Raw genomic sequence first — 72,089 nt, forward strand, 5'->3', positions numbered from 1 at the left:
ATGTAGATCACTGCCGTAATAGTAAAATAGGCCGAAACCGTATTAGTTCTACTACCCAATAGTCCGACTTATATAGATATCTACCGTAATAATAAAATTAGGGCAAAACCGTATTAGTACGAGATCTTTATAGTCCGATTTATGTAGATCACTGCCTTAATAGTATTTACGGCCGAAACCGTACTAGTTTGAGATCTCAATAGTCCGATTTATGTAGATCACTGCCGTAATAGTTTATTTGGCCGAAACCGTATTAGTTCGAGATCCCAATAGTCCGATTTATGTAGATAACTACCGTTATAGTATTTTAGGCCAAAACCGTATTAGTGCGAGATCCCAATAGTCCGACTTATGTAGATCTCTATTGATAGGGGACGACCATTTGATATTCAGGGCGGGGAGCAGGATTTGTTTTGATCGGTTATTTATTTTTATAAACTAAGAGGACAGATTAATCATTTTCTGCACTATTAGAGTAAGATTTGTCATTTTAATTAAAGCAAGGGACTGATACCACATTGATATTCAAAAAACATAAAATTTGTAAATGATTTGTTTACTATGAATAAAACATGTACCATTTAATCAGAATTAATCCTCCTCCTCTGAAGAAATTAATCTTTTATATTCTCAATTGCATATACATGTATTGTATGCATACTTAGTATAAAAGTTTGGTTGTAACTAGCCTCTATTTAAAGTATTGGCAAACATATTTCGCCGAGCGGAGCGAGGCACATTTTTTAAGGGTTTTGGAGCCACTGAAGGCCCAAGAAGCTATAGAACAAATACAGAAAAATCGTGCTTTCTGGGTGTCCCAAAGACCCTTTGATAATCTCAAAATGCAAGTTTTGTTTTTCTAATTTTTTGACAATATTGTGGTTCCAAAGCAAAATGTATAAATTCAGTGAAAGACATAAATTTCTAGGGTCAACATCAAAAGATCAATTTGCATGATAAAGCAAAAATGGAGTTCACATAGTTAAGTCTGTGACAACTGCTGTTTTTTTAAAACTCATGATCAAGTTCATTACAAAATTGCTTTATTACAAAAGGTATGCAACACCAACAAAATACAGAAGGGGAATCAATGAACAAAAGACAAATAAATAAGAAACATTGTTCCGAAATATCAGGGCTACCTCTGAGGGAAAACAGAACTTTCTTCGTCCAAGGCATTCGCCGTGAACACAATTTGAAATGTAGACAAGCGTTTGTTTTTGAAATTTCCTACATATGAATATGGCAAAAATAAAAGTGAGGTAAGGTTTACTGAGACAATATACCTCAAGTTAAATGAAACCAAGTTTCAGACATTTATACTTTTATTACTAAAAAAATTTGGAAGTGTTTCCTGAATTTTTTCAGGAAAACAGATGAATTGATGAATTTTTGATTAGACCTGCTGAGTTATTTATTTTCAATACATTGCAAGTCAGGTAATTTATTTTCAAACTACCACAAAACAAACCATCTATTTTTGAGATTGTCAAGGCTGAGTTATATTTTCAAGCCTCCTGCCCCCCCCCCCCCCCCCCCCCGAAGAATATCAACTGGTCGTCCCCTAATAGTTAATTAGGCAGAAACCGTTTGTACGAGATCTGTATAGTCCAATTTATATAGATCACTGCCGTTATAGTAAATTTGCCCGAAACCATATTAGTTCGACTCCTAAATAGTCCTACCATAATAGTAGATAAGGCCGAAACCGTTTAAGTACGAGATCTTTATAGTCCGATTTATATAAATAACTGCCGGAATAGAAATCATTCCGAAATCGTATTAATTCGAGGTCCAAATAGTCCGATCTATGTATTTAATTAGGCCGAAAGCGTATTAGTTCTACTACCCAATAGTCCGACTTATGTAGATCACTATCGTAATAGTTTATTTGGCCGAAACCGCATTACTTCGAGATCCCAATAGTCTGATATATGTAGATCACTGCCATAATAGTATATTAGAGGTTTCCAGATTTGCTACCGTACCAACCGTAGTACGAAGTGGGAGCCGTCATTTAACTTTTGAAAATTATTGATGTATACACTTTATATCAACAAATGTTTTAGGAATCATATGCATAACTGTTTAGAGAATTTTAGCTGTAGTTTGGGACTAATTTCATGTGGTTTCTTCTTGTATTCGCAGGAAACAATAGTGTGTGCACTCGATTATCACGCTTTCAAGCAACCGTTGCAAGTAACCGTCGGTACGAAAGGTTTATAGTTAAGAGTTATTTCCCCGTGAAACTACATAGATACAAAGAAGCTAAATTACAAAACAAATTTAAAACTTTATAAATTTTGTTTGAAATAACTTTATATATCATAATAAAATGTTAAAGTTTTGTATTATTTTGGTAAGTTTTTAGAAAACATGATAAAATAAAATGTATTTGAACAAAATAAATTGACCTTAATAACAAAAGAAAAATGGCAAAATTAATATTAAACCAAATCTGCGATCAGTCAGTGCGTGAGAGGTCTATACACTTTGTCAATAAATATAGAATCAAAATAAAAAAAAAGTCCAGGGAGACATGATCAGACATGCTTTTTAAAATTAATACTCTAGCTGTTACAAAAACCGAAGGTGTCAAAACGCGTGATTTCTGGTTACTGAATTGATTATGAATGTCATTTTACTTAATAACATTACCTTGTGATAATTTTGTGTAATATGTAATATATCTGTTGTATATATATGTTGAAGAATTGAATAAAGATAAAAAAAAAAAATCAGACATCCGGAATGAAGTTATAAAAAATACAAAGTCGTTTACATCTTCAATTTGAACAATTATGCATAGAGATATGGCTGATATCGTATTTACTTAGCATCCTTCCTTTTTGGACAATTATCTTTACCGTCGGGCTTAAAGTTTTTCTTTATAAAAAAACCCCTCATAAAATCAATATGTTCTATAAATTTTAGAAACATGCCCTTTTTTAATATCTTTTTCGCAGTAAGCCGAGAGAGAAAACTCAGAAAAACTGGAGTTAAACTATTTTAAGTAATATCGTTTTCATGATACTAGTACATATAAACCTGAACCAAATTACAAAGAAACATTTACCAACCGATGAAAATGATCCTTAATTTTGAGTCCATAAATCAGTTGTAAAAGAGGGACGAAAGACACCAAAGGGACAGTCAAACTCGTAAATCTAAAACAAACTGACAACGCCATGGCTAAAAATGAAAAAGACAAACAGAAAAACAATAGTACACATGACACAACATAGAAAACTAAAGAATAAACAACACGAACCCCACCAAAAACTAGGGGTGATCTCAGGTGCTCCGGAAGGGTAAGCAGATCCTGCTCCACATGCGGCACCCGTCGTGTTGTAAATGGTGCAAAAGACATTATATATCAACACAGTATTTTCCGTAGAACATTACGAAGAGATAGACTGGAAGACATATTCATATTGCATTAGACTAAGTGTAAATATAGCGTCAAATCATTGCCGTTATCAGTGAACAAAATACGCTGTGTTGTATGAAGTTTTTCTGGCAATGCTGTACGAAAAAAGGATTAACGGATGGATATTGGTTTAATATTACCCCTCGTAGATTATATTATACTACTCGCAGGCATGTGCAATTTTACTCGCGACAATATTTACAAATATTAATGTAATAACAATATCTAGTGACATAACAGAAATAAGCTAACACGATGAAAAATGTTGCTCAAATGATCGAAAAGATAGCTTAATTAATAAAAATTTATTTAATTAGAAATCAATACAATTTTGAACTCATTTTTGCCATTAGCACGTGTACTAGTTCAGTGACGCATCCAGAACTTTTCATAAAGGGGGGGGGGGGGGGGGGGCGCTCCATCCATGCTTCAGCGATTCCCTATATAATCAAACAAATTTTTGCCACGAAAAAGGGGGGGGGGGGCGGTCCCCAAGCCCCCTTCCCCTGGATCCGTCTATGTAGTCATTAACGACACCAGTAAGGTACAAGTATTAATAAGTAATTTCTAATTATTCCAATTTATATTCAAGTATTAGAAAACATTCTTTATTCTAATCCTTTTCTTAATATACAAAAAACAGAAATATAGCCATACAGAAACGCAAATCTATATTTAGAATATAAAGGTCGAGGCAACTCAGTTCCAGTAAGGACTGTTTGATTCATTCTCTTGTGCACAAAATAAATTTTATCGTATAATATCACGTGCAAGGTATTCTTGAAGCAGTGAAATCGTAATAAAATAAAAGATAACGGTTTTTAGCACTGATATGAAATTTTGTTTCTCTATTTTTATCATGATACATACAATAATCTCATGCATTAAATGAAACCTCCCAAACAGCACCAACGGTTGTGTTACGTACCAACCGTATCTGATACGTAGCAAATCTGGAAACCTCTAGTAGGCCGAAACCGTATTAGTTCGAAATCCCAATAGTCCGATTGATGTAGATCACTACCGTAATCGTACATTTCGCCGAAACCGTATTCGTTCAGGATGCTAATAGTCCGATTTATGTTGATCACTACCGTAATAGTAAATTAGGCCGAAACCGTATTAGTTCTACTACCCAATAGTCCGACTTATAAAGATCACTACCGTAATAGTATATTAGGACGAAACCGTATTAGTTCGATATCCCAATAGTCCGATTGGTGTAGATCACTACCGTAATAGTATATTTCGCCGAAACCGTATTCGTTCAGGATGCCAATATTCCGATTTATGTTGATCACATACGTAATAGTAAATTAGGCCGAAACCATATAAGTACGAGATCTTCATAGTTCGATTTATGTAGATCACTACCGTAATAATACATTTTGCCGAAACAATGTTTGTTCGAGATGCAAATAGTTGAATTGATGTAGATCACTACCGTAATAGTATAATAGGACGAAACTGTATTAGTTCGATATCTCAATAGTCTGATTTATTTATATCACTATTACAGTATAGTAGCCCGAAACCGTATTAGTTCAAAAGCCTAATAGTCCGATTGATGTAGATCACTACCGTAATAATATATCTCGCCGAAACCGTATTCGTTCAGGATGGCAATATTCCGATTTATGTATATCACTTCCGTAATATTAAATTTGGCCAAAACCATATTAGTACGAGATCTTCATAGTTCGATTTAGGTGCAATACCACCAATGATTTTCCCCTATTAGTCTTTGTTAAATTTGCACCTTTCAAAAAAAAGTGCAGAATTTATCTTTGTTTCAAATAAAGAAATTTGTAGGATGAGTAGAGTTTTATCCTGTTTAGTTCTATAGAAAAAGTTTCACATAACATTCCATTGCATATAAGAAAATAACCATCATTGGAAGTTAATCAATCAAATTTCTCCCGGATGTGACGTACCATGATTTGGTGGTATTACACCTAAAGAAGACCTTTTTGTTCAATAATCTGAATGTGACTTTTTCCCTTTGTAATACTGGTTATTTCAAGCATTTCTGTCAAGTTTTGTCATAATCAGTTCAATAGTTTGAGAAAAATCTAGTATAATGAAAGACGACATCTACAGCGATTCGAGCAAAATTTCTACGACAAATCCAAACCAAGCCGCATCAAGATAGAATATAGTGTGGACCAATAAATGATCAAATATCTATCTTATCTGCCTACAAACAGTTGGAAACGATACACAATATGATTTTAGGAAGATAGAATACCACTAATAAACCTCTTTGTCTTCTTTATAAGGTCTCTTTGGGTGAATTTATACCTCTCATTTCCTCAAAATTTCAACTTTTCAGGCCAATAAATAAAAATATTGGGGTAACTTTCACTCATTTATGGTAGAAATGTTATGAAATGAGTAATTGAAGCATTTTAGCAGAATGAACAATCCATATAAAAGTGTACTGTCTCCAAATAGGTTTCAATAAGTCCTTACGTAAACATTAAATTTACGCCGCGTTCTAAAGAGGGACATAAAAGGCTTCTCTTTTAGTGAATAACTTGTTGTTACAACATTAAAAATAATTCCATCTACTTATAACTATATATTTATTTAAGTATTACCTAGGAAAATGTTATACCATAGCAAAATATAAGAAATAAGGAGAAAAAACCCTCCCCCCTCCAAAAAAATAAATATGTGCACTTAGTATGGCTTGTTCTGTCTACTGAATATTCATTGTACAGTCCTATTTCAGGACAATTTTTCATAAAATGTGTTTTAAAGACTGAATCCACTCAGAATATTACATTTGTTGTATTATTTCAAAATAGCAAGAAATGTTAACACAAGAGATTACTCACAAGGCCATAGGTGCATATACAGCTTCCCATATGAGGTGTAATACCACCATTGATTTTCCCCTATTAGTCTTTGTTAAATTTGCACCTTTCAAAAAAATGTGCAGAATTTATCTTTGTTTCAAATAAAGAAATACTTGGCATGAGTAAAGTTTTATCCTGTCCAGTTCTATAGAAAAAGTTTCACATAACATTTCATTGTATATAAGAAAATAACCATCATTGGAAGTTAGCCAATCAAATTTCTCCCATTATTCTATCTGTGTACAAGGTTTAGTCACCAGGTAACCTCAAGATTACAAAATTTTCAATAGAAATCACAAATAAAAAATAATGGTGTTATGAAATACCCAAGACATATGTTTATGACACAGAAATAGTTTTACTGCAATGAAACGTAGGACTAATTACCTACAACGGTCAAATTCAAGGGAATATTTTTTTAGACCTACTTTCGTATGCAACCGGATGTGACGTACCATGATTTGGTGGTTTTACACCTTTATGTAGATCACTACCGTAATAATAAATTTTGCCGAAACAATGTTAGTTCGAGATCCAAATAGTTCAATTGATGTAGATAACTACCGTAATATTATAATAGAACGAAACTGTATTAGTTCGATATCTCAATAGTCTGATTTATTCATATCACTACCATGACATTATAGTAGCCCGAAACCGTATTAGTTCGAAAGCCCAATAGTCCGATTTATGTAGATCACTACCGTAATAGTATATAAGGCTGAAGCTGTATTAATTCGACATCCCAATAGTCCGATGTATGTAGATCACTACCGTTATAGTATATTTGGTCGAAACTGTATAAGTTCGATATCCCTATAGTCCGATTTATGTAGATCACTACCGTAATAGTATATTAGGCCGAACCCCTATTAGTTCAACATCTCAATTTTTTTTCTCCTTTCTGTACAATCTCTTGGATAAATTCAGCTTCATAGGAATACAGAAACAAATCTGCAAATAGAGGAGCGCAATTAATACTTATTGGAATTCCAATAGTCTGTTGGAAGACCAAACCCCCAAATTCAACAAATATGTTGTCAATGAAAAGTGCTGCATGGCAGGGATGTCCTCTTCAGTGTATTTTCCCCCTGACTCTGTATGATTTTTCACAAAGTAAGCTGAATTTCTGCCCAAAGATATTTAAAAAGTCTAGTACCTTTTTTTTTTTTATTAAAGTAACATAAGCTGACGAGTTCGTTCAGTCGAACTTTAAGTTTAGTATGTGGAATAGTGGTATAAAGAGTTGAAAAATCAAAGGATATGGTTATATTTATAAATAAACTATTTACAAAATTTGGAATTGTTTTAAATACTAAGGCTTTTCTACCTCAGGCATATATAATCATTGCTGTATTTGGCAAAAACTTTTTGAATTTTGGTTTTAAATGCTCTTCAACTTCGTACTTTTTCACTTTTTTGGATTCGAGTGTCACTGATGAGTCTTTTGTAGACGAAACGTGCGTCTGAGGTACATACACAATTTAGTCCTGGTATCTATGATGAGTTTATTTACCACCACTGGGTTAGGGTTAAGAGTTAGGGTTAGGGTTAGGGTTAGGGTTAGGGTTAGAAAAAAATGACCAAGGGTTCAGTAAGCTTATCATATATTTAAGATAGCTGCATAGTTTGATAAAAATCCAAGTTGATTTGAAAAAGTTATTTAAAAAATCAAAGTATACTATCTTTATTTTGTCCAAATTGCAAATCCTAGCTTTTTTTAACCAAGATAACTTTAATTCTTAAATTTGACAGCAAAACAGCAAAAAACAAAATTAAGCATAATATATATCTAAGATAGCTGCATATTTTGATAAAAATTCAAGTTGAATTGAAAAAAAATATTAAAATAATTAAAGTGCACTATCTCTATTTTGTTCGAATTTCAAATTCTAGTTTTTTTTTACATAGATTAATTTAATTCTTAAATTTGACAGCAATACAACGAAAAACCAAATGACCTGGGATTCAGTAAGCTTAATATATATCTAAGATAACTGCATAGTTTGATGAAAATCTAAGTTGATTTAAACAAGAGGCTCTCAAGAGCCTGAATCGCTCACCTGAATTTTTTTGGTTTAATCTCTCATCAATGATTATTTTGGCTTTTCAATTTATTTAAATGTTCTTTGAATCGTCCTTTTTTCTTCAAAAGCCAAAAAAAATCATTTTCTCCTATGTTCTATTTTAGCCATAGGAGCTATGTTTCTTGACATACAAGGAAATGAAATATAAAATTTATACTAGATACTCTGAAACTCTGAAACTCATTTAGTCTAAGTTTGGCTGAAATTGATTCAGCAGTTTCAAAAGAGAAGATTTTTAAAAGTAAGTCAACATGATGAACAAATTGTGAAAAAATTCTTTAAAGGGCAATAACTCCTAAAGAGGTCAATTGACAATTTTGGTCAAATTGACTTATTTGTAGATCTTACTTTGCTGATCATTTTTGCTGTTTACAGTTTATCTTTATCTATAATAATATTCAAGATAATGACCAAAAACTGTCAAATTTCCTTAAAATTACCAATTAAGTGGCAGCAACCCAACAATGGTTTGTTTGATTCATCTGAAAATTTCAGGGCTGATAGATCTTGACCTAATGAACATTTTTACCTCCATGTCAGATTTGCTCTAAATGCTTTCGTTTTTGAGATATAAGCCAAAAACTGCATTTGACCCCTATGTTCTATTTTAAGTAACGGCGGCCATGTTTTTTGACGGATCAAAAATCGAAGCGAACATTTTGTGCAGGATATTCTACGAAACAATCATGTTAAGTTTCATTCAAATCCATTCAGTAGTTTCATAGGAGAAGATGTTTGAAAAATTGTTAACGACGAAAGACGACGACGACGACGACGACGACGACGACGACGACGGACGCCAAGTGATGAGAAAAGCTCACCTGGCCTTTTAGGCCAGGTGAGCTAAAAAGTAATTAAAAAAAATTAAAGTGTATACTATCTCTATTTTGTTCGAACTGTAAATTTTAGCTTTTTTGACATAGATTAATTTGATATCTTTATTTGACATCAATACAAAAACAAAAAATGACATAGGATTCAGTAAGCTTAACATATATCTAAGATAGCTGCATAGATTGATGAAAATTCGAGTTGATTTGAAAAAAGTTATCCAACAAATTAAAGTGTACTATCTTCATTTTGTCCGAATTGCAAATCCTAGTTTTTTTTTACCAAGATTACTTTAATTCTTAGATTTGACAGCAATACAACGAAAACCAAAATGACATGGGATTCAGTAAGCTTAATTTATATCTAAGATAGCTGCATAGTTTGATGAAAATTCAAGTTGATTTGAAAAAGGTATAAAAAAATAAAAATTAATATTATAATTTTTATTTTTACCTGTTGTAAAATTAAATTCTTTCATTTCACAGCAATAAATCAAACAACCAAATAAGCTTAAATTGTGTAGGATCAATATCTAATTTAGTTAGATGGGCTGATTTACAACAGTCAAATTTAAATTTGAAGGTCAATACTAGTCGAGACTGGTTGAGACTGAGACTGAGTCGAGACAGGTTGAGACTAGTCAAGAAGGGGTGAGACAGGTCGAGCCTTTGTCAAGACCATTTCAGACTTCACACATATCTTCAAGTTCTGAATAAGACTAATTAAGTAAAGTCGAGACTTAGTCGAGTACTTTTAAGTACAGTTAAGTACAGTCGAGGCAATGTCGAGACTAGTCGAGTAAAATGTGTGCTCGATTGTACTGGTCGAGCACAAAAACTGGTCAATTTAGACTCTGAGCAGTTTGTAGTGAGTACAATATAAAAATCACTTGAAATTGGCTTAACTCATCACATGGATAAAAATATAAATACTACAAATACAAGTGGACGTGGCCAGAAACTTGTATATCCCAACAACAAACGACACGGAGTACAGATCTGAGAGTATTCGCAGTTAAATGACAACTTATAAAAAAAACCCATGCATATAAGACTAAATTATCAGACAGAACACATCCAACATCTACTGGATTTAGTGTAAAAACGTCATAAACAGTCAAAGAAAAATATGACCTTGTGCAATGCCAAGATACAGATATCGACAGATTTTAGACCCATGATTGGGTGCATGGATATAACATGATAGTATTTAGTTTGCATTTAATTTACTTATAACAAAATCAATATTGATACCAAAATAAACAATATACGATGATCTAATTACACTGTTTTTTGGTAAGTTTAAAAAATAAGTATAAGAAAATGTGGTGTGCGTGCCAGTCAGACAACTCTCCATCCAAATAACAATTTATAAAAGTAAACCATTTTAGTTCAATGTACGGCCTTCAACACGGAGCCTAGACCAACACTGAACAACAAGCTATAAAAGGCCCCACAATGATTAGTGTAAAACCATTTAAACGGGAAAACCAACGGCCTAATCTACTAGTATATGAAAAACGAGAAACGAGAAACAAGTATAAATTTCATAAACAAACGACAACTACTGTACATCAGATTCCTGACTTAGGACAGGTGCAAACATTTGCAGGGGGATTTACCTTTAACGAATCGATAAGTTTACCACGATCGTTTCTAAATTTCCGGGCACAGTAAACAACATTTTAGTAAAAATGAAGATGTACTATCCCGTTTAAAATAAGTCTTCTACAAAACTTTAAAACCAAATCTGTATATCCATGGAAGAATTTAGAAAAGGTTTTAAGTAACCTGTGAAAACGAAATCCCTGGCTAAATAATGAATAACTGAAAGTTTTTAAATTTTTTTGTTGTTGTGCCAAAACCAGCCCTACTTCATTTAAAAAACCCCAAAGAAAACAATTTATGTTACATGAATCTACCGAACCGGACTAGAAAAAAGAAAAACAAATTATTATTATCAGCTCCATAAACAACATGTTTTTTTCAGTAGCTAAATACGTAATCAAATATGCGGTGTTAGTAGGCTAGCTTAGTGGAAAGTTATAGTTTTAAGTAATATTGTGTATTAATAAATACATATTCATTAGTATATCTAACTTGGCCTACAGGGTCATTGTGAACTTTTCACAAAAATTGGTGTCTGTTGTTTGTAATCCGTAGTCGTACGCCGTCGACGCCTACTTACTTTTATAAAAGACTTTCCTAAAATATGAATCGCTTATTAGGATCTACTTATTAATCGTTTTCGTCAGTTCAGTGTTTAAATTGTGTTGGTTTCTGCAGATACATTTCTGTATTATGACAAATCATTTAAAGTGTAAACAGTATTCTTGTTAATTTGTCAATTTTCAACTAGAAATGATTATGTGTATGTGAAATGGCTTTCCTTGCTTTCTGCATCCTGTCAAAATGTTTCTAAAATAATGGTTTTTGTAGATTAAGCGTATAGACATTGCATAAACTATTTAGATGATAACCTTTCAAAACAAACTCGTTTGAGAAAATTTGTTTGTGTTGAAAAAGCGGATTTCCACCTGCTTTTTGTTTAATGACTAAGAAGAGCTATATTATGTACCAATGTATGGTGCAACACTTTGTGGTTCACCATACCCAAACTTTGGGCCTATATCAAAAACGTTCCGTAACTTTACCCACCTGGTTCTATAGGTCCAGGAAACCTTAGGCAAATGCCTTTCATTTGAACCTGGTGGGGACGAAAGCTTTGCCGTAGGGACTTTTTTAATGAATTAGTGAAGGAGCATGGTAGAGTCACCCTGACCCAACTTTGAACCTCAATTAAAAAAGTTACGTAATTTTACCAACCTAGGTCTTTGAATTCAGGCAACCTTAGGCAAGTGCCTTTCATTTGTACTTAGTGGGGCCAAAAACACTGCCGTAGGGATTTTTTTAATGAATAAAGAAGAGGAGTGGAAGGGTCACCCTACCCCCAACTTTGAACCTCAATTAAAAAAGTTCCGTAATTTTACCCAACTTTAACCACCTAGGTCTTTGGTCCAGGCAATCCTAGGCAAGTGCCTATCATTCGAACCTAAGCTTTGCCGTATGAATTAATGAAGGGGATGGTAGGGTCACCCTACCCCCAACTTTGAACCTCAATTTAAACAGCTACGTAATTTTACCGACATAGGTCTTTGGGTCCAAGCAACTTAGGGCTAGTGCCTATCATTTGTTCCTAGTGGGGACAAATTATGAATGAATGAAGGAGATGGTAGGGTCACCATACCCCCAACTTTGAACCCAAATTAAAACAATTACGTAATTTTACCCACATAGGTCTTTGGGTCCGGGCAACCTTAGGCAAGTGTCTATAATTTAATCATAGTGAGGATAAAAGCTATGATTTAAGGATTTTTTTTTTAATTAAAGAAGGGGGAGTAGAGGGTCACCCTGCCCTCAACTTTGGCGCTCAATTTAAAAAGTTCCGAAATTTTATCCATTTGGGCTTCTTGGGCCAGGCAACCTAGGCAAGTGCATATCATTTGAACGTAGAGGGGACAAAAGCTTTGCCGTAGGTATTTTTTTTTTATATATGAAAGAAGGGGAATGGTAGGGTGACCCTAGCCCCAACTTTGGAGCTCAATTTAAAAAGTTCCGTAATATTACCCACCTTGTCCTTTGGTTCTAGTTAACCTTATGAAACTGCCTATAATTTTTACTTTAAAGGGACAAAAGCTTTGTCGTAGTTTTTTTTAATGAATTAAAGTAGGAGGAAGGTAGGGTCACCCTACCTCCAATTTTGGACCTCAGTTAAAATAGTTCCGTAACTTTACCCACGTGGGTCTTTGGGTCATGGCCATTTCCAAATTGATTTTCCTCTGAGTTCAGTATTTTTGTGATTTTACTTTGTGTTACTAGTGGGGACAAAAGCTTTGCCGTATGGATTTTTTATGATTTAAATTAGGAAGGTAGAAGGGTCACCCGATCCCAACTTTGAACGTCAAATTTAAGAAAAGTTCCGTAACTTTACCCACCTTGCCGTAGGAATTTTTTTTATGGATGATAGTAACTAAAATCTGTATGTCAATTCCTGTTTCGTTCTACTTGTGTGTAACTTTTACACTAACAATATCACTCTTCTTATTGAAATGCAATAAATAAATTATCAGAATTACTATTTACTTTTTAATAATTAGGTAAACTAGCTAGTTCTTTGACGAAAAGTGAATATGATTGTTATCAACTTTTCTTCTTTTTCTTTCTTGTCGTATATACATGAATAGGCTTGAAGATCTAATTGTATCACTAAAGTCTATAATCAGAGAGGAAGGAGAAAGGGTTAGCTAAAAAGAATTTTAAAAAACCCGGCTTTAAAAAAAGTTGTATTCGATACACTAATAAATAATTAAGTTTGTCTGTGTTCAAATGGATGTGCATTTGATCTTCCTACTGGAAATTATTTGTCATTAGATTTATAAGTACGTTTCGAGTTATTGCAAGTCTTAGTTTTTTTAGGCATGATCAGTTAGGCGCGGTTTCCTTATTGTTCGCTAGCTTGATGCATCTTATTGTCCTCTGGCTTGTTGTTCGCTTGCTTGAGTCTAGTTGGCATTTACCGAAATCAAAACTTAAGACATCAATAAAATCGTGACTGATGATTAATATACGAGTATTTTTTTACTTCTAATTTGTAGTTTTAGTAACATTGGTCCCCTAAATTGGAAAGTTTTGATAAGTATGCATAATATAATTATCACAGTCACATTTCAGTCTCATAGTACATGTATTGTATTTGTTTAAGTCTTAAAACTTTTTATTCTTTAGAATGTGTATTTTATCAGGATCATTATGTTCCCTTATAATTTTCACAACCAAAATTATATTAAACCTTTTTTGATTGGTGCATAAAATGTGTCTTTCATAATGAACTGTTTTTAAATTATATTGTATCGTCCCGAACATGCATAAACTATTTACCAGTGAGATTTAAACAACCATCAAACCGAGCAATTAACAAACTGTTACAGCCGATATATTGGGTGTGTAGCTAAACGTAATATTTTTGTTAGCTTGCTCGCTAGCTGAGCCGTGAATTCAATATTATTTAAGGCATACTAACCTCCTTGCAAAGAAGCCTGGTCCTACAGACAGATAGATTGGACTTGTTTTTTCTTAAAGGAGGGTAGTTTACCTAACCTAATAATACATTCACGGTTCAGCTAGCAAGCAAGCTAACCAAAGATATTAAAATTTAGCTACACACCTCAATGTAATCGTCTGTAACTGAATCAAATTTCTTAAGTACACATAAAGTAAACAAGTAAACATATATATAAAAAAGAAGATGTGGTATGATTGCCAATGAGACAACTATCCACAAAAGACCAAAATGACACAGACATTAACAACTATAGGTCACCGTACGGCCTTCAACAATTAGCAAAGCCCATACCGTATAGTCAGCTATAAAAGGCTCCGATAAGACAATGTAAAACAATTCAAACAAGAAAACTATCGGCCTTATTTATGTTAAAAAAAATGAACGAAAAACAAATATGTAACACATAAACAAACGACAACCACTGAATTCACAGGCTCCTGACTTGGGACAGGCACATACATAAATAATGTGGCAGGATTAAACATGTTAGCGGGATGACAACCCTCCCCCTAGCCTGGGACAGTGGTATAACAGTACAAGATAAGAACAAACTATAAAATCAGTTGGAAAAGGCTTTACTCGTCAGACTGACAAAAATACAAGTGAACGTGGCCGGGTACTTATACATCCCGACTCAAAAAGACACAATGAACAGTTCTGAGAGTACTCGCAGTTATCTGACAGCTAGTTTAACACCACTAACAACTAATACAGAAATAATGCATCTAAGAATTAGCTATCAATCCGTACACATCCAACATCCAATGGATTTAGTGTAAAGACGTCATAAACAGCCAGAGAAAAAACATGACCTTGTGCAATGCCAAGTTACAGGTATCGAAAGATTGTAGATCCATGAATATGTATATGTACATAGCATACTAGTAACATTTAGTTCGCTTTTATCTACTGATAACAAGATCAATATTTATACCGATAAAAACAATATTAAATGATCTAAATACAGTGTTGAATAGGTAACCTTTAAGAATAAGTTTGCATGGATCATTTCTTAATTTCCGGGCACGGTTAACAACATTTCCATAAAATGAGGATGTGCTTAAATGATGATAGTTGGTTAATATTTAGATTCACATTTATTTGTAAATAACACATCCATTTGCTAACACAAATTGAGAGTTCAGTTTATCTTTACAAATTGACAAATTGATATAGAATGTTTTTTGAAAAGATCAAAGCCTCAATGTAACTACTTTTTCAGATCAGTTTCTGTCTAATTTTCGCAAAATAAAATGTTAAGATATATTATCAGTGTCGTCTAGAATCAAGTTACTCTTTATCCAATTTTCAAAAATAATGGTTTTATTTTCAAAATTAGTCAGTGAGTTGCCCCAAATTACCTGTTTTCTTATTTCTGTGAATTTGGTAGTTTTTTTTGGTCTGTCAACCGCCTGATATAACCCAACATTCAAATACTTCTCTATAAAATTTGGGGGATGTGTTTTATATATTCTAGAATTTTTCCTCTTTTCAAAATTCATCTTAAAATTCAACCAATTAATACCAGCTGAGATTTCTTAAATGAATCAACCTCAAGTTTGAAATATCATTACTCAAGAGTTTACTAACCCAAGATGATTTCAAAGACATAAAATCACTTTGTATGTCAATCATTTGTAGTTACTGAAGTTATACGGTATCGTTGCAGCAATTTATGTTTTCATGTTTGCAGTTTTCTTAAGGGCTAATTCAGTTCTTTTTTTTATTTCTCAGACTTGTCAAAATGGAGATGCAACATTAAAAAAAAAAGTAAGGCAAAGGATTAAAAGAACTGTTTCACAAAGCAAAAGAAAAACTGAAACAATCTTTCATGGGACAAAAATGTCGCTTTAAGAAACTCGTGCGAAGTCAGATTTTGATTTTTTGTAAGGAGAAAGAAGCATGATAAGCATAAAAATTGGTTATAAGAGAATCAAAACAGATTTGGTAAAAAAAAATTCAACAAAATGAGTGTTGCGTTTCTAAAGTCGTTCAGTATAGATTAGTAAAGCCGATATAATGTCAGTTGATATCATTTTCTTCAGTATGTCAGTACAATTATATTTTATAACTTTTTTTCTTCATATTTGGTCATATGAATGTCATAGACTGAACGTTCATATGATCTTCGTTTCACAAACATACAATGTATTGATGACCCTCCTCACATGATATAGGATATGTTTGCAGACCTTGGTGGTGTCTAATAGATTAATAAGGAAATATAACGTACATATATTCTTGGTTTTATTTTCTTCAAAATAAATCGACTTATTCTGACGAATTACGGTATAGGTTATTATTTGAGACATCTAACCAATATTTCGACAAATCACGATTGAAATTGTATCCCTTTGACCCTAACGGTGGTAAAAAAATAACCGATTGATGCCTGACAGTATGTGTCTGCATAATTCTTATTCGAGTTGGTTGACCGTTATGGAATAACCCTTTCACAAATGATATCGGATATGTTCCTTACGTCGTAACTACAATCCCCTTCCCTTTCACGAATGTGACCTACCGAATTAGACTATTTACCGGATTTGTAATCACATAAGTAACACGACGAATGCCACATGTGGAGCAGGATCTGCTTACCCTTCCGGAGCACATGAGATCATCCCTAGTTTTGGAGGGGTTCGTGTTGTTTATTCTTTAGTTTTCTATGTTGTGTCATGTGTACTATTGTTTTTCTGTTTGTCTTTTTCATTTTTAGCCATGGCGTTGTCAGTTTGTTTTTATGAGTTTGGTACCTTTGGTATATTCCGTCCCTCTTTGCTCAAAAGCATTGAATGATTATTGGATGAACAATTATATTAAGACTATAACATCTAGACCAAATCCTGCCCCTTTTATAACAAAACCTTTACACAAGCAAGATACAATAAGGAAAATGTCTTTCTCTATAAACTGAATAATTTAATTTTTATCTTTTTTATTTTTTTTAAAACTGTGTTTTTATTCGAGCGTCACATATGAGTCTTTTGCAGACGAAACGCGCGTCCGGCGTAAATAAGAAAAATAATTCTGGTATCTTTAATGACTCTACTTGTCAACTTGAGGTTCTTTCGCGTAATTTGTAAATATTTAGATAGACTTGGTCGTTTTAACAATGTATTAATCTTTTATTTGATCTGATTGCGGTCATCTTGCATTTTTGAAACGATAAAAACACGAAAAATCCAAAAGATAGCCTTGAGATTTGTTTATGTAAAATGAGGATTAAAATTTCTCATCATATGAAGATCTTTTACACAAGTTAAACCTCTCATGTCTTAAAGTCAACACATGACGAGCAATTGGTATAGAAACTTTTAAAATGATACACAGAAAGAGTCCATCATGCTTTATAATTTTAATGATTTGATTATTATTAAAAATAAAGATAGATATATTTTCTTCAATCCAAGTATTGTAGTTCTGAATTATTAATCAGAAACGCTTCGCTTCGCTGATACTAAATACTTTTTCCTCAAGTAAATCAACTTGTTTGATACCGGTTTGAATAGGTTTAAGAGCTTTGATTCCTATTCTAGAATGATCATAATCAGAGCCGTGTTTCTTGTTTTTAAATGAAGTCCCCTTTTTCGCCCCTTTCGCCATTTTTGATATCTTAATATTATTAAAAAAACTCTCAAGAAGCCAAATAGTCAAAAGTACACTTTGAATTAGGAATTTTAAAAGTTTTATCAAATGTCTAACGTAATCAAATTTAAAAACGATATTTTTTATTTTAAAATTTTTATTATTTGGTGAAAATTTCAAAATTTCAAAATTCTTCACAATTTGAAATTTTGAGATTGTAAACTTTACAAATTTTGAATTGATGAACGTAATACGGACCAAAAATGCGTTATTTAATTAATATTGTGGATCAGAGATAACTATTTCTGGGCAACAACAATCACCATCGAGTTAAGGTAATGTTTGCATATTTCGGAGAAGTGTTGTAAGGAGTGTTGTGCCTGTCCAATTAAGGATTTTTCCCCGTGAATGAATTAAAAGGTAAATTTCAATTTTTACGATTTAAGCATTCAGGACAGAAATGCAAAAATAAACTCTACAATAGTAAATTTCGACATGCTTACAACAGAATATTAACGAACATGTAAATCAACATAGAACAGCACACAAAAAACAGCACAACAGAACCACGAACTGTCAGTCAAAACCCTTTCAACGCCACTAAAGTGACGTCACATGTTGATTTAACAGACTTGTTTATAATTAAGGATAAGGTTTGTTATTATGTTATTTGAAGTATTTCATAACAATTAGATGAATATTAACAAAGAATTACGTTAGTAGTTAGATAATTAATTGTAATATCTAGCTATGTCGGTTTTTCATCTAAATCATATTTTTATACAAATAAATTGTGTACATATAATTACGTTAAACAAAAACCATATAGATAACTAGATGTGTAATTATCTTTACTTATACAATTGAAAATAAAAAAAAATTACAACTACAAACGATAAGACAGTTAACAATATTCGATCAGAATTACAAATACAACATCAACTGTGACATATCGGGAAAAGATGCATTTTTCGATTGATTTTTATCATTTAAACTGATCTAATTTGAAAACGAGTGTATGGACGGCCATTTATTTAAAGGCAATTTGTTTCATTTTGCAAGAAGATTATTTGACCTAAATTTTATAAAACTGTTAATAGCGAAATTTTCTTAATTTTGATAAACATGAAGCAAAAAATGACGTTTTTTCCTCTATTCATGAACATTTGATAAATATGAGTTATTTCTGAATAAAAATTGCATAAGTTTTAATGGTACTTATAAAATACAGAAATTTCCAATTATTTAACAAAAAACAATTTGTGTTTATCTTTTTAAACAAAAAAGTTATGTCTTTCTTTCGAAAAAGAAAATACGGACACAAATCTGAATTTTGGGCAAATATACAAAATGTCGACCTCATTTTACTCAAAAAGAAGCACATGAAGGTATACTGTTTATTACATATTTGATTTAATCAGGTAAAAAAAGCCTTTATGCAAATTTTCATCAACTTGTAAATACAGGTTCAAAACTGGATCGTATGCCCTTCAAAGAACAGACGACGTAAAGGGTAAACCACACTCTAGGATGTGATAAAAATGTCATTAATTTGTTAAGACATCGACACATCGTTTGGATCAACCGAATCGTGATGTCCATAAAATGATTTGTGGTTTTTTTTATGTGACACCTTCACATAATTTTCGTCCTTGATGCTGATAAATATGACTGATGTATTGTTGACGAGCAATGTCAGAATTCCTTTCTAACGACGGTAATTTTATGGGCAGTCCCTGCGCACCACTACTGCACACTGATCGCTGCAATATACATGAGCACTTAAAGTCCTAAATTGAGGGGCTAAAGATACCAGAGGGACAGTCAAACTCATAGATAGAAAATAAACTGACAACGTCATGGTTAAAAAAGAAAAAGACAAACAGAAAAATGATAGTACACAAGACGCAGCATAGAAAACTAAAGAATAAGCAACACGAACCCAACGAAAACCTGGAGTGACCTTAGGTGCTCCAGAGCACCTGAAATGACCACCAGTGTTTGGTGGGGTTCGTGTTGATTAGTCTTTAGTTTTTTAATGTTTTGTCTTCTGTATTGATATTTATCTGATTGTCTTCTTATTTTAACAATGGCGTTGTCAGTTTATTTTCGATCTATGAGTTTGACTGTCCCTCCGTTATCTTTCGTCTCTCTCTGATATCGACTACGTATAATTTGCTTCAACACAAAACAGCTCAACTGGATGTTTTGGGCAACTGCATGGGTTTTAGAATATGCTTTTTAATTAAGAAGAAGCGTAATTGCAGTAATTGTAGGATTCCAAAGACAAAATCCTTAGCACTAAATGAATAATGTTATTCGGTTTCGTGTTGAATAACAATTTAATCACAGAGAAAGTGTTGGTCTGCACACATTTTTATCATTTTCACTAAAATTTCTGACATTCATGTTTCAATGTGCTCTTGATAAATAACTATTTATAGATTTCCATATTTCCATACAAGTTATTCAAACATGCTGACATCTTGTGAAGAAAGAATTTGTCTGTCCTTGACTTTTCATCGTGATTTGACGCAAACTGCACCGTACGAGTATTTGACGGAAACTGCGTCATACTAATATTTGACGCCCGTGCAAATAATTAGTACAGATGATGTGCTTTCGTATGGTATATTATATATATATGTAACGTCATTAATAATTAAATTTTATATTTAATGATACTCGTCTATTATGTTATACCATGCAAAAGTATTTGTTCAAAGTTATCTTTCTTTGCGCTAGTAATAAAACTTTTTAATGATTGTGTTTTGTATTTTCTTTATATAAGACAATTTTATTTGGTAGATTTGACTTAAGACCTAAGATCTACATAGCGTTACAACCGAGTTCTTGTTTAACTCATTTCCACTCAGTTTCATATCAACAGCACTGGAAAAATGAAAACCGCAAAAATATTGAGCCTCTTGTTAATATCACACATCTTTACATGCTTAGTAACATATTTTTTCTTTGCAGGAATCCATGAGCCATTAAGTAACAATGATAAAGGTTTATGTTGGAAAATAAATCTGAAATTATGGCATCTTTTTCTGAAGAAGAGGAGAATTACGTACGATTAGCCTTGTTATCGAAAGGAGTGACACCTAGAGCAGTCCGTACTTATTTCGATAGAGAATTTACACCTATCTCTCTACCCTCAACATTAAGTAGAAGCAACAATACTCTTGTGGACTTAAAAGTAAAGAGAATAATAAATCAGGCTCAGTGGAATCTTTTGATTCCAAGAAATGGTAGGTTTATATATGAACGCAGAAGTGCTGTGGATTTAGATGTCATTGACAGTTTTTTTCTTAAAGTCTGATGATGGCTACCTAACAAAAAAGTGTCTACCTTATGAATGAACATCTTAAATATTGTTTCATTTGTCTATAGCCTAGATGTATTAAGGAACTACACTGTGTTCTATATTGAATCAATAAAAACTGTTATAGTCAGGGGCATGACTTGAACATTATTTGTAAAAGAAGGTAGAAGACCCGGACGCTTCATACCTTGTATTCATATACCGTAAGCCACGAAGTCTGTAATTTGTCCATTGTCCTTCGACTCATTTTCATTGTTCAGCGACTGCTCGAAAATACTCTATCCGACTGGACGCTTGTAACTTCTTGACAACCAATGCGTTTTTGAACGTTAACATTCGGCGTTATTAAAAAGATATAGCATGTTCTTGAGGGGTATTTGCTACACATTTCAGTCTTGAGAATTGATTTCCCTAGCCTTACGGCTTGGTATATTTCAAATTCTCTCAACTGATATTTTTCGCAAATACCCCTCCTGAACATGTAATATCTATTCAAAATTCAATCCTAACAATATAAGTTGATCTGTACACGGTAACATTTTATATGAATAGATATGTGTGCATTTAAATGTAAAACTCATAAACTTGTCCTTCCCCCAAACGTGTCCGATTTTCTAAAACGTCACTAAATACCATAACATGTCTTGTTGCATAACGGCGCCTAAGTGTTTCATTTGTATAAACGCTCAAGCTTGTCAAATCTCCCAAATGTGTTCAAATCAAACTTATTGGTTGTTTTCTTTTACAAAAAGATAATTTGTGTCCATAACATAAATACATGTTCTTTCATTATTTGGTTATTGTAGTGACATATAATACGTCTCTTGCTATTGCTATTTCATTATGAACGTATACTCGTTTTGATATTTAATAAAAAAAAATAGAAATAAAAATATTCATAGAAATAAAGTATAACCTTGGTTAAAATGGGACGTCCGTTCAGCTAAGCGTGGTGTATGTGCAAGCAGCCACGCTCATTTGCATTGTAGATAATAAATCAGATACCTCGTGTACGAAAACTGTCCCTTTCTCTACACATTAAAACCCTTTGACAACTCTTTTATTGTGCCATTGGTTCAATGTCGGAATGCATCATTTTTGTCCTGATTCATTTTTTCCAGTAGCAGTTAAAATTTCTGTAACTTTTTATTCAAACGGACTCTCTCTTGTATATAACGGATATTCAAGTAGTGTTTTACTGAAGTGATAAACAATCTGTCTTTACTCGCTCTTTAAATGTTTAGATTTATATGCTATATAACTAGTGTTTTTCTAAAAAAAAAACGTAAAAAATAGTCCCAATTACAATACAAAAAATTTAATGATGTCGTTCAAATAATGCATGCAATATTTGGCACTGGACGTTATATGTCTTGTTCGTGTGTCTTAAGTGATCCGGGAAACCTAATATAAATAAAAAAAAACTGTCACCACTAGAGTTTTTAAGTACAAAATTAGTTTCAGATTAAACGATCAATTTAACTGTACTAGAATTATTTGTATGTTCAGTCTAAACGATCAAAAATTCTTGCAACTGGACAATTAGAAATTGCAGTAAAAAATAAATTCATATGTTACAGATTATTTGAATTAAGTTAATCGTTATCAACCGGTATTAGGTAAATTAATACTTACACATGACTACTTCCTCAACTGTGTCCCCCTCATAGAATTGCCGTTAAGCGTAATTGATTTCATTTAGGCCACACATTTATTAGTTCTTAAAGACGTGAAACGGTCTGGTATTTAATAACGGACACGTAATGGCGATTAACATTTATCGGACACGTTTGAGGGTTATGTTATCGGACACGTTTAGGCAATATTGAATATTACGGACACGTTTAGGGAGAATAGACACGTTATGGGATATCGGACACCTTTTTGGGGATAGGCACGTTTGGGAGGGTTACAAATATATTTTTCAATAATATTTTTTTAAGAAATGTAATGAAGATTTATCATTTCTATGCAATAGTGATTGAAAAATATTTAAAGCTATTCGATTATAATAAATAATAGTTCTTGTAGATAAGTAACTGGCTTTTCAGTGCATTCATGCTTTGCATAGTTGTTGCGGTTTGTTTTCTTTCTCAGTTATTTTAAGCTATATGTCAAATATATTAAGTGTATAGAATAGATCAGATGTGATCATGTTTGTCTGACTTGAGTTGTATGACCGTCACCCATTTTTCATCGATTATTAGCCACTGTCAATGTTAAGATTTTGTGGTCTGATCTTTTTCTCTTATACTATTAGGAATATGACCACTAGTACGATATTTTTTGTATTGTATGATTGTTAAGTCTAAATGGCTGTCTGTCAGACTATGACCTCACTTGCATAGAACATTGATAACATGTGATAATGTCTAGTCGTTTGATATTTGTATACTAGTATATAACATACTTTCAGCATAAAATCAAGATAAATAAAACGGTGAGACATTTCAGCGTGTGCACTATTCTTCAACGTAAACGAAAATGATACATCATTGTGTAAAATGAAAATAATCTGCATCGTTTTTTTTCCTTAATTTTTTTTCAAACGTTCAACCAGATCTGGAAATGTAACAGATACATTTTAATTACCCAAATGATTTTACGGAAAGAAAACTTATGTTAATGGCACACGCATTTATATGTAGCACTTCACAATGAGTTTGTTTTCCTTTTTTGTCTTAATTCCATAAGATTTTATCTTTAACAATTGTTGGGTAAGCTGTTTTATTCTCTAATACAAAACGGACCCATTATTATGCAAATAACAGCAGATTACCACGAACAATTTGAAATTTTCTTGTTTCACAGGTTGAAGAAAAATTGTCCATCCATTTATATATAAAAAGATAGGTTAACTGGCAAAAAAGACAAAACCAATATATCGTCTTTCACATTGGACGGGTCTGCTTCCCTAGTGGTAAACTGTATTTTTTTGGCACCATATGTTTATTTTTCGCTCATTCTGAAATGACCATTTGTGATAAATGAACATACGCTCCCTCCTTTCTACGGACTTTTATGAGGATGACATGCATTGTACGTTTAAAATATCTGAGAAAAATGCTTGTTCCCGTAACACAAAGAATGATGACAAAAAGGGGGGGGGGCATAAATATTGAAATAAAACTGAAGTACTCAGAAATTTAATACACATTTGTGTCTTATAAAAAAATACTATTGACTAACTTGAATTTACACATACAAATTCTTTAAACCAGCTACAAATTTAAAAACTCTGTCCTCATATCAATTATTACTGTATAAAATGACTTATAATTCATAATATTTTAACAGTTATTTTAATATTTTTGTCAGTATTTTTTAAGTAATTTTTTATCTGTAAATAGTTATACTTAATGTTGAAACTGGTGAGTGAAATACTCAAGCATAACACATTTTAGAACTGATTTAAGGACTATAAGTGATACATTGCTATTGTTTTTGATGATACAGGGGTTCCGGATTCCAAAACCTTTGATGTAACGTTAATGATCTGTTTGATAAGAAACTTATCATCTATCAATACTCCAATCAATGGATTTGACAGTCTACCACTATCAGGGGAAACAACTGCAGGATCTGATCTAGCAAGGATAAAATATTACAGGAATAAATTAGCTCATCATGAAAGTAATGAAATAGACACTGTTTCTTTCAATACAGCTTGGAGAGATATATCAGATGTAAGTTTGTCTCGACATTTATACTTTAATTTATACTTAAAACATGTTAGATAATGATCCGAATGTCAAAACAAAGCTCAAGTAATTTGATATTTGAATACAGTAATCCCTCACATTTTCTTACTAATTGAATAAGCACCAAATGGCTTTAACATCTCAAGGCCTTTTAGATTGGGACTGGTGACGGACGTTGTCAATTCGTTATTGAAAATTGAAAAATAAAAATCTGCTCTGCAACTCTGCCAATTGCTACTTAACTGTACCTGAATGTTTTTAAGGGTTTCTTGTTTCGAAATTGTATCTGGTGTTTCGATTTACCAATCAACATGGAATATATTTCTAAAAAAAGAGCAAAGGAGATAAAATGCAGTTTTTGGCTCACATAACTCAAAAAACAAAGAAGTTGATATACAAAACTGACAAATCAATATTGGCAAGACAATTTATCACTCCTAGTTTTTGGTGGGGTTCGTGTTGTTTATTCTTTAGTTTTCTATGTTGTGTCATGTGTACTATTGTTTTTCTGTTTCTCTTTTTCATTTTTAGCCATGGCGTTGTCAGTTTGTTTTAGATTTACGAGTTTGACTGTCCCTTTGGTGTCTTTCGTCCCTCTTTTATCAAGTGTTAAAATTTCTTATAAATCTGACGATCTATTTGAAGTTATTATTTCTTAAATGTCAATTTGTATACGTTCATTTGAAACGTAATATGGTAAACCGTTGTCATTCCGTATGTCCGTCTAGCCATTGTCAACATGTACGACAATATCTGAAAAACGCTTGAACCAATTTGTATGGACATGATGGAACTGTGGTGAATTATTTATATCTATTGACGTGAGCTTTAGTTTTTTCTTTCTTTGGAAACGGGTAACTAAAACAGTTTCGCCAATTTGCAAGAAACTTTGGTAAAATGTTTATATATTGATTTGAGTTTGCGTTTTTTTTTATCAATTTTAGGTCATACGTTCAGAAGTTATTTTTTTCTTTTAAAAAAGGGGAAATTTCCCGTTTTTGGACAATAACTCAAAAATGCTTTCACTCATTTGCATAAAACTTTGGTTACCGTGGAATTATTTATTTTTGTGGATACCAGCTTTTGTTAATTGAGAAAATCTGTATTTTCGTGGATATCTTATTTTCTGGTTTTGCAAAAATCTGCATCTTACCCTTATGAAAATGTGCAGTTCGTGGAATATTTAAATTCGGGGTTCAATTGTACCCACGAAATCGTGGTATCCAACGAAAATAAGGAATCAGAGTAAATGTTTATATCTATTGATGTGAGCTCTCTTTAGAGTTTTATGAATTTAATATATTTTACGTTTTGGAATAGTGGGGTTTTATTCCTTTAAAGGGGGGTAGGGATATTCCTGTTTTCAGAAAATTATGGAAAAAAAAAACGCTTTGAGCAGTATTTATGAAACTTTGGTGAGTTGAGTATATCTATTGATGTTAGTTCCTTTTCGGCTTTTATTAATTTTAAGATGTCAAGTTTTCGAATAATCGGATTTAATTTTTCAAAAAAGGTGATTATTCAAAAGTGGTTTCAGCAGTCTCGTGAAACTTTGGTGACAACATTCAAAACAACTAAACTTTAGTTATGACATTGAGGAGTTTTTGAACTTTATTCGTTTATTTGAGGGTATATTAACCTAACATTTAGAAAAAAGGGCCATAAACAAACAATTTTCTTGTTTTAGGACAATAACATAAGTAGAAGTATATGGATCTCTTTGAAATTGTACCATAATATTCCATACCAAAAAAAAATGTGTGGGATATATATTTTAAGTGTTATGGTCCTAACCTTTCAGGAATAAGGCGCCACAATTAATGCTTTTCGAATATCTTGTAGACATTGCTCGTTTTATTTTATAAATACCAATGGCGTTTAATCAAAGTCTGGAATTCTTGGTACTCTTCAATATGCTGAATCCTACCGTGTATATAGATTTGGATTTCGAGCATGTTTTAAAATGAAACTTTGTTTGATTTCATAAAAAAATAATCATTGGGGTTCTTTCATCATGTTAAAACTAATCAAGTGTTTAGACTTTTGATTTTGGATCTGGTTTTATTATTGGTCCACAAAATGGTCTAAAGGGGCAAAAAAATCAAAGTTTTGAAAATTTGGGTTTGACAAACATAGATCTAAACATGCATGTAGATTATTATTTTTAATTTTTGGCACAGTTTTCAAGTAAGTCCAAAATTAAGGTCCAAAACAGAACTTTGTTTGATTTCAATAAAATTAAAATATATAGGATTCTTTGATATGATGAATAGATTAAATATGTACTTAGAGTTTTAAATTGGGGCCATGTTATAAAATTTGATTCACATTGAGGTCCAAAGAGCTTAAAAGTAAACTTGTTTTGATTTCATCCAAAATTGAATCATTGTGGTTCTTTGATATACTTTATTTATACAATTGTGTATTATTTTTTAGTCGTTTTCAATTTGATACACATTGAGGTCTAAAGGGTCTAAAATTTACTTTTGTTTGATTTCATTAAAAATCGAAACATGCATTTAGATTTTTGACATGTGACTGTGGCGAAATCAGACTAACACGGAATCCTTTTATATTCTTGAATCCAATTACTAACAGTTATTTACAGTATGTACAGTTTATAAAAGTTAATAAATACCACATTGAAATAATCAGTCTCTTTCTTTCTAGTCCAACTGATAAAACCTCTATAGTTTTTTTACTACTATTTTTACAATGATCATTATCCATAAAAACCCTTATCTTATATACAAAAATCATAAGAACATTCTAAATCTAGAACAAACTATAATTAACTAGAGAAATGATAAATATTCTATTTTTAGTAACAGGGTAAATTCCGGAATTTGCCAACCCTTTCTTTAATAAACATAAATATACACAATTACTTTCACTATCCATCTAGAATATTCTAGCATGATACATTTACTATAAATAAAATAACAATGTAATTTTATATACACAATGTCAAAATAAAAGTCCAATGTCTTTATAATTGCGTGCTTTCGCAACACTCCAGAGGCCAAAGAAAGTCTATCACGATTCCAACTGTTCTTGTATCTCCTTCGTTGCTGTTCGGACTGCTTGTCTTTGTGTTCTCTCTCGTGTAGTACTAGTATTGTCATTTATCAACTCAGTATCCTTTTTCTGTATCTGAGTTTTTTAAGCCCTCATCTAACTCTTCACATTCTATAGGATAAAGCATATTCAGAGCTCTGTTTAATGTCTTTTTATTAGGTAGCATAACTTTTCCAGATCTTATTTGACAATCTCGACTGACTACTAATTGACATATATGGCCAATTTTTCAACTTCTTCGTGGAAGGTTTTCCTTAATTAACACTATGTCACCAACCTTAGCTGGAGTTTTGCTCTGGATTCTTCCACTCCTTAGTTTGTTGGCAGTTCTTTCACGTAGACTAAGGAGATACTCATCTCTCCATGTTTTCCAAAACATAGTTAGATGTTTCTGTCCTTTCTTCCATGTCAATAGCAATTTTTTAGCACTACTAATTTGCGGTAAATATTCTGGATCTGTAGAATCTTCTTCGTTATGATCTGGAAATACTGTCTTAGGGTTCAGAGTTAGAAAGTGTGCTGGTGTAAGAATAATATTGGAATTTATGTCATCTCCAATATAAACAAGTGGTCTAGAATTCACCACTGCTTCAGATTCAGCTAAGAGAGTTCTAAATTGTTCATTTGATAGACATAACTTTCCTATTGTTTTCCGTAAACATCTTTTTACAATACCAATCAATCTTTCATAAAATCCACCCATCCAAGGTGCTAACTCAACAATGAATTGCCACTGAATTCCTTCATTTGCCATGTATGTTTGCACATCTGAATTAACTGTCACACCATTCCATGCTTCTTTTAAGGTATTACTAGCTAACTTGAACTGGGATCCGTTATCTGACATTATTTGTTTTGGGTTACCCCAGCGAGCAATGAACCTTCGAAAGCCTAGTAAGATTTCCTCTGCTGACATGTCTTGCATTAATTCCATATGTATGGCTCGAACCACTAGACATGTATATAAGCAAACCCATACTTTTTTGCTTCCAGTGTCTGATTTCACAAAAATTGGTCCAAAATAGTCCACTCCTGTATATGTAAATGGAGCTGACTCGTTTACTCGTTTCTTTGGTAGTGGAGGCATTAATGGCATTTTATATGGTCCGCCTTCACCCCGTTTGCAGATTGTACATTTTCTCAAAACTCTTTTTACTTCTGAACGTCCTTGTGGAATCCAGTATGTTTGACGCATCGCTGATAAAGTTTGTGAGACACCAACATGAAAGTATTTTCTGTGCATGCTTTCAATTAACAGTTCAGTGAATTTGTTTTTCTTTGGAAGCTCCTAATCTACCAACACACCTGATCTCATTTTCCTGGTCTAATATGAGTCCTAACTGACTTACTAAATTGTGTCTTATATTTTCTTTAATTGCTATCATCACTTCACCAAAACATTGTTTTTGAACAGATTTTATCCACAATAAATTTGCGTGTTCTAGCTCTGCAGCTTTTAGAGGACCAGCTATCGTCTCTTTATTTAACCGTTTAACAAATCTCAATACCCAAGCTGATACTCTGATCAAGCTTATAAATGAGGAAAATCTGCAACAATCAATGTCTAACAGATACCCAACAATAGATTTCGAATTTCCAACACTGCTTGTTTCTCCGTCAGGACCTTCTCCAGCAAGCAATTTTGCTTCATGTAATACGTAAGATACCTTGTATTCTGATTCAATAGAATTTTGATTGTCAACCCTTATATTGTGAGGATCCCATCTAGGCCACTCAGTTCTGTGTTTTGTTAACCAAGAGGGACCATGCCACCATTGGCTGTTTTCTTTTAACAGTGATACTGTTGTGCCTCTGCTTGCAATATCAGCTGGATTTTCCTTCATATAGACATACTGAAATTGAATGTCTTGTTGCTGCCTAATCTCTTTTATTCTATTATCAACAAATGTTGCTAGAGGTTTTTTCGATCCTATCCAGTGTAAAACACATTGAGAATCTGTCCACAAAATCGTCTCACAGATAGGAAGTTTTAATTGCTTCTTAACAAAGTCAATGCAACGAACACCAATGACAACTGCTAATAACTCAAGTCGTGGTAAAGTTATTTTCTTATTTGGTACCAGGCGTGTCTTGGAAAACAGTAAATCAGTTTCACATAAGTTGTCTTCCCTGAGTTGATGTAGATAAACAGCAGAAGCATAGGCTTTGGTTGAAGCATCGCAAAAGCATAGTAATCTGAACCTAACCGTACCTTGTAGCCCAATAGCTCTAGGAATATAATATTCCTGAATCTCATCTAAATCAAAAGAGATTTTTTTCCATTGCTGAATATCTTCTTGTGTCAGTTGTTCATCCCATTCCATTTTCTTGTTCTACAACATTTGGAGAAAAAGCTTGGTTCTTAAAGTCACAGGTGTATAAAACACAGAAGCCACTCTCTGTAATACTTCTCTTTTGGTGATTGGAAACATGTTATCATTTCTTGCACTGTTCACCGTAAATGTATCATCTTTTATTGTCCAAGTTAATTCAAGAACCTTTAATTTTTCTCTATTCACCTGGTCTTCCTTGGGAATGCATTTCCAAATCTTTCCTTTAGTATTAAAATTGCTACATCGTAATTTTCATGGGAGAGCGTTAAGCCAGATATAGCAGAATTAGCTGTTCCAAAAAGTTTGCTTTTCAAGTAATTTAATTTCTCTATTTTTGTTAAGCTTTGATTTGTGTGCACTGCTGCTTCAAATGAATCCCAAAATCCTGTCCATTTTAACTTATCTCCATTGTACGAAACTAGGTCTAATTTAGGAAGTTTAACTGCACTTACTGTTGAAGGTTGACTTTTCCTCTGTAATTCTTGGAGTTGTAACTGCTGAAACTGTACTATCTGTTCTTGCATTTGTGTCTGTAATTGTATTAAATGCTCCACCTTGTGGTCCGTGGCTGATTCTGTTTTTTTAATATCTGTTATTGTATCCTGAATTTCTTCCTCGAATATTTTTAATTCATCTAAGCGCTGTTTTACACCGTCAAGGAATTCAAAATATATTTCACTTGCCTTTATAAATTTTGCAATGTCACCTTCGTTTTCTTCTCTCTCCTCTAATATAAGTGATATTTCTTTCATACTATCTTCAAGTTTTGCTGCAAAATCCTTTAATCGTCTCTCTGCTGATAAAACTTGCCTTAATTGTGTTGTCACACTTGCATCTTGAATCCCTTGTGCTATTATATCTCCACTGTTATATAATTCTTTAGCTAAAAAATCATTGTACCTTGTACAGAGTCGTTTCAAATACGAGACTGCCATCTTTTCTGTGGTTACTTCTTTTCCGTGTTCTTTATAAAAAAAAAATTTCTGTAACTCCCGGGTTCCGGCACTATAAAATGTGGCGAAATCAGACTAACACGGAATCCTTTTATATTCTTTAATCCAATAATTAACAGTTATTTACAGTATGTACAGTTTATACAAGTTAATAAATACCACATTGAAATAATCCGTCTTTTTCTTTCTAGTTCAACTGATAAAACTTCTTTACTTCTTTTACTACTATTTTTACAATGCTCATTAACCATAAAAACCCTTATCTTATATACAAAAATCTTAAGAACATTCTAAATCTAGAACAAACTATAATTAACTAGAGAAATGATAAATATTCTATTTTTAGTAACAGGGTAAATTCCGGAATTTGCCAACCCTTTCTTTAATAAACATAAATATACACAATTACTTTCACTATCCATCTAGAATATTCTAGCATGATACATTTACTATAAATAAAATAACCATGTAATTTTATATACTCAATGTCAAAATAAAAGTCCAATGTCTTTATAACTGCGAACTTTTGCAACAGTGACTATACTAGGTAAATGTCCAATTTCTTTTTGGGTTCTTGGATATGCTGAATCTAATTTTTTATTTCATGTTATAAGACTTTTGATTTTTGACCTGGTTTGAAAATTGGTCTACATTAAAGTCCAAAAGGTCCAAAAAGTAATGGGGTTCTTTTAAAAAAGGATAATTTTCCCGTTTTTGGACAATAACTAAAACATGCTTTCACTAATTTGCATGAGACTTGGTTACTGCTTATTCATAATTTTTACGTTAGTACCGTTGAATTGGAGCCCTGTTTATAAAAGTGGTTCACTTCAGTGGTCCAAAGGGTCTAAAGGTAAACTTTGTTTGATTTTCATCAAAAATTTAATTCATTGTGTTCTTTGATATAATGAATCTCACCATGCATTTAGATTTTGGATATTGAACCATAATATGTAGATTTCCAATTTTCAATTTCTAAGTTCACATTCATTCTGCATCAATAGTTTAATCAAAACTTCAATGAGTGTATGAAATTCGAACATAGGGTTGTTTATAACAAAAAAAAACAACTTAATTTTAAAATAAATATTTTCACTTTTCCGTATTTTGTAATAAATGATCAAAAGATTTGTTTATTTTACAGCTAACACTAATATTCAGTCTTAGGTTAAAGTGTCTCTGTGTCAGCAATTATTTTGTCAAACTATCATGGAATTTTATGAAATTTGAACAGAATTTATTTTTGTATTTCACATATAATCATGATAATCTTTTAAGATTATTTTCATTTACCTTAAAACATTTTCTGTATTCACAGTTCGATTCTTTATACGTTTACGATTTGAAATTGAAAATAAAACACATCATATTCACAACTACAAGCCCAGTGATCTAAGTTTCAAATAGTCTCCTGCAACTCTTTTAGCAGGGGATAATTTATTGTTTGGCGCATATCATACCGACTAGTAATTATAGTTCTCTGTTGATATTGGTTGACAGAGACTTCTCAGACTTGGTAGGTTTGTTCGCCATATTATTTGGACATGTTGATAGGATCATTCATATATGAGTTATATATGGGACTTTGACCGTCTTTTTATCATTGTTATACAATAACACCTTGTTCATATTGATAATGACTCATCTAATACTGTTGACAGCAAGATCCCAACCTTGATAGGATTGTGTTTGCCATCATGGGTATTTGGACATATTATACCGTCATGTTGGTGCAACTATTTTTTATTGGGAGTTATGCACCTTTAACATTTGTTTTCAACTTTTTTAACACGATGACACCATGTTGCCTATTGAATTACAGGTTAGGGGATGGGTTGGGATCTCGCTGTACGTATGCGCCTGTTCCAAGTCTGAAGTTTGTTGATATGTTGCATATTTGTCTTTCGTTCATTCTTTGTATATAATGGAGTAAATCATTTATTTACAAGATAGATGTAAAGCTTTAAAAATTATAGTCAAAGAAAGGTTGAAAAATTGTTACCTTTATGACAAATTATGGATTCTGTCTACATACATGTAAATAATTTTGTTAATGTTTTTTATTTAAATCTATGTTATTCGTTTACCTTTCTGTATGAATGGTAACATTCTGTCACTAATTAGTGACGAAAGTAATGACTGTGACAGCAAAAGTTAAGATGCTTGTGCCAGTTACATGCAAAAATAGTTTGGGTGCAAACACTATCTTGTTTAATTTTGAATACTTGTTCACCACATTCTCCCCCATAAAAAAATCCTTTCCAAATTTAAGAAAAAAATATTTATAGAGATGTTTGTTTACAAAAGATTTGAAGGGGCACTTGCTTCAATATATCAAAGATATAGAATAAGATTTGTTTGGATCGATCATTAATGATCGCTAAATAGTGAAATTAAATCGAAGATGGTTAATTAAGCCGTTAGTTTTCTCGTTTGAATTTTTGTACATTTATCAATTCGGAGCCTTTTGTATTTGACTATGCGGTACGGGATTTGCTTATTGTTGAAGGCTGTACGGTGACCTATAGTTGTTAATGTCATTTTGATATCTTGTGAAGAGTTGACTCATTGGAAATCATATGACATCATCTTTTCTTATATCGAAATACTCTTTATAATGTAATCTATGATCATGTTGTACAACGTTATACTGTACACACAAGGTGATCCGCATTTACAGCAATGACAAGCAATCTTTATTTACAAGCATGGCTCAATTAAATGAATTAAAAATTATTTTTCTACATAGACACGATAAAACATAATGTTTCGCAGATATTGAATTATTCATTTATAGGCTGTAAGTCGACTGGGAGGTCAAACAATGAATCAAGAGTGTCAAGAGTTAAAGGTAAAAACCTTAGACCGGTCTAATCAGGAAATTATGTTGGAAATCAAACAATCACTAGAAGAAATGAAACATATGAAACTAACAATGGACAATTTGGGGATGGTACACTCTGAAGTGACAGAAAATCTCAGAGAGTTACAATCTTCCCACGGTACTTTACAGACTGCCCACAGTACTTTAGAGACGGAACACTCAACAATGACAGAAAGTTTTGAAGAGTTACGAACATCCCACAGTAATCTACAGACATCCCACAATACTTTACAGACTTCACACAGTACTTTAAAGACAGAACATTCAAAAGTTATGGAAATATTTCAAGATTCAATTCCACCAAACATCAGAGGTATATTATACGTATTGGTACAGAAAATAGTAGAATAAAAATTGACTGGGTAATTCTTTTCTAATTCTTCAATTTCTCATATATTCTGTTATGCATTGACCCTACGTCATGAAGTTTGATCAAGCAAATATCAACATTTTGTACAGAAATAGGTATAATGTTATTTTATTATAAAAAAAATCTGAGATAGCATGGTCAACTGAAATAGCAACGACATAAACTATTTTAACAAAACCTAGGTACATGAGCTGCACAATTCAAATCTTGTATGCAGATGTTCACGTACTATGGTCTCAATTTTCCATCTTAATATACTGTTTTTTTTTCTTGATCTCATTTTCTTCGTTAAGTGACTAGAATTAGAATATATGGGGACCTTTTATAGCTTGTTGCTCGGTGTGAGCCAAGCTCTGTGTTGTGATCCGTAAATTGACATATCATGGTTAACTTTTAAAACAATTGTTATTTTGATGGAGAGTTGTCTCATTGGCACTCACACCACATCTTTCTATATCTTTATAATATATTCAAACAGAACTTAAGTTTAAACTGACAACAAGCATGACACACACACTAAGCTGATACACACACACCTGATTTTTGTCATGCCTCTGACGAAAGTCAAAGTATTGGAGACTTGGGTATTAAAATCCTGCTGTGTGCTACAGCGTTAACTATTTGATTAAAGCTTTATATTTTAGAAGACCTGGATGCTTTATATATTTTGTGCGAATACCAAATGTTAAGAAGATTCTTTTTGTAATTTTTTTGTTAAGTGAAATACTTACTTATTATGAGTATTGGGATACATTTTTTGGTATATGGGTTCCTTATAACGTCTACATGTCCGTCAGGTTAGGTTCCCCTGACCAAAACCTAATGTGATAGCAAATTTCTTTTGTTTGTATTGTAATTAGAAAATAAAATGTATAATTATGATAATACTAAATAAAAGTTCCAAACATATTGTCTTATGTAAACTTTTATAAGACTGAAATGTTTATACATGTTATTGTTGAATATTCATGATAACCTGGATTTCAAGTAATATTGATTGGTTGATTTAAAGTGTTTGCGCTGAGTTCCGAGTTTCTTTGTCTTGAGTAAGAAGAACTAAAGGAGTCGAAATGGTCCAGTAGCCTTGAAAATATTGAGAATTTATGTTGCGCGCGTCTGGCGTATTAAATTATAATCCTGGTACCTTTGATAACTATTTACACCACTGGGTCGATGCCACTGCTGGTGGAGTTTCGTCCCGGAGTGTATCACCAGCCCAGTAGTCAACAATTCGGTGTTATTATATGGTTATTTTTATTTAACAAATTTCCAGTTAACAAAACATCGAATTTTGGGAAAAACTAAGGATTTTCGTATCCAAGGAGTAGTTACCTTAGATGAATTTTGCACAATTTTTTTGTAATTTTCGGTCCTAAATGCTCTTCAACTTTTTACTTGTTAAGCTTTTTAAGTTTTGATCTGAGAGGCACTGATGAGTCTTATTAGACAAAACGTGCGTCTGCCGTATTGAACTATAATCCTGGTACCTTTGATAACTAATTATATTGTATTGACAGATTTGACATTTTTACCATTTGTAAGCTGTTATATAGATATCACTGTGTGATATATACCAGTATGTATGTTTTAATTTGTTTCTTCCACACCAGTTACTACCTTGCTCCACAAGTTTGGTGTTTTACGTTACTGATAAAAAATATCCTGAACCCTAGCAAAGTGGCTTTAGTTTTCAATGAAGACTATAAGTCAGTTATTACATTCATTTGGCGCCTACTACCTGGTTTGATGGCACAGATCACTACTGGGCAGTCATGGAAGATTTCAAGTTACGTTTTGGATCAAATTTTTTATTCAAGATGCCTACCTACATACCAACCGCACCTTACCTTCCGATGTTTTCTATTGAGAGAGAAGTAACTCCAGAAGAGTTCAAACAGATTGGAACCGTAAAATCAGCTGTAGGAAAGACCATCAAGATTCTTATTAACACATATGTAATTGTTTTAAGGTTACACAGATAATGATTTACCGTACAACATAGTATGTGCTATGCTACATCAAACTGAGAACAGCTATTCGAGCTGATTTAATTAAAGCTCCTACATTGCTGGCATGCAGATACAGAAAGATAAGCACTATTCTAGTTCACATAAGCAACGTCACCACCAGAACAGTTACTATTTGGATGAATGCCATCTTATGCGCTATACATTCAGTTTCGGAAGCTGATATATAAATGGATGCTGAGTTAGATAATGATCCTACACATCAAGATACCCTGCCAACGAAGTTGTCAGATGTACAATTACAGCAAGGAAAAAAAAATGATTTAACAGCTTTGAGATAATTTTAACAAGAGTGATATTGATATTGGACAAAATACAGCAGTTCATTACCGCATTGATCTCATCGACGAAAGACCTTTCAAACAGCGACATCGCCGTATTCCGACAGTCATGATCAACGAAGTACGTGACCATCTTTAAAAGTTGTTATCTCACTCACCATGGTCGTCAAAGGTTGTTTTATGTCGCAAGAAAGACGGAAAGCTCCTCTTGTATATAGATTATCGTCAATTTGACCAGAACACCTGAGGATAATCCTGGTACTTTTGATAACTATATAATACGCATCGTCGAGACTTGATAGTAGGAAACACATTTTACACAGTAGTAGTATGTAGAGTAGGTATCATCAGGTGGAGGTAGAAGAAACCCACAAACAACGAACAGCATGTCGGAAAATACCCAAAGTACTAACATTGAGCTACGGTAACGTTGTAACCATAACGCTATAGTAAATGACGTAATTGCATAAATATTGTAGCTATCACGACGATTAAACGCATATAGAAAACACAACGTATTTATTGAGATTTAATGGTGCCGTACCTTTGGATATATATGGCTTCAAAACTGAGGTAAGTTCGTGCTGGACACAAAGGAGACGTCACGAAGCTACAGGTGAAATTTGACGAGTTAAAGTCAAAAACAGGACACAGAAGTTGACGAAGTGAAAGCCCTTGATGATGCCGTCACGCAGAAACAGAAAACATTGATCGACCTGAATAACAGACTTCTTGAACAGACTTTGGAGCAGAATATGGAGCTTGAAATCACCGACTCAGATAGTATATGTACGATTTTGATTGCAAAATTAGACAAATTTGGAAATTTATGGAGTCTCTTGAAACAAATACTATAACTTCGCTTGATACTGTCGGTCCTTCAACAAGCAGACTTAACACAGACGCATATAATTTCACACCCGCAGCTATAGTTGATATGAACACATGTGCAATAGATTCTATGAACCAGCAGTATTCGATTCACGCCCCTGCAGTGCATATCCGTCCCTCAGAGAATGTCATGTTTCAAGTACCGTCAGAACCGAAATCTTCAAAAAACTAATTACCATAGGCTTCCAAAGTTAGACTTACCCTTTTTTAATGGAGATATTCTCAAGTGGCAGACATTTTGGATTGTTTCCAGTCATCTATACACTACAACGACACTTTAACGCCAATCCAAAACTTTTAATATCTTAAAACCTTTCAAGAGTGCGGAGGTTTTGGATGCTTTATCCTCTTTGCATGACAAATTTGTCGTTGTTCCAGCAAATAAAGCCTCCAATAGTAGTGTTTTCATATGTAAAAAAACATCATTTGTAATGTCTCACTTCAGAGCTTGGAATTAATAAAACTACTGGTAATCCTACATATTCTTTAACATCATTTACCAAGGACAACATTTTACAAAATCATAAATCTGTCCTTCTTTCTTTCGGTATTAACATCAAAGAAAACGAAGAAAACTTGCCCTCATTATACTGGATACTTAAATTACACAAAACTCCATATAAAGCACAATAAATAGCTGAGTCTTCAAAATGTTTAACATCTTTGTAACGAACTGACTACTATTCTTTCTACAGTTAAAGATGGGCTTCAAAAATATTGTGAGGAGATATATTCTACCAGTGGTGTAAACCAGATGTAGATTCTAAAAAATTCGCAAGATCTACTGCTTAACCTTCGATCACAATCTTTGCAATTTTGCAGCAACATAAAAACTTTTGATTTTTCTACGCTACATACTACTATTTTCCATGCTCAGTTGAAATATCGACTTCAACATCTCATAAAACAGAGCTTTTTCTATAAAAATGGGAATCGTAGATACAAATTTCTTGTTTTGGGTTACAATAATTCATATTTTGTAAAGAATCACACTGAAACTTCCAGAGAATATACTGAAGATGATATTATCAAAATACTGGACTTTTTGATCCACAATATATTTGTTGAGTTTAGAGGATTTATATTTCAACAGACAGTCGGTATTCAAATGTGTACTAATTGTGCACCCCTATTAGCTTATTTGTTTTTGTACTCGTATGAAGCAGAATTCATACAGAACCTTCTAAAAGACAAAAAGAAAAAACACCTTGCGAAATTCTTTAACTTTACTTTCCGTTATATTGATGATGTTCTTTCATTGAATAACCCATACTTCAGCCAATACTTACATCTCATATATCCCTGTGAACTTGAAATTAAGGATACTAATGATACAGGAAGGATTGCTTCATACCTTGATATTTTCCTCAATATTGACGTAGATGGACGACTTCACACGAACATCTATGATAAGCGGGACGATTTCAACTTCCCAATTATCAATTTCCCATTTCTCAGCAGTAACTTACACTCTGCTCCTTCGTATTGTATTTACATATCACAATTGATACGTTATTCACGTGCTTGTTCACATTATATTAATATCAATTATGTGGTCATTTTTATAAATTTCCTGTTTACAAAACTTTGAATTTTTCGAAAAACTAAGGATTTTCTTTTCCCAGGCATAGATTACCTTAGCCGTATTTGGCACAACTTTTGGGAATTTTGGATCCTCAGTGCTCTTCAACTTTGTATTTGTTTTGTTTATAACTATTTTGATATGAGCGTCACTGATGAGTCTTATGTAGACGAAACGCGCGTCTGGCGTACTAAATTATAATCCTGGTACCATTGATAACTATTTACACCACTGGTTCGATGCCTCTGCTGGTGGACGGTTTGTCCCCGAGGGTATCACCAGCCCAGTAGTCAGCACTTTTGTGTTGACATGAATATCAATTATGTGGTCATTTTTATAAATTTCCTGTTTACAAAACTTTGAATTTTTCGACAAACTAAGGATTTTCTTATCCCAGGCAGGGATTGATTATCTTAGCCGTATTTGGCACAACTTTTTGGAATGTTTGATCCTCAATGCTCTTCAACTTTGTATTTGTTTGGTTTATAACTATTTTGATATGAGCGTCCCTGATGAGTCTTATGTAGACGAAACGCGGTTCTGGCGTACTAAATTATAATCCTGGTTCCTTTGATAACTATATACGTACTTCATATACAGGAGTGTGCTCCTTACGCAGAAACTGCTCCAACAAAGTTCTGAGTAGGACAGATTAAAATTGATACTCCTTAAATTTTATGGACACCATCACGAATTGGTGGATCCATACGATGTGTCTGTGACCAAACTAGCTAAGGACATGTTTGCCACATGGTAGATGTGGTTTGTCATTATGTCGTCTAATCTTTTTATTACCAAACGTAATTTATTCCCAATTATGACTGTCTTGCTGAGTGTGTATTCACATTACTATAAGACGTGTTACGGTACTTGTCTATCCCAAATTCATGTATTTATTGTAAATGTTTAATGTTATATTTGTAAAGCTCATCGGATTTTGTCAAATGTGTTGACGTTTTTTTATTAAATGTATGTGTTATGGAAAAAAACATTAATCACCGCCTTCATTTATTAGATTTGATTTTGTTCAACGTAGTCTGTACGATAATTTAAGTTTGAAGTTGGATTCATAACAAACTAGACATATGTATATATATTATAGTCAATTGCTATTAATAAGTATTGGAATATGCATTGTGTTTAAATGTAATATCAGTATTTAGTTCTATTATAATCTTAAATCAATCCTAATTCTATCTTACTTTTGAGATATAGTTTTTCATATATGACGTAATTTTTGTGCTGTTTCAGAATTTCTTAAATTCAAATGCATTATGTATTGGGTTTTAGTTTTCTGTATTTAGTTAATATATTTGATAAAACTTACTGTTTGCAATAGCGTTAATTGTTCTAAATAATTAGGATGTTCTTATCCCAAGCATAAAAACAAAGACGTATTTGACACAACCTTTATCAATTTTTTATCTTCACTGCTTTGCAACTTTGTACTTTTTTTCACTTTCGATCTTTTATATCTGGGCGTCACTGGTGAGTCTTGTGTGGACTAGACGCGTTTTTGGCGTATTGATTTTTAAACCTGATGCTTTTTATTATCTATTAATCATGTGTTTCTTTGTCTAATACGTTCTCCTATTTATTTGTATTGTCCTGTAATATTATGTTGTTATTTCAATCTTATAGTTAACATTCTCATTAAAGTTCGAGGTATGACATGCCTCAAAACCAGGTTCAACCCACCATGTGTTTCCTTTAGAAATGTCCTCTACCAAGTCAGGAATGTGGCCATTGTTATATTATTGTTCGTTTCTGTGTGTGTTACATGTTAACGTTGCGTCGTTTATTGTCTCTTATTTTTTAGTGTAAATTCGCATTGAGATAAGACGTGTCATGGTACTTGTCTATCCCAAATTCATGTACTGTGGATTCATTAATATACGTTGGATACCAATTTTCGTGGATTTCGTGGGTACAGGAGAACCACGAATTCAAATGTTCAACGAAATACAAATTTTGTAAAGGAATGATTGTAGTCTTTGCCTGGTTCATGCTTACATGCTAACATGAAAGCACTCATGAACCTACACACACCGACAAATAAAACATTTAGCTTGAGGTCGTACGGAGACAAACATGAATCATATGTGCGAGGAATAGAGTCAATTGGTCAAACACCAGAAATGTATGGTTCAATGTTGGTACCTGTAGTTTTGGACAAGTAACCGATTGACACAAAAAACAATATGGAGAGAACATGGGAGAGATAATTTGATAATGCAAATTGTACGAAAATCAATAACTTAAGAGATTGAAAATACTTGTGGCAGGACAGGAAGTATAGAACAGGACAGATTGCACAACACAGCATTTTTCACAGGTAGACAACCAAGATCACACAACAAAGGTTAATTAACTGACACAAGGAAGAAGGTAAATACGCGAACATGTATTTTGTGTTAATGTGAGCACTATCCGACGGAGTGCTCTGAAAGAACAGAAACAAACGCTAGGATTCAAATTGTTAAACAGAAACAGTTCTGCTTTAACTGTTTAGGGCCACACCGGGTGGCTGCATGTTAGTCTACAAAACGGTGTAAATATTGTAACGGAATGCATCATACAAGTATACGTAAATGGAAAGAGGCCAATACAGATATGAAGCAGAAGCCGAAAATACAGCATAAAGCTATCAATGTGGTTGAAACAACAGACAGAACTAGTCTATCGCATGCATCACAAGTCCGTCCCGGCATTCTTCTAAAAACTGGATTTCACAGACTACAAGGAGCTTGCCACATTTGATAGGACTCAAACTTGCACATTCTGTACACAGTGGAGGGCGTTTTTTGAGATCGACCTACTAATAGGCGCGGACCACTACGGGGAAATTATTGCGGACAAAATCATCAGAGGAAATGGACTCACCGCGGTACAGTCAAAGATGTGATATTTATTATCAGGACCAATCAACAGAAATAACAGCCTGCATTCAACATCTACAGTTCTTTTAAACGTCATTTCATTCCATCAATTGGAGGAGACAGAGATTGAAAAGTTTTGGACACTTGTGTCAATAGGAATCCATACATGTGAAAACAAGGAGAACACCAACTATTTACAGACATACCAGAACACAACTATAGATTACGAGAATGGAAAGTACACGACAAAAGTGCCTTTAAAACTTGACCATCCAGATGTTCCTTCAAATATGGCCATTGCTTAAAGTAGGACCGATAATATAGTTAAACGCCTACACCGAAAACCGCACTTGCTACAAAAATAAAGTGAAATAATAAATGAACAAGAAAAGAGAGGATCTATAGAGAGGTAACCAGATATGGAAGATAATATCAACAAACATATGATTCACTACTTTTCTCACCACCCTGTGAAAAGAGATTCTGAGACTACCCCCATTCGTTTGGTGTACGACTGCAGTTCTGAACCACAGCAAGATATAGCCAGCTTAAACGATTGCTTAATGTCAACGGTACCAAATCTAAATGACTTAACCAAAATATTAATACGATTCAGAATCGGGAAATATGGTATCAGTACAGATATTGAGCAGGCTTTTTTTACGGATAGGACTTGTCAAGAAGGATCGAGACGCTTCACGTTTCTGTTGGCTAGCTGACCCCATTCGATCAACATGACAATCTTACAACTTACAGGTTTAAATCGATACTGTTTGGCGAAACATGTTCACCATTTATTTTAAATGCCACTCAACACTTGGACAAACATGAAAATAGAATAACACAAACGATGAAAAGGGACTTATATGTAGACATTATTCTGTCAAGAGTTGAGACTTATGACGTAGTCATTACATTTTTTAAGGATGCGAGAAATGGCATGTTAAAGGGAGGATTTAATTTGCGATCTTGTAGCTGAAACTGCAGATATTCTACTCAAATTGCAAAAAATGTTAATTTAGACGAAAAGAAAAGAATATAACGGTGAAATTTCTAGGAATGATATGGAACACTGAAAAAGATACAATTTCTTTTCATAAAGTTAATGTAACAGATATTAAGTAACCAAACCTTACGTTTCGTCCCCGATGGTATCACCAGCCCAGTAGTCAACACGTCGGTGTTGACATGAATATCAATAATATGGTCATTTTTATAAATTTCCTGTATACAAAACTTTGAACTTTTGGAAAAACTAAGGATTTTTTATCCCAGGCATATATTACCTTAGCCGTATTTGGCACATGTTTTTGGAATTTTGGATCCCCAATGCGCTACATCTTTGTACTTGTTTTGGTTTATAAATATTTTTGATTTGAGCGTCACTGAGGAGTCTTATGTAGACGAAACGCGCGTCTGGCGTACTACATTATAATCCTGGTACCTTTGATAACTATTTACACCACTGGGTCGATGCCACTGCTGGTGGACGTTTCGTCCCCGAGGGTTTCACCAGCCCAGTAGTCAACACTTCGGTGTTGACATGACTATCAATAATGTGGTCATTTTTATAAATTTCCTGTATACGAAACTTTGAACTTTTTGAAAAACTAAGGATTTTCTTATCCCAGGCAAAGATTAACTTAGCCGTATTTTGCACAAGTTTTTGGAATTTTGGATCCCCAATGCTCTACATCTTTGTACTTGTTTGGGTTTATAAATATTTTTAATTTGAGCGTCACTGATGAGTCTTATGTAGACGAAACGAGCGTCTGGCGTACTTAATTATACTGGTACCTTTGATAACTTTTAACCCTTGAAAGATCAAAAGGCGGATATGACATCATTTTGGTAATCACAAACCGCTTCACTAGATATGCTATAGCCGTTCGTAAAAAGAACCAGACCGCACAAACTACAGCTTTTTCTCCAAGAGCATAACATGATGCTGGCAGTTTTTGTCAAAATTCCTCTGTCAATAAACTGTTTCCTGATACATGACATGTCATTAGATTCAATGTTTTGTTCAATGGATGGACAGTGTCTTTGTAAGGAAGAGTCAGTAGATCTTTCCTTGCTATAACCAGTATGGGTATATCGATTAACATCTGCATCACCAGAGTAAACCATGCTTAAGTCGGCCATAACGGCGCTGCTAAAATAACTGTTGTCTTGTCTTTCAAGACCTTCTGTACACATATGCCTAGTAAACTGAAAGGAGGAAATAAATAGTATTTAAAGTCACTCCATTCTATAGAAAAGGCATCTATAAAACTATCATCAGGGTCAGGTTTCCATGAACAAAACATTTTCAATTGTGAGTTTAGGCGAGATGCCAAAAAATCAATTTGGGATTCACCCCACAGTTCACATATATCACAAAAAATGTCTTTGTTTAACTGCCATTCAACGTGATCATTGAACTTTCTATATTCGGCATCTGCAATTATAGTATTTTCAGTTCCAGCAATGTGGCTAGCCGTGAGCCACCACACATTGTGTTTCTTTGCCCAAAACCAAATAGATTTCGCAATTAATAGTGTTACAACATATTGACTTAATTCCACCCATTTTATTGACATAGCTTACTGCTGTAGTATTGTCAGTTAATATTTTCACATGTGTAAATCATTTTAATAGAGATTCAAATGATTTCAAACCATACAAAATTGCTAGTAATTCTAAATAATTTATATGATATTTTAGTTCATCAGGGGACTATCTACCTCCTGTTTTGTTGTCAACAAGTACTGCTCCCCAGCCAGAGAGTGAAGCATCAGTTTGTAAAATAATTTGTGAATTAACTCTGTCCAAAACTCTGGACTGTGTATAAATATTACATGACCACCAAATAATTTCTTTTTTTCATTTTATCAGTTATTTCCATATTGACATCAAAATTGCCCTTAGCCATCTTTAAGGCAAGTATTTTTTTTCTATTTCAATATCTCTATAATTCAGTTGACCATAATCAACAGCAGAAAAACTTGAGATTATTAAGCCTATATAACTAGCAACTTCTCTTATTTTAGAGTTTTGTTTTGAAAGTAATTATTGACTTTCTTTATGTATCATTTCTGTTTTGTCTAGTGTTAAAGTGACAATCATTTTTCAGAGTCTATCAAAAACCCTAAAAATTGATTTTTTTTTGTAGGTATAAGAACAGATTTTTTTCATGTACTATGAATCCTAAATCAGATACCAATTTCACAGTATCTTGGATATTTAGACTACACTCTGCAATTGTATCGCCTATCAATAAAGAATCATCAATATAACCTATATTGATATGACCTGATCTGCGGAGTGTAGCATAAACCACTTTCATAAGTTTTGTGAATAAACGTGGTGCACTTGCCAACCCATTTGGTAAGCAAGTATATTGATAAATAGAACCTTTCCAAATAAATCTCAAATATTTTTGATATTGCTCATCAATGGGCACTGAATAATAAGCATGGCGCAGATCGACACTAGCCATGTAGCAATTTTGTTTTATCAAATGCAATGCCATTTCAAAAGTGTTAATTTTAAAATTGTGATACTCTACATGTTCATTTAACTTTTTAAAATTTAGCATCAGCCGATATTCAGCATTTGTTTTTGGTGTCACAAATATTGGTGAAATATATTCTCCTTCAATAGATTTTACCTTTTCAATTACTTTAATATTCAGTAAATTTTACACTAATGTGTATATATGCACCTAATTGTAAAAGTAATAGAAATATATTTTTCAAAAAAGTAAATAAAACATTAAAAGAACAAGGGATAGGAATTACGATAATGAGGGGAGATTTCAATGATGCGATAGACAGGAAAAATGTTCGTTCAGAGGTAAAAAATGTCCAATCAGTAAAAATTTTAAAATCTTTAATAAAAACAAATAATTTAACAGACCTTTGGAGATATTCAAATAAAAATAAACAACAATATACTTGGCGAAGAAAAGATAAATCACAGGCAAGTAGGATTGATATGATTCTGATAGGTTCAGATTTCATACCACTAGTAGAATGTTGTAAAATTAAACCTGCAGTTATTGATTCTACGGATCATCAAAGTGTTTTATGAAGTTTAGAACAGGTGCATCAGAAAAGGGTAGGGGGTACTGGAAAATAAATAATTTTATGTTAGAAGATAATGATTACATACAATTAGTTAATCAAGAAATGGAAAGCTGCTTAATGGTTTATCGTAATTTTAAAAACCTTGGTTTAGCATGGGATATATTTAAAATAAAGATAAGGGAGGCAACTATAGCTTATTGTAAATCTAAAGCAAAATGTACAAGAGAAAACTTACGAACTCTTGAAAAAAAATTAGAAATAAAATTGAAAATAAGAAATGAACAAGAATCTGAGAATAACGTTTTAGATAAAGATATTGAAGATATTTAAGTTTAGAAAAACAGAGACAGGTAAAAAAGTCAATCAATAAATTAAAAGGGGAAAATGGTGAGATTTTAACGGATCAAAGTGATATACGTTGTAATATTAGAGAATACTATAAAAACTTATACTCGACGCAAAGCCCTGATAAAACATCAAGCGACAAATATATATTTGAGAAAAAACTCGATAAAGAAATGGATAAAAATGATAAATCAATTTGCGATGGGGATATTACAGTAGAAGAATGCTCAAATGCTATTTATAAAATGAAATTTAATAAATCCCATGGATAAGACGGTTTAACAGTGTAATTTTATAGAAAATTTTGGGATAACTTAAAGTTCATAGTAGTAAACATTTTTAATATTGGATATTATCTGCATTATTATTTGTTTTTTCTGTGGAAATTATGGCTTCAAGATTAAGAAGCAATACTGATTTTAAAGGTATCAGAGTCGAATTAGATTGCAAAAATCATACTATAAAAATTTCGCAACTGGCAGATGATACTATTTTATTTTGTTGTTCTAAATATGATGTTCAAGTAGCTATGAATGATATCATATGAAATTTTTGGTTCTTATTCAGGGCTGAAATTAAACAGAAACAAAATAGTGGGGTTATGGGAAGGAAAACTTAAATCTTGTAAAGACAAAATTGAGGGAATCAACTGGAGCAATGGACCAGTTAAAACTCTTGGCATTTACTTTGGGCATTGTACAGAGGAATGTGAAAACTAAATTGGGAAAATAAGATTAAAAAGATGAATAAATTATGTTATTCTTGGCAAAAAAGAAATCTTTATATTTTTGGAAAAAAATTGATAATAAAAACATTAATTGTGCCCATTTTTACTTTTGTGGAATCTGCTTGCAGAGTTCCAGAGAATTTTTTAAAAGAAATAGAAAATAGTTGTTTTAAATTTATTTGGAATAATAAACCAGATAAAGTAAAATGAAATTCAATTATTGGTCCATATGAAAAGGGGGGTTTGAATATGATAGATATCAGAAGTTAGTTCACTGCTTTAAAAGCTATGTGGGTAAAAAGACTAGTAAATGATTGTGAAGGAGGGTGGGAAATTATACCTCAAAACTATTTTGATAATTTTGGGTCAAACTGGTTAGTGTTTCAAACAAACGGTGGGGTAAATGTTTCTGGTTTTTTAGTTACACCTCCACCAGTTAATTTCCAACATTTAATAATATCTTTATAAAAATCTGGGATGTTTTCAATGCTTTCGTCTGTCTTATCAGATATAAGAAAACAAATATTATGGAACAATAAATTTATTAAATTTGAAAATAAAGCTATATTTTAAAAATATTGGATTAAAAGCGATCTTATTTATGTTAATGATATCATAGATGAAAAAGGTTGTATTTCTCAAGACGTAATTTTAAATAAACTAAAAAATAAATCAAACTGGATGGCTAAAATTTATTTAGTAAAGAAATCTATACCAAAAGACTGGGCAGCAATTTTAAAATCGGAAAATTCTATAATAAGAATGGTTAATATAAAAAGAAACCAATTTATATTGGATGGTTTACCTATAAAATTAGAAGCATTAACAAATACAATTTTATATAAGTCTCTGATAAATAAAAAAAAAGAACCGGCTATTGGACCCCAAAAATGGCTGCCTATATTTGATATAGATGATGTGTTATATCAAAACTGTCTATATACATTTTTATTCAGATATTTAAAAGAAAATAAACTTAGAATTTTTAGATGGAAATTACTACAACATATTCTACCTACAAAGAAACCTTTATGCAGGTGGAAAATTGTAAACAATAGTTCTTGTAATTTTTGTACACAAGAAGAAGATTATGATCACTTCTTTATACTGTGTCCGTATTTAAAACTTTTTTTGGAATAAAATAAATGAAATTTTAAAGAACAGTAAAATAACTTTTAAGATAAAACTAAGACACTTAGTGTTTGGATATAAAACTTCTGAAGAAGAATATTTTGACTTAAACTATTTTTTAACAATTGTGGGGTTTTCAATTTACAAAGCCTACTACATATCTGATCAAAAGACAAAAAATGTCAATGTTTTCTCAATTTTTCTCAATGAGTTCAATAGAAGAGTATGTTTGAAAATTAAAAGTAATGTTTTAGCAACTATTAGAAAACTTATGTATAGTCATATTATGTGATTAAGAGATATTATCTAATATAAATATATGATGTAAAAAATGTAATATGTATTTTGCAACTAATCACTACCCTGAGTGATTGGTGGATTGTAAAAGGGAAAATCAGGAGGAGCTTGGACTCCTGAATGATATTGTAACAAGCCAATATTTGAAATAAATATTTATTTATGTTGTTAAAAAAAAAATACTCAGTAAATTTTGAATTTCTGCATCTATTATTCTAGTATTATTATCACTTGCTACTATATTTCTAATAGTTGCTTGATTTTGAATAGGATGTATACCACCAATTAACTCAATGGGACATTTATGAGCCATATCTAAAGTATTACTGTCTGAAGTAATTTCTTCCCATTTATTTATAATTTTTTTCAATCTACCTGCTACAAAATTTATACTCACAACATCAGGTTATAATATTTGTATTTGTTGTGAGTCCACCTGGAGTTTTTTGATTCTCCAGTCTTATCTGAGCCTGCACGAGATGCTCTACCACGGCCGATATATCTACCACGGCCTAAACCTCTACCAGAGATCCTAAAATACCAAGGTCTACGACCGCCTCTATTAAAGCCACTGTTGAAACCACCCCTTCCTCGGATTTTATTTGATATTATACTACACTTGCCAATATCATCAACAGTTTTGACCACATCACCACCAAATAGGTTTTTATCATAAGGGACTGTAGCATTCAGCAAATGTCCATATTTACCAATAATATCATACTTCATGAGAGTTCTTCTCATCAAGCATACCAATCTGTTAGTATGCCCCATCAGAGCGAGTGAATCCATACAGTCGTCTAACATATTACTATGCTCAGTACACTCCTCTTTCTCTAACATTAAATCTAGTTTATTAATAACTTAATCCATGACAGTAGCTGTCTTCACAACTACAGACTGAATAGTTTTCATTTTGTTATCGACTGTTTTAGTCTCGGGACTTAAAATATCCCAAATAACCTGGTCAGTTTGAACAGTAACGAGACCGTCACAATTGTGTGGTCTCTGAAGTTTTCATGAGATCTGAAAATCTCTCAGAAGAAATCCCATTTCTAAAAATATCAGTTATATTATTAGCCATTAATAGATGGTGCATACTTTTCACCAGACCTAAATTTTTTGCTCATGCTAGCAGATATTGTCTCTTCACAAGAGTCAGATTTTTGTTTCTTACTAGGGGGTTCATCCCTTTTTTCATTATCTGCTTGGACCTCGTCACAAGCGTTATCATTACAATCAGACTCGTTTTGATTTTCATCATCATATTGATATTCATCATCATAAAGAGCGTCTATTCTCTTGTGCATGGTATCAACCCTACAGTTGGTTTTTACTTGTTCAGATCTTATCTGCTTCAAGATATCTAGCATTTCATTGTTATTATTATCGTCACCACTGACACTACTAGTATTATACTATGCTTTAGAAGTGGACGGCGTACTCGAGGAAGGGGGCTTCCCCTGTGCAGCAGACTTGGACGAAGCCTTAGAAGTTTTAGAACTTGTTTTAGACTCCTTTGGTTTATCAAAGAGTAAAGCATCTTCATCCTTCTTAAATAGTCATCGTCTACATTTGATGATTTCTTATCAGGCGTTTTCTCTGATTTCTTATCACGAGACTGTATCATGGCGTCCGCCATATTTGTTTACTGACTAGTAATCTCAAACCCACACGAGAATGAAATTAAATTCTATAAAAAATTATAAACCAGATTTAATCACTTTAAATCTTCAATAAATTAATTAAATGACTTCCTCGAAGTCATACAATTAAATAACAAATCAATTTTCAAGGTTGCAATACGAGGTTACTAACACACGTCAGTCCTCAACAAAAGTTGACAGTACAACGAGGTTGCGGTTGCGCAGTGCTTCTCATCTGATTGCGGAAGTGATATGACGTAATAGAATACATGATCCTATATTTAATGGTATAAATCTCTTCTTAACTATCTTAATACATTCAATCTAAAAAAAGTACTGATAGATCAAATTATAAACAAAAATAGACGCTTATGCAGTTTTCAGAAATGAGTTTTTAATCACATACGAAATTAACAAATATATTATTGGTAAAAGCAGGAAATTTTAAAGTATGTAAAAAGATACATGAGGAATGGAGAATCATTAAAAGCTAAATCTAAAATATCATGTATAGAAATTTTTAAGCAAACGTTGACAATGTATCTGAACACGGCAATAAACCAAAACAACATGCTTACAGAAAACGAATGTACAGAATTTTGTCTCAAAACTCATGTATGCATAATTAATCAAATAAAGGCTCAATTAGATTGTTGAGCCTTACCATATACAAATTTTAACTAAAGTTTTTAAAATTTGTTCGTGAAAATCAATAAAACGCATATATTAATCAGGAATACTGATCAATCAGCTTAAACCGCTGTCAACAAAAGGTTAAGATCAAGGTTCACAGTTTTTATCTGTAGAAATATAACCTGACAAACATTTTACACTTTCCGTAATCACATGAATCATGAAACAATATATTTTTTGTAAAATGAATGTCTCAGATGTATGTAACACTTATGAATTGTAAAACTAACAAACTACCTATAGATATGAATTCACTAAATAAACTCCCTTGCTATCCAATGACTAATTCTCAGGGATACTCGTTCATTTGCGATAAGTCGAGTAATGTGTCAAAACAGCAAAGAAAAGTGCAATAAATATATTATTTTAGAACAAAAACAAAAAAAAATCTCTACCAATTGGAAATTTGCCCGGTTTGGAAAAGGCTACTTCCAAAAAATCCGACTCCAAGGAAACAACATATGTAGACAATCCTTGAAGAAAATAAGACGAACTTCGACAGTACCAAAGAGGATAATGAAACATAATCGGAGGAGGAGTCAGAGCAGGGATAAATTATTTATTTGCCAGATGAAGACGCATAGAGCAACACCAGCAGTGATGATGTACATGTGGTAGATTGGCAACAAGAGCCCATCAACTTAACTGTTGAAGATTAGATTTTAGTTGATAATAATCAAGAGAATGGATTTGGACAAGACGTTATCCCACCAAAGTTAAACACTGGTGAACCGCCACTTAGGGCTGATGTGACAACAGGTCATAAAGCGACTGACCAAATTGGCAGAGGATATACTTCTGACAAATAGGATTAGCAGGATGGTAGTACGCTCCCAGACACATCAGGCGATACCGAGGCAGACGAAGATAACGCAACGGCTCGAGATAAAACATAGCAACAACCAAGAAGGCTCAGACGACGAAATTACTACCTACACCTCCAAGACTATTGCCAACAAGAACAAAAATAACAAAAACCCCTGCATATTTCAAAGATTGCATCACCAAACAAGCTATTGGACAAACATCTTGGCATCAGAAAGCAGAATAGTTAAAAAGTAAAACGAAAAGGAATGTTAAGAGGAATGGACAATAACACCAGACGTACAATCATTGAAATTGCGAAAGAAACACCACAGTGAAATGCCACTCTGGAATGCATAGTAGGTCATTTCTTCGTCAGAGGGAGGAGGAGTCGTATGACGTAGACGTCATTTTCGCCAACACAGGGGAGAATGTGATAGCCTCTTTATTTTGTTGATATTGTAATTGAAAAAAAAGGTGTATTGTTATGTTAATATTAATAAAACCTTTCCATGTGTTATTATTGAACATTCATGATTACTTGGGTGCTGAGTTGGACTGATATCGCAATCTCTGTGCATATATAACAAACACAACTTGTTTTGAAAATTGTAATTATAATTTTCCACCAGAAAGGTTTACAAATAGTCTGTAGATTAGTTAACTCAAATAAAACAAAAAGCAATACTTAGTGTCTATGAATAAATCATATTAGAGTCTGTATTCAAATATTATATAAATTAACCAAATGAAACGAAAATAGAAGTTGCAGTTTAAATCTCGGATATAAATAACTAAAATTTCGTTTTACATTTAAAAAATAGCTATTCAAATTAACGGAATTAAACAGATTAAATTACCACAGTTTATTAATGAATAAAACGTACTTGACAGTGATATGTCTCGAATTCCTCAGAAAATAATATGTCGTCCATATTAGATGTGTTGATTATTGGTGCAGAAGGTTTCACAAGGTTAAAATTACATGTCAAAATCAATATATCAGATTATATAAGCGATAGGTCGACTATATTTGTCGTATGGAATAATTTCAATTTCATTGTCTATTTATTTGATCTGTATCTCAATAACTTTAAGCAAAACACCCACTGTATTTGGTGTATGGAATGATTGTATATTTTACATGTTTGTATGGTATGTTTTATCTTACCTCATTTTCATGGTTTACCTGAAATAAATTGTACATATTTCACCAGTAGGCCAACAATTTAGCTTTGTCCTGGCCAAATAATATACACTTGGTATGAAGGTGTATAACTGTATCATTTAAGGACGCTGTCGTGTTTAGACCTTTGTATGATATTGCTCTTTAATCTAATGGTCAAATTAGTATACTTTTTTGGTTTGGTTCTTTGATTTTAGTAAAAGGGTTCAACACCTAAACTCAATAAGTCGACATCATGATAGGTGACCATTCGACTCAAGATCAAATACTTAAGAGAAATCCAAAATCTTGTACATTAATGTTCTTTTAAATGAATTCACAATTAGTTATAATTGTATAGTACCTATCCTCGGTTAACTAAAACAATATGTTAGTGTCTTACTATTACGGATATGATTGGAGGGGTATTTTTCAATTTAGAATGTATCAAAATAAGCAGATTTGATATGATGGCCAATGAGACAAATATCGACAAATGGACAAACAGGTATACAACTTCAGGTCAGCAGACAACCTTCATATATGAGTACAACCAATTCTGTAAACATGTAGCTTTTATATAACAAAATGTGAAAAAACATACACCGTTAAATTATTCCACCTTTATATGGCTGTTTGATATGATAATCAATAATTCATATAATAGATATAGGAAGATGTGGTGTGAGTGCCAATGAGACAACTCTCCATCAAATTAACAATATATATAAAAAAAGAAAAAATTCTAATTAGCTACATTTTATATATTTTTAAGAGCAAATACAAAAAAAAATAGAAGACTGGGAGGAGAAGGATAAGATGTTCGTTTCAACAATAGCCAGCGATTACGTCATGGAACGTTTACAGGACAACAGTTGCGTGACATTAACTGCCCCATCAGGAGTTGGAAAATCATTCATTACAAGACACACAGCTCTAGTTTTAAAAAAGGAAGGATACAATATAATACTAGTGTACTCACCAACAGACATTAGAGATTATTATCAACCTGGTAAACAGACAGTCTTTATTGTAGATGATATTTGTGGAAATTTCACTGTCAACCAACAACAAATTGATCAATGGAAACAGATGTTACCTGTGATTAACACAATTATTACAGACAAATGTTGTAAGATTATTGTATCATGTAGGTTACAAGTCTATAACGATGAAATGTTTAATATATTATCCCCTTTTAAAGCTTGTGAATGTAATTTAATATCAGATAAGTTATGTCTTACATCTAAGGAGAAGACAAAGATAGCAAAAACTTATATTGGTACAAGCGTGAAATATATTGATGCTTCATCACGTAAATGGGAATTTTTTCCACTGTTATGTTGTTTATGTCATGAAAAAGAAGATGTTAATGTCAAAGATTTTTTCAAAAATCCTTTTGGTGTCTATAAAAGTCAATTAGACATGTTATTGGTGCATAGGGATGAAGGGAAATATAAGATATGTAGTCTTGCTTTGTGTGTTCTTTTTAATAATCAGCTTAACGAAACATGGTTCCAGGGTAAAATGACAAATGAACAACGACAGATCTTAAAAGACACATGTGAGGCTTGTGAGTTCAACAGCATACCAAAGGCAAAACTAAAGAAAGCACTTGACACTCTTGTTGGTACATTTATTTTTAAACAGAATGGTTTTTATAGAACTGTACACGATAAACTGTTCGACTTCCTTACTCATTACTTTGGTCAGAAAATGATTGAATGCCTTATAGACCATGGTGATAGTGATTTAGTACATGCACGTTTTATTTGGCGGAAATCATCAGATGACAAGAACAGTAACATAGAGTTCATTATTGAAATACCAGATGAGTATTTAGTATCATATTTAGAAAGGTTTGTAAAAGACTGGTCAGCCAGAAAGGTCACAGCTGTATTCAATAACAATAACATGAAATTATCATCATTCAGACAACAGTTATTACAGTACTTACTACGACTGGGCAAATTAGAACAAGAAACATTAGCCAGTACCAAGGATAAAATGGTACAAAAGGGGAGCTGGAATTCAGGTAATACTCCACTGGTATATTCTTGTTATACTGGTTATACTGATATGGTTCAGTGGATGTTACATACTGATGTGGATGTGGATCAATGTAGAGATGATGGAGTTACTGGATTATTCATGGCAAGTCAGAATGGACACACAGATATAGTAAAGTTACTGTTAGAGAGGAATCCTAATGTTGATCTATGTGAAAATGATGGATGTAGTCCTTTATTCAAAGCAAGTCAGTATGGACATACTGAAATAGTAAAGTTACTGTTAGAGAAGAATCCTAATGTTGATCTAAGTAGCAATGATGGTTCTAGTCCCCTGTGCATGGCAAGTCAGGATGGACATACTGATATAGTAAAGTTACTGTTAGAGAAAAATCCTGATGTTGATCTTTGTAACAAGGATGGCGGTAATCCTCTCTACATGGCAAGTCAGAATGGATATACTGATATACTTCAGTTATTGTTAGAGAAGAATCCTAATGTTGATCTATGTAATAAGGATGGTGTTAGTCCTCTGTTTATGGCAAGTCAGAACGGACATACTGGTATAGTAAAGCTACTGTTAGAGAAGAATCCTAAAGTTGATCTATGTGGCAATGATGGTGTTAGTCCTTTGTTAATGGCAAGTCAGAAGGGACATACTTTTATAGTAAAGGCACTGTTAGAGAAGAATCCTGATGTTGATCTATGTAACAAGGATGGTGTCAGTCCTCTGTACATGGCAAGTCAGAATGGACATACGAATATAGTAAAGTTACTGTTAGAGAAGAATCCTAATGTTGATCTACGTGAAAAAAATGGCTGTAGTCCTTTGTGCATCGCAAGTCAGAAGGGACATACTTTTATAGTAAAGGCACTGTTAGAGAAGAATTGTCATGTGGATCTATGTTCCAATGATGGCTGTAGTCCTCTGTACAAAGCAAGTCAGAATGGACACACAGATATAGTAAAGTTACTGTTAGAGAGGAATCCTAATGTTGGTCTATGCGACAATGAAAACCGCAGTCCTCTCTTTATGGCAAGTCAGGAAGGTCATACTGATATAGCAAAGTTACTGTTAGAGAGGAATTCTAATGTTGATCTTCGTGACAATTATGGTTTCACACCACTGATCCAGGCATGTATTTGTAACCGCACAAGTACAGTACATCTTCTAATAACACATGCACCACTCATTAATGCACAGACATTTGATGGTGGTAGTGCTTTATATTTCAGTGCATTAAATGGTAACCTAGAGATGACAGAGTTACTGTTAGAGAATAATGCTGACTGTAATATATGTATCCATAGTAAACAGTCTATAACAGATACATTAAATAAACATCCATGGAAAACATTGGACAAAACAAAACAACTAGTATTTGATAGTCTCGTGATGAATACATCATCAGATGGAATAGATTATGTCAGTAAGAAATCAGTGAATTATGCCTTTGATGTAGTAGCTGGTTCTTCTCCATTACACATTGCCTGTTTTGTAGGTAGGATAGATGTAGTCCGTTGTCTTCTGAATCACAATGCTAACATCAACATAATGAAAGAAGATGGAACAACACCATTATATTATGCGAGTGAAGTAGGACATGAGGATATTGTACGTTTATTGTTAGATAAAGGTGCAGACACACTGATTTGTAAACTTGATGGAAAATCTCCTTTACGCATTGCTACAGATAATGGACATACATCTATAGTAGTAATTGAAACAGAACACATGACAAAGGAGGGGGGAAATATGTTCTTTAAAGTTTGTTCTTTAGTCAGTGTATTTCTTGAATATTTTTGATATCTACTACTATTTATTATATTTCTTCTGTTTCCAATCTTACAAAACACATGCAGCTTAACATCATGTTACATATTTCTTGGTTTTATCACTTGGAACAGAGGGACCTTTACATCTACCCTGTAGATGCCAAAGAAAACAACTATACACTTCTCAGTAAACATTGTAATTATATCATCACTTAGTATTTGTTTTCTAAAGTCGCTTTTCTTTCTACTTGATGAGTCAGGTCAGATCAGGTTTTGTCTAATGAGATGCTCATATTATTATCAAAGTTTACATATTGAACTAATTGTATATAACCTTGTTACACTGTATACAAATATGGACTACCATTTATATTCCTTGCTATGTTGGTTAATTTTTTGGGGTATGTGAATTTTTTTATTTAGCTTTGTGAACATGACAAACCCCAATCTTGTTTGGTTTTGTTGTGATTATGGTGTACTGTCTAATTACGAGATATGTGGTATTTAAAAGAACGTATTACATTGGTATTAATTCCATTGTATAATACAGCTATCTATCGAGTTATTTAGATTTAGGTTAGATGTCAGAGATAGACCCTTTATTTGTTTTGCAAAAAAAAATCTTACCATGCTGAAAAAACAAATGTTGTATCTAAGCTGGTCAAAAAGGTCATGTTAGATCTGTCATCTTTTTGGTTCCGTTGTTTGTTGATCTAGCCGAAAGTCCAAGTGAGATTCTCTCATCTTATGCCATCCGTTGTCATCTGTTGATTTTTATAAACAAATATTTTCCCCTGAAACCACTGGAGTCAATGTAAGTAAATTTACCACAATCATTATTGGGGTATTTGGTTACAACAAAAAAAGTTTACAATGACCCCACCTTCAAGCCAAGATAATAAAAGTCGTCAGACGATTCTTCATTTTAAAAATTATAATAGATCAATAGAAACTTTTAAAGTAAAAAATTATCAGCAAAATAAGATCTACCAATAAGGCAGCATGACCTAAATTGTATGTCGACTCCTTGTTGAAGTTATTGCCGTTTAATGACCATTTTTCCAATTTTTGCAAATTATTTCATTATTGGAGTCATTGCCCTGTAATCAATATCAAATTAATGATAATTTTACATTATTTTTGTTTAGATAAATAGAATTTAAGAAATTAAGAAAGGAAAATTTCAAGCAGGATAAAATCTTTAAATATTTCAACATGACTTAAATTGTCGTTTAACATGGTAAACTCTTGATAGAGTTATTGCCCTTCGAGAATTTTTTTACTAGAAGGTGATCACTGTTGAAGATACTGGTAAGCAGCACAGGCATTTTTAAACCTCGTATTGTCGAGCCTGCGACCTTTGTCGCAAAAGTGAGACGAAGCTATTCTACATTCCTTTGTTGGCGTCGGCGGCGTCCACAAATAATCACTATGTGTTTAAATTTTTTAAATTTTAATAACTGTCTTAAAGTATCCTGGATGTTTAACAAACTTAGACAGACGTGTGTTTATGATCAAAAGATAGTATCCAGAAGTAAATTTTGAAAGAAACCAAATCCAGTTCATTTTTTTTTAATTAATGATTGCATCTTCTATTAACATGATTGTATTTCTATTGATGAATTTAGAGATAAATCATCAAGCAATGTCAAAATTATCTTCTGCATCAATTCTTTTAAACTCTATAGATTAAATTGCATACTGTTTTAATTTTTCACAAGCAAAACTTTTATTTATACATTTGATACGTTTTATTTTTTTAACTGCAAATCTATTATGTACATTCCCCTATCACATTTAAAATATAGACAACAGCAAAAGTAGACGAGACACTGGGTTCCGCGGAACACTTACGATTTTTTTATTGTTTGAATCATATTATTTTCATTGTAAAATAGAAATGTATTTTGTTAATCTAATATGTATCTGAAAAATAATCGTAATAAAATCATTTATCAGTATTTATGTATTTTTATTAAACTTGTATCTGCTAATTTGTTACAATGACAATTTCTGATAATGTAATCTTTGGTTAAAGTGGGTTTGTCTTTGGACCAATATTTCATGGACATATGACAGATTTTGAGAATGCATTTAATATTTGGGATTTGCAGTTTAAACTGATGGTACATTATAACAAAATGAGCAAGAAACATGATGGAGAAGTTAATCCAACTTTTAACTAAGTTGTCACAAAGTCAGTTATGCTGAACTGCAATAATATCATGACATATGTCTGGGAGTCAGCTTTTCGGTGTATTTGATCCACAATGAGCATTTTACTAAACTTTATAGTTCCCCATTGGAAAAGGCCTACTGATTTTAAGATTATTAGGTCAATGTTACAATATTTCAAATACACTAAGATTTTGGCAAAGTTTGTTCCAAATGTTATCTCTTTGAGGTTTTACCAATTTTAGGGGATAAGTTGTCTCTGAGGGAAAAAAGGATTATTATGCACTAATAAAAAATAAGGAGATGTTATATGATTGTCAATGAGACTATACCAGCGAGACAAAAAGTGGATGAAAGCTATTAGTTGACCAAAATGACTTAAACAATTAGCAAAACCCATATAGTAAGCTGTAAAAGGTTCTGACATGATGAAATGTGTAACATTTTAAACAAGAAAACTAAATAGCCTGATTAATGAACAAGTCAGATTCATAAGTCACAGCAGACTGTAATTGTGCCAGTATTATTTGTTTCCTGATGCGATCTTTCGATAAAATGTCATATTTTCACAAAAAATAGCTTGAACATAACCCCTTTGTATCGAATGGTCATAATAACCACCATTAGTAGTCTAGCGTACGTGAGATTGCCTTCTCGTTTGGGAGGACGTGAAATCGAGTCAAAGCAGGGTCAATGACATAGAAACATGTATTTGCGATTATCGGCTATGCATGCAGTATTTCAACTTTCCAATTGTGATCTTCCATTTTTAAGTAGCATCATTCCAGCAGCCCCTGCATATGGAATGTATATCTCCCAATAGATACGATATTCCCGTGCTTGGTTTTTCTTACATGATTTTCTTGATAGATAGGAAGCTATTAAACCAAGAGTTCCAAATGATGAAGTTGAAATTATCCCTTCGTACATTTTACGGACGCCATCACGAGTTGGTTAACCGTTATGAAATAACCGTTTCACAAATAGTATCGGATAGGTTCCCAACGTTGTTACAATAATCCCCTTCACTTTCATGAATGTGACATACCGAATTAGACTATTTACCGGATCACATAAACAACACGACGAGTGCCACTTGTAGAACAGGATCTGCTTACCCTTCCGGAGGACCTGATATCACTACTTGTTTTGATGGGTCTCGTGTTGTTTATGCTTTAGTTTCCAATGTTGTTTCATGTGTACTATTGTTTGTCTGCTTGTCTTTTTCATTTTTAGCCATGGCGTTGTCAGTTTATTTTCGATTTGTGAGTTTGACTGTCCCGTTTGCGTCTTTCGTCCCTCTTTGAGAAGTTAGAGCTCTAATTATGAATAATGCGTTCATGTAAGACGATATGTTTCTGTGGACTATAAGCATGTTAACTAGCACTGATTCATAACTTGATGTTGTTCAACTTTTTTCTGGGTCCTATTTTTCGATTTTTTTTTATCACGGAAACGAAAACGCGATCCCGCTCTTTTGTCGTCTGTGTCGTCAGTCTGTTGTTAAATATAAAAAAAGATTTATGCAGAGAACACAAGACACAGATGTAAGCAACAAGAGGTTACTGAACAGCTTTAACAATGAGTAAAACAAGTATATAAGTTATAAAAGACCCTGATATGACATAATGTGACAATAACAACGAGACAACTAATAACATGATTAATAAACGAAAAACAAATAGGACAGAAAGCAACCAACGACCACTAAATTGCAAGCTCCGGACTTTGATTCTGTTTTATCGATAAACCATATATGTGCATGTCATGTCTTAAAAAAAGATGTGATATGAGTGCCAGTGAGGCAACTCTCCATCACAATTTGTAAAAATAAACCATTATAGGTCAAAGTATGGCCTCCATCACGGAGCCATGGCTACCACCAAACAGCAAGCTATAACGGGCCCTAAACAACTAGTGTAAAAACATGTAAATAGGAAAACAAACGGTTTATTCCATAAAAAAAAAACACGAGAAACGAGAAACACCTATGAACCACAACAACAAACGACAACCCTAAGTTCCTGACTTAGAACAGGTTCAAATAAATGCAAGCGTTTAACTAGGCGCCAACTTTCATTTAATTTGAAACAATAGTGTATCATCACAACATAGAAAGACACATTATAAAATATCAACTGAAATGACTCAATTTAAAGACACACAACAAATGCAAGTGAACATACACCGAACATATCAATTTGATCTATTTCACAATGTTCATAATGTTAATACAAATTAATAAAACAAGGGGTTAAACATCAAACAATATCAGAACGACAACAATAATATAGTAAGGAGCTATCAACCTTTTTTTCAAAAATAGGATAGTGGTGTTTAAGCAAAAAATATCAACAAAAATAAAGAGATGCGCCATGAGCGCGAAACGTTCGTGGCTCTTTAAGCTCGTCATTATGCTTTTACTGAATTCAGTTGGGTGCAGACCAAGCATTACATAAAGTAAACGCAAGTTAACGCGGCGTGCACATATTCCGTTAGTTAACTTTAAATTTCGCGTTTACTAGTAAACGCCCGTTCACTTCATTTACGTTAACGCGGTCAAAATGGAAATTTCTAATGTCTACTCGAGTAAACGCGTGTTTACTTTGTGACCGTTTAGTCAGTAGTAAACAGCCGTTTACTTCAAATTTCACAAGTTTAATTTTACATGCAAAAGTAAACGGGCGTTTACTACATATTTCTCAATTGTATTTTTACGTGCACTTGAATGTAAACGCGCGTTTACTTTTCGGGTAAACGAATTATGTATATTATAAAATAATTGTCGTGTGCATTTGTACATTTATTGATGTTGTTAAAATAACTAAATATTTTACGTATTTGTGTTTTTTCTGTTTAAAATTTACATATGCAATGATTAATGTTCAATAAATCAATTAAAGAGGTGTCATTTCTATAAATGCAATCGTCAATATGTTGATCGAAAATGGACAGATGGATATTTTTATGTACCTTATTATGTGATATATTAGGTCAGTGTATCCAGGATACGAAGACAATCTGCGTTAACGCTCGTTTACTACAAACAGTAAACGGGCGTTTACTTTTTTTTAACAAAAAAAGAAGACACGCATTTCTCGCGTTAACGCGAAGTAAACGCGAAAGTAAACGCCCGTTTACTCTTTACAAAATTAGAAGACGTGCGGCTTTCACGTTAACGCGGAGGTAATCGCGAAAGTAAACGTCCGATTACTATTTATGTCTGCTAAAATTTCGGAGTTAACGCAGAGTTAACGCGGCGTGTACATGAAGAGCACGCGAGTAAACCCCGCGTTAACTTTTTAGGCCCGTCTACATGTTAAACAACATTTGTTAAAACAAATTTCGTTGTAGAAGGGTCTAAAAACAGCACAATTAACATTTTCCAAAAGACCAAAAAAGTAAAAAAGTATATTTAAACAAAACGCATTTTTTATATATTCTATATATTTTGTGTTATGGATTATAAATTACTTAAAACAGGAAAGTAACATTCGTTTGTTTCACAAATGGACGTCAAATTAGAAGACGGAGGCTTTTGGTATTTATATTCAAAAATTGAGACCAGATTTTGTATGAATATGTTTGGTTTTTGAATCACTTCTCAGTCGACATTTGGATAAATAGCGTAAGTTATCTGTGCCAACAAAAGATATTATTATTTAACTGACTCCGACTCTTCGCTTGAGTATATATAGATTATTTGGTCTCTGTAGGTGTTCTATATTACCAGAATTGAATGTAGTTAACATTATGTTAAGGAATTATGTACAACGCATTTCATCGATGCATTCTGTACTAGGTTTTGTGCATTCCTTTATTTATTTTAGGCATTGCGTTGTCGGTTTGTTTTCAGTTGATACTCTTTGGTATCTTTCGTCCTTCTTAAATCAGAAATGTGGACCTCGGAGTATCAATTTTTGAAAGTATGATACTAGTATTATGTCCACGATGTAAAATACGCGTATAATAATGTACATAAAGAGTCCTAGCACCGTGAAGACTATCTAAAAAAAAATGGTTATACACTTGAATGAGTGCAGTAAAGGATTTATTCTGAAATTTGTAGATTTGTGAAGATCAAATAGAAGAATATTAAAAAATTGAAGATTACATAAATAGTAAATCAGATAGCGAAGGGTTTTTAATAAGAAAGTTTAACGACATAAAGGGTAAATATTAGTTATTCTGTTTATTTAGACCTTATGCGTAAACTGTTTTATTTTTCAGTGTGTTAATATGTTGTTTCATTGTAATACTTGGATAGATGTTTCAGAAAAGTTAACTTACGGTTGACTTGTGTATCTTCAATTTATATTCATTTGCAGTACCTTTAACCTTTGTATTTTAAGTTTTCTGTTCTCGATTTGATCTTTAAAGAAGTGTTTTCTTTATTTTAATATGCATTAAATTCATAAACTTGTGGTGACGTTTTTTTCTTCATACTTTGCTAAAAAAATAAAAAATAATAATTTTCAAATTATACACGTTCTCTAGTATAAGTATTCAACTATTTGTGATGCAAGTATTTTCTAAAATGATTTCTTTTTCGAAAAAAAATATAGTTTACTAACAAAATATTTATCTATATTATATTTGACCTAATCAATCAGTCATCGTTATGTAGTTTAATTTTTTTTAACTGTTTGTTGTTGATTTAGGCTTCAAACGGTATGCATTCGAGTTTCTTTGGAATTCCAGAAAATGTTTGTAAGTTTAAACTTTTTATGCTTAATGATTGTTTTTTCTTGTCGACTTCAAAACCATATGGGAGCAGTTTGAACACGTATATGACTTTAAAGTGGTATGGGGGTATTTCGCCATCTTAGATTGTAAAAAAATAGTGAACATAAGTTCTAGTGTCTGTTAATTAAGTTAACAAAATATCATACAAAAATGCAGATAACTATATGAACACTGTCATTTAAAAAAATACGTTTATAAGATAATGGTTATAAGTATTAACACTTTGGTTTAAAAAAAGAAATGCCATTTGAATGAGAGTTAACTCTGGAAAAGTGCATCTCCTGAAGATATCAACATGGAATTTTCCTATTTCGTATTTAACCGGAAAAAAAACGTATGTTGACTTTTTCCCTAATTTTGATATTCTCAATTTTATGTGTTTTATTTTACTATTTTATCAAGTAGTGTTGCTTCTAATTACATACTGATGTTATTATCCGTCTAAGCCATACACAATGTAGCTTGATAAATTACATGATGACCTATCGTTTTTAGTATAGTTTGGAACAGATATTACTATACAATAGGTTTTGGCAAAATGATCGAATTCTATCCTTTCATTTGGGACTTACATACCGCTTGAAGGAATACAGTACGTTTTTGTTTGTGTTGATCATTCATTTCTTGAATTTTGGTAATCATGCAATAGCAAAAAACTTCGATATTTCAATTGCAATAATCTGCTCCTTTTTATCACACAATTGCCTTTTTTCGTATAAAGTTGACTTTATAAACGATCCTTTTTAGTAAAATAGAAAGATAAAAATGCTTCAGATCTATTATATTAATATCACGCTATTTGGATATATTCCTTTAAGTTGATTTATAACTCATCATTTATCAAAATCAAGAATACTGTGAAAGAACTTTAATTCGTGGGTATCAATTGTCGTAGTTCTAGCAATATTTACATAGTCGTGGGTTTTAAAATTCGTGGATTTTAGTTTAAAAAAAACACAACATTAAAGCCAATATATTTAGAAACGAAGGTTACAAATGGTCTGTATTGAAGGATATAGCAACGTAAACATTGACCCGTGTAAATCGTAGTGACAACACTAATTAATTCAAGCTATGACTACCAAGATAAAGAAAAATCAGATTAAGGACCATCAGAGGTGTTAATTAGGCCATACATATGTCACCTAAAGAAATCAGTTTCATAAACGTATCTTAAATTGTCAAATAATTCTCATTGAAATCAAGCCCAGCATCCCTTATGCACGAGAACTATGTGGATATAAAATGAACACTTTGTCACACTAGCATACCAATACCGGATATCTGACTTTCATCGAAAAAAATATTTTTATGAGAATTAAATGATCAAAAGTTGTACAGTTTAGATTATTTAAGATTAAATACGTTTAGTCGTGCACGCAGTTTCTTTTTGTGACTGCTATTAAAGTATTCGCAGATTCGAGGTTATTCAATATATTCTCTAGATCATATCAGTAGTCAAACCTTCATGGGGATCTGTCCATGTCTTGATTTGTAAAATGTTTGTTTTATTTCGTTGGACACTAAAATTCCTGGATAAAGTCATCTCCGAAAACCATGAAAATTTGTACCCTACGAATAAAAGTACTTTCACAGTACCAGAAATTAAACCAGTTCTGGCCTCATTACAACCTTGATGTATTTTAATGTATCGAAAATGACCTCAAACCTTTCAATGCCTGTTCATTATCACGGATCAATAACGTGTTTGTTTGCCTTTAAATAACAGCAAACTTCAAACTGAGATTATACCCATACTCTAAATATTTACTTTTTTACCCTCACATTTACTTCTAACATAAATTAGTAACCTTAATAGTTCATTCTAACCTTCAACTTTAACCTTTCCAGTTAATGGTAACTTTAATATTTAACCTTATCATTATACCGTAACCTAAAAACCTATAGCTTTTACAATTCACTAGAATCATATATTAAGTTAATTTGTTATATTCGCAACATTAAGCTACAGTTTAACAGTAAAATGTTCTTTCCATCATTGCAGGATCGATGCATCTACTGACGAATAATCCTTTGGAAGGCTAGTAAACGATGACGAGAATGATAGTTACTCAATTGTTAAGAGAATAATGGTCGGTGGCCTTCCCCATCTTTGATAAGTGTTGATCTTGTGATTGATATATAATACCATTGTGGAGAAATTTTCATAAAAGGTAAGCATTCACTACTTTATATCAGAATCATTCTGTTTAAAACGACGCCTTCGTCCATTGATTTAATTGAGCACACACAGTCAATCTGGGGTCTGTCGTTCAACTTGTGATTAAACTAATCATATGATTAATTTTAATCAGTCGTTAAAAGTTAGTCGGATGATTAGTAAATTCAATGATTAAATTTCGTTGTTCAACTTATTTTAATCATTGTATTTACTAATCATGCTATTAGTTTTTAATCAAATGATTAAGTTTGGGTAGTTAGCAAGTGTCTCCCACAATGCATTGTAAATCAGGGCCTCTATAACTTCCCTGTTTGCATTAAATCATAACATTCTTCTTTTATACATTTTTTGGGTACTAATAATTATTGAATAAATATCTTATAACATGTTCATTTTTTTCATGGAATCATATTCATATTTAAGTTTTGTTTCCAGTTCAAAATGAAATGTTCTTCAATGGAAAAAAAATTTCAGTGAAAAGTCAAGTAATGCCCTAAGAAAATACGGCATTGCCAATTTGTTTGGTCCCTGTTTACCATGAAATGGTTATGGACACATTTTTTAATAATCAAAATTTGCATTTAACTTGAAATACTTTTATCATGCAACATTTAGTTGTCAGAAAGATCCACAAATAATGTCAGTGGTCTGAATTGTCTTCGGTCCTCAATAAGTCCAAATGATTATGCCGTTTTAGTGGTTTTAGTACGGCTTTTTGATATTTTTTTTGGGAAGGTGAAACAACCAAACCAAAGATAGCCTTTATAGACGGCATAATTATTTGGACTAGTCCTCAATAAGAATGCATCCGATTCGTGGCCGTGATTTTCATGATTTTACCTCGGTTTCCCACATATCTAGATCATAATATTTTTTTTTAAATCCTATCAGTTATGTTGTTGATTAAGTATGTTCAACCATCTTCACATACTAAATGACGAAATAACTTCTCCTTTGGCGCGTTGATAAAGAGTGCTTTCTTTCACGTCCGCATTTCATCAAGTATGGCAAGCCAAGTTAACATTTAAGATAATTTTTACGGATTGTGTAGATCGCACTATTAGTCTAGTCAAAATAGATGAAAATTGTGGCCAACCTAAAAATAACAGAATTAATTTTAATATTTTTCAATTCTAAAAGGCTTTCTTTGTAACATACTAAAGTCTACCAAGATATATGAGTGGGAATATGTATTTTTTGGGTGAAATATAACAAATTTTGATAAAAATAGTGAAAAAACTGGAAAAAGCTTGTTGAACATTCATTTTTGATGATAATCATTTCATATCAAACAAGTTTTTCAACAGGTTATATAGTGTTTATGAAATGAAATAATACAAAAAAAAATAGTTTTTATATTCATAAACATGGAATTTTAGGTGAAAACATGATTTTTGTTTGATTTTGAGATTTTCAAAGCGTGAATTGATTACCAACAGGACAGGAAAAAATATGAATATTGGTAATAGAGATTCATTTGATAGTTAAAAAAGAAAGAAAAACAAACATTATACTTATCATTCCAAAACTTTACAGCAATGCTTAATTTGGTATATGGTGATTTTGAGTAAAATATAGCAAAATCATCAAATAATCGCTAAAAACAGGAAAAACAGCAATTTAAAATTTTAAATGTTTTAAATCAGTCCAACAATAGATAAAGGGAAATCTTAATAGAAATATATACAGGTCGAACAAAAGTCATAGTTAAACTAATTTGAAAACATCTGATTTTGGGGTAAAAAAGCTAAATTTGCACAAAAATTGTCAAAAGATGGAAAAAAACCCTGATAAAATTCATAATTTTTCAGAAATCAATTAAGATGATAGTTAAAATTAATTGATATTCTTTCTATGAACAAGTGCAATGCTTAAATTTATACTATTTTAACCATCAGGAGATGTTAAGGATGTTTGCTTGTAATGTTTTGGAATTTTTGTCAAATTTTGAAATCCTCTGGCTTTATCCATTTTGGGTTAGGGTTAGGGTTAGGGTTAGGGTTAGGTTAGTGTACTTTGACGATGGTAAGTGAGGTGCCCTTTCTCTCTTCTGCGCATGTCTGCCCTTCTTTGTGACAGCGCATGCGTCAGAAATTTCAAAAAAAATTTCTAAGTACAGAGTATGAAAAGTGCCTTTGACTTCAATCTTCAAATTAAACAGATGTAGAATGAATTTGAATAGAGATATTTTCATAAAGTTAACTGTTCCTAAAAGATGGAAAGGCAATATAGAGGATGAAAACTTATTGGTATCACTGAAATGTACGGCCGCACTTTCCGACCTCATTGAAGAAACGTTAGTGCGAGAGTAAAGCCTAACCCCGAGTTAACCCCAACTCCTAAACTACAACAGATAAAAACTTGCGGTTTTCAATATAGGCTTAATTGTCCGAAAGTACTGTTCCTAACGGGACCGATTTTTCAACGGCAAGCCGATCGAAGCATAGGATCATATTGAAAAGATTGACTATGAAAAGAACCAAAAACCATAACCCGACCCCCCATCCCTCCAAAACTGTGATTTTTGAGGAGTTTGTGATAAACTTAATACGACAATCCAATCGGTTATCTTCCTTGACTTACCATTTCCGAGATGGAGTAAGGCCTCCAAAACAACAATGTTAACATATTTCGGGTTTGGGTTAGGGTTAGTGTTTGTGTTAGGGTCAGGGTTAAGGTTAGGGTTAAGGTTAGGGTTTGGGTTAGGGTTAGAGTTAGGGTCAGGGTTAGGGTTAAGTTTATGGTTAGGGTTACGGTTAAGGTTAGGGTTAAGGTTAGGGTTAAGGTTAGGGTAAAGGTTAGGGTAAAGGTTCAGGTTTAAGGTTAGGGTTAAGGTTAGGGTTTGCGTTAGGCTAAGAGTTAGGGTTAGGGTTAGGGTTAAGGTTAGGGTTAAGGTTAGGGTTAAGTTTCGGGTTAAGGTTAGGGTTAAGGTTAGGTTTAGGGTCAGGGTTAAGGTTAGGGTTAAGGTTAGGGTTAGGATTAGGGTAAGGGTAAAGATTGGGACATGGTAGTGTACTTTGACGAGGGTAAGTGAGGTGCCCTTTCTCTCTTCTGCGCATGTCTGCCCTTTTTTGTGACTGCGCATGCGTCAGAAATTTCAATTTTTTTCTCTAAGTACAGGGTATGAAAAGTGCCTTTGACTTCAATCTTCAAACAGATGTAGAATGGATTTGAATAGCGATATTTTCATAAAGTTAACTGTTCCTAAAAGATGGCAAGGCAATCTAGAGGATGAAAACTTATTGGTATCGCTGAAATGTACGGCCACACTTTCCGACCTCACTGAAGAAACGTTAGTGCGAGAGTAAGCCTATTCCTGAGTTATCCCCAACTCCTAAACTACAACAGATAAAGACTTGCGGTTTTCAATATAGGCTTAATTGTCCGAAAGTACTGTTCCTGACGGGACCGATTTTTCAACGGCAAGCCGATCGAAGCATAGGATCATGTTGAAATATTGAAAAGATTGACTATGAAAAGAACCAAAAACCATAACCCGACCCCCCATCCCTCCAAAACTGTGATTTTTGAGGAGTTTGTGATAAACTTAATACGACAATCCAATCGGTTATCCACCTTGACTTACCATTTCCGAGATAGAGTAAGGCCTCCAAAACAACAATGTTAACATAATTCGGGTTTGGGTTAGGGTTAGTGTTTGTGTTAGGGCCAGGGTTAAGGTTAGGGTTAAGGTTAGGGTTTGGGTTAGGGTTAGAGTTAGGGTCAGGGTTAGGGTTAAGTTTATGGTTAGGGTTACGGTTAAGGTTAGGGTTAAGGTTAGGGTTAAGGTTAGGGTAAAGGTTAGGGTAAAGGTTCAGGTTTAAGGTTAGGGTTAAGGTTAGGGTTTGCGTTAGGCTAAGAGTTAGGGTTAGGGTTAGGGTTAAGGTTAGGGTTAAGGTTAGGGTTAAGTTTCGGGTTAAGGTTAGGGTTAAGGTTAGGTTTAGTGTCAGGGTTAAGGTTAGGGTTAAGCTTAGGGTTAGGATTAGGGTAAAGGTAAAGATTGGGACATGGTAGTGTACTTTGACGAGGGTAAGTGAGGTGCCCTTTCTGTCTTATGCGCATGTCTGCCCTTTTTTGTGACTGCGCATGCGTCAGAAATTTCAATTTTTTTCTCTAAGTACAGGGTATGAAAAGTGCCTTTGACTTCAATCTTCAAACAGATGTAGAATGGATTTGAATAGCGATATTTTCATAAAGTTAACTGTTCCTAAAAGATGGCAAGGCAATCTAGAGGATGAAAACTTATTGGTATCGCTGAAATGTACGGCCACACTTTCCGACCTCACTGAAGAAACGTTAGTGCGAGAGTAAGCCTATTGCTGAGTTATCCCCAACTCCTAAACTACAACAGATAAAGACTTGCGGTTTTCAATATAGGCTTAATTGTCCGAAAGTACTGTTCCTGACGGGACCGATTTTTCAACGGCAAGCCGATCGAAGCATAGGATCATGTTGAAATATTGAAAAGATTGACTATGAAAAGTACCAAAAACCATAACCCGACCCCCCATCCCTCCAAAACTGTGATTTTTGAGGAGTTTGTGATAAACTTAATACGACAATCCAATCGGTTATCCTCCTTGACTTACCATTTCCGAGATGGAGTAAGGCCTCCAAAACAACAATGTTAACATATTTCGGGTTTGGGTTAGGGTTAGTGTTTGTGTTAGGGTCAGGGTTAAGGTTAGGGTTAAGGTTAGGGTTTGGGTTAGGGTTAGAGTTAGGGTCAGGGTTAGGGTTAAGTTTATGGTTAGGGTTACGGTTAAGGTTAGGGTTAAGGTTAGGGTTAAGGTTAGGGTAAGGGTTAGGGTAAAGGTTCAGGTTTAAGGTTAGGGTTAAGGTTAGGGTTTGCGTTAGGCTAAGAGTTAGGGTTAGGGTTAGGGTTAAGGTTAGGGTTAAGGTTAGGGTTAAGTTTCGGGTTAAGGTTAGGGTTAAGGTTAGGTTTAGGGTCAGGGTTAAGGTTAGGGTTAAGCTTAGGGTTAGGATTAGGGTAAGGGTAAAGATTGGGACATGGTAGTGTACTTTGACGAGGGTAAGTGAGGTGCCCTTTCTGTCTTCTGCGCATGTCTGCCCTTTTTTGTGACTGCGCATGCGTCAGAAATTTCAATTTTTTTTCTCTAAGTACAGGGTATGAAAAGTGCCTTTGACTTCAATCTTCAAACAGATGTAGAATGGATTTGAATAGCGATATTTTCATAAAGTTAACTGTTCCTAAAAGATGGCAAGGCAATCTAGAGGATGAAAACTTATTGGTATCGCTGAAATGTACGTCCACACTTTCCGACCTCACTGAAGAAACGTTAGTGCGAGAGTAAAGCCTATTCCTGAGTTATCCCCAACTCCTAAACTACAACAGATAAAGACTTGCGGTTTTCAATATAGGCTTAATTGTCCGAAAGTACTGTTCCTGACGGGACCGATTTTTCAACGGCAAGCCGATCGAAGCATAGGATCATGTTGAAATATTGAAAAGATTGACTATGAAAAGTACCAAAAACCATAACCCGACCCCCCATCCCTCCAAAACTGTGATTTTTGAGGAGTTTGTGATAAACTTAATACGACAATCCAATCGGTTACCCTCCTTGACTTACCATTTCCGAGATGGAGTAAGGCCTCCAAAACAACAATGTTAACATATTTCGGGTTTGGGTTAGGGTTAGCGTTTGTGTTAGGGTCAGGGTTAAGGTTAGGGTTAAGGTTAGGGTTTGGGTTAGGGTTAGAGTTAGGGTCAGGGTTATGGTTACAGCCCTTGGATGGTGTAAACTTCCACAAAAAACGTGTATGGTGTAATGGTGTATGGTGTATGGTGCAATGGTGTAAGGTGTATGGTGCAATGGTGTATGGTGTAAGGGGAATGGTGTAATGGTGTATGGGGAATGGTGTGATTGTGGAACGTGTGATCGGGAATGGTGTGAATGATGGTGTACGACATTTCATTAGTTGAAAACAAAGTTTTTTTTATTTTGTTTTTTTCAAATTGTAAACATAAACAATAATAATAATCTTAATATTGGAAATTTAATTGCAATATGGGTAATTTCGGATCGTGTAGATAGAATGGGTAATGGTGTATGGTGTAATGTGTAAGGTGTATG

The 72,089-nt window shown here is 33.0% G+C and overlaps 4 protein-coding genes across 4 annotated transcripts; 1 reads left to right on the forward strand and 3 right to left on the reverse strand.

Moving 5' to 3' along the window:
- Nucleotides 1-28,254: 28,254 nt before the first annotated feature.
- Nucleotides 28,255-29,220, reverse strand: LOC134694568 (uncharacterized). Its single transcript, XM_063555583.1, has one exon. It carries the CDS (start codon nucleotides 29,218-29,220, stop codon nucleotides 28,255-28,257), a length of 966 nt encoding a protein of 321 aa, XP_063411653.1.
- Nucleotides 29,221-29,284: 64 nt separating this feature from the next.
- On the reverse strand, nucleotides 29,285-30,349 carry LOC134694569 (uncharacterized). Its single transcript, XM_063555584.1, has one exon. It carries the CDS (start codon nucleotides 30,347-30,349, stop codon nucleotides 29,285-29,287), a length of 1,065 nt encoding a protein of 354 aa, XP_063411654.1.
- A 191-nt stretch (nucleotides 30,350-30,540) lies between these two features.
- LOC134694570 (uncharacterized) lies at nucleotides 30,541-31,293 on the reverse strand. Its single transcript, XM_063555585.1, has one exon. It carries the CDS (start codon nucleotides 31,291-31,293, stop codon nucleotides 30,541-30,543), a length of 753 nt encoding a protein of 250 aa, XP_063411655.1.
- Nucleotides 31,294-53,955: 22,662 nt separating this feature from the next.
- Nucleotides 53,956-56,919, forward strand: LOC134694571 (ankyrin repeat domain-containing protein 50-like). Its single transcript, XM_063555586.1, has one exon. It carries the CDS (start codon nucleotides 53,956-53,958, stop codon nucleotides 56,917-56,919), a length of 2,964 nt encoding a protein of 987 aa, XP_063411656.1.
- Nucleotides 56,920-72,089: the final 15,170 nt, after the last annotated feature.

Source organism: Mytilus trossulus, chromosome 13 (genome assembly GCF_036588685.1).
Source record: "Mytilus trossulus isolate FHL-02 chromosome 13, PNRI_Mtr1.1.1.hap1, whole genome shotgun sequence".
Lineage (NCBI taxonomy): Eukaryota > Metazoa > Mollusca > Bivalvia > Mytilida > Mytilidae > Mytilus > Mytilus trossulus.

Coding starts and splice junctions, on each gene's coding strand:
- LOC134694569 (XM_063555584.1), bottom strand. CDS start 30,349: ATGGAATGGGATGAACAACTGACACAAGAAGATATTCAGCAATGGAAA.
- LOC134694570 (XM_063555585.1), bottom strand. CDS start 31,293: ATGGCAGTCTCGTATTTGAAACGACTCTGTACAAGGTACAATGATTTT.
- LOC134694568 (XM_063555583.1), bottom strand. CDS start 29,220: ATGCGTCAAACATACTGGATTCCACAAGGACGTTCAGAAGTAAAAAGA.
- LOC134694571 (XM_063555586.1), top strand. CDS start 53,956: ATGGAACGTTTACAGGACAACAGTTGCGTGACATTAACTGCCCCATCA.